Here is a 72089-nt window from a genome sequence, read left to right on the forward strand (position 1 = left end):
GTGGTGATAAATCAGTTAAGAAAGGTAGAAATAAAGAAAAATTAATTTGGAAACTGTCGCAAAAAAAGCACTGGGTCTTTATGGGTTAAATGGATTTTTCTCTCTATCTAACTGTTCTTAAGTGATTTATCACCATTTCTTAACACATTATCTTCTGTATTTTGCATTTTTTTCTGTGAAAATCACGTATTTTCCTATATTTAATTCAGTAGATGTTCATGAAAGCTCAGATTAAAGTTAAGGGTTGTTATATCAGAAATGGAGAACACTGAAGTAAAAGTGACTTTTTCAGCAAAGATGTCAAAACAAGCCTCTCCATCCACTGTCATTTATTAAACTCCATGGGTTTTAGTGGTGAAACAAGGTTGTAGCAGATGATGGTGTTTCCATGTTCACTACAGAGCCTCTGAACGTCCAAATGAGTCATATCTGATGACCATGAAAAGATGACCAACTGTATTTTACACCAATTATTTATATGCATTGATAGAATTAGTGGATCAACAGGTATTAAACAATTTAGATCAATAGATGATTTTGGCCGGCAGTGAATTTTTGGGTCTTTATGGGTTAATCTAATGATATAAGGTTTTTATACAGTACTACTTAAAACATTTGAGTAAAGTAAAATATACATTCCTTTGCACCAATATGTTCATGTATAAAGAGATGTTAATTAAAAGAATGTAGTGGTGGTACATGGAGCATTTCACAGTTAGGGAAAAAATAATGAGTTGCTCATCAAAACAGCATCATTTTATTAGTTGAGAAACTGAAACGAGGGTCTAGAAAGTCAGCGATAATAACACAGGAAAACATGCAGATTTGCTTTCACAATAAAAGTATGAAGTTGGACGTCTGAAGATCTTACATAACAGTAGAGCTGCAGAAACCCCTTTTTTTTTATAATCGATTAGTCTATCATTTTTTTTTTTTTTTTTCAGTTCTAAAATAGGATTTTTTAAATGGGCAAAAAATAGTAAAATCGTGAAAAAGACATGTCTGAAATTGACAAACAACTTGTCCTTTATTCCAGAACCAGCTGAAACAACCACAAAAAGTATAAAAGTTAAAGGATGCATAAAAAAAAAAAATCTATTTAGAAATAACAACAATAACAACAGTATAAAAGTATATATAAAGATATGTAATATAAAAAAAACCCACTTTGGACATGTTCTGCCTTTTTGTGCACATCTCTTCTGAGCTACACTCTACATTGTTTTGCGATCATATTATTATTATTATTATTATTATTATTATTATTATTATTATTATTATTATTATTATTATTATTATTATTATTCGTGGTAGAAAGCATTATCAGTGTTTAGTAACAATATAGTTCACAGTCAGGCTTTTATTTCCCAGCCTCCATCCGGATGCTCCTCATAAAACCGTGCGTAACTGGACCGTGTTGGTGCGCTCCCGTCCGCCTCGTCTCAGAGGGGGGGTAGACCACAGCACTGAGACCACCGAGCGGCTCCGGTTGTCCGTCCTGAAGTCTCAAGAATGCATGGGGGCAAGAGAGGACTGGTGGCCCCGCAGAACACCTTCCTGGAGAACATAGTCCGGCGCTCCAGCGGTGAGTTGATCTTCAACCACAGGTTTAATGGATGTAGCATCTTAAAAGAATGAGGCTCTGAAGTGGACTTAGAAGTAAACCCACAGGCGGAGGGGATTTATTTAATTCATTATCATTGATCGGGAGGCAACAGTAACACTTTTTTACGTTTCCTGGGTTTCATTTTCTATAGATGTAACTGTTTGGGAAAAGATTTTATGCGCAGTTACGCAGCAAAATACCACAAATACCGAATATTGATTTACTAAAATCAAACGTTCTTTAAGGTTTTCTTATGGGAAGGATATGATGAAAAATATTGTGCTGAAAATCTAGGTTTATATCTGAAATAATTGCTGAATATTTTTAGAAACCGAGTTGTTTTTCTGTCTTATGTAGAGCACCATTGCTTCATCTTCCTACAGCAGAAGCCTTGTTTATCTTCTTTAAGTCGATGTATAAGACTTGATATTTGTTCTTTCTACTGCAAAGAGTAATTTACTCTGAGAATTTAAGCTGCTCCTGCAAAAAGTCATTTTAAATTGATGTATAAGTGCAGTAAATGTAAAGTAAATGAGTTCCCTCTGTGTATAAGGTTGGATGTTCAGTCTTTAAGTTTGTTTGTGTTTTATAAATGTTCTCAGACCATGCACACACTGCAACAGCCTGTAGAGCAAATATAATTATTTAAGACAATTCACATTTAAGATGAAGACAAATATGCAAATGAGTTAGGTTTGATAACTTGAGCAGTTGGTCTGTACAGTGTAATTTGGATAAAATGTTCTCAGCCTCCTCCCCTGAGACTGTGACCCCTTCAAACTGCTATAAGGCTATAGAACTTTGCAGCTCCTCATTTATATTTCATTAACAATAAGGGCGAAACATAAACATTTCATCAACAACTATTTCTACCCAGTGCTCGTCTGATTACTTTAAATATTAATAGTTTTTGTGTCCAGTTTCCATTAAATAGAGATATTAGAAGAGTTCTGCTCTAAAAGGCTGCAATGAATGTTTTAGGTAAAGAGTTACTTATACTGTTTGTGCTAAAAAAAAAATGTAATGGCACCAGTCCGAGGCCGCAGAACCAAACGTCCCTTTGTTCAATGAGTAACACCAATGCAGTAAAAATAACCACAGTTCAATGATGCTGCAGTTGCGTAACTCAACCGTGATGTTTATATCTTGGCAAAGCCCTGAGCAGCTGATCCACAGGTACAGTGATGCTACGGGTTACTGTTATTTCCAATGTCTTTTTCATTGTATCTTCATGGTGTTTCATGCTCTGTGTTATGTATCAGAAACCAGCTTCCTATTGGGAAATGCTCAGATTGTCCAGTGGCCAGTTGTTTATAGCAACGATGGCTTCTGCAAACTGTCCGGATACCACAGAGCCGAAGTCATGCACAGGAGCAGCACATGCAAGTAAGTGGAGCCAGGACTGGGATTTATGTTGAAGTGAACCAGTTCAGCTCTGAGTATGTGGCCAGTAATTTGTGGCAATTGCACCAGTCATTCATTACCATTAGCACTAGAGGCCAACAGGCTTAATGCAACTCCAGAAAGGAAAAGGGTTGGTTCATTGAAACAGAGAAAATGTGGTTTGATTTTTGTTTTACTTTAGTGTTTATGAGGATGTGAGGAATATGATTTTGTAGGATGCCTTAAATTTAGGTTGATTTCTTTCAGCTGGGTGTTTGTGCTTAAGAAAAGGAATGTTTTTTGTTACAAAATTTGATTTGCCAAGGCTGGGAGAGAAAATAGAATACTGCTGGTATCCAGACCAAGAAGACTGAGCTGTAAAAGAAATAGTGACTTTGTGATGAAATGTGACCTCTGCAGCAAATCCATGAAGGGTGGGCACTCGATGTGCATTAGAATGTTAACTGTCTCAGAAAACATCACAGTTTCATGGTTTAACAGTTACATTCGTCCTTATAGTACTGAAAATACTGTTTCTGATCAATTTTTTTTTTTTTTTATAGATAATACTGAATACTGCTTGTGGCCTTTTTTTAATGTAACTATTTATAAAATCAATCAATCAGTCAAAGTTTATTTATATAGCACTTAACAACAACATAAAGAAGACCAAAGCGCTTTACATCTAAAAGCATGATTAAATTATAGGATAGCAACAGTTTAATCTAATACTATAAAAATGCATAAAACAATAAGACACAACATACAGTGATAAAAGGTCTGGCTACTATTTTGATAGAATTAAGTAGAGGGAAAACATTTATCCCTCTATAAAAATAATAAATACATGTGTTTAGAATGCTGCTAAGAACTGAACTGGAGGAGAAAAGTGCATGCACAGGCAGATTCTCTATCCAGATGCTTCATACATATACATGGTACAATCAGCAATCCTCATACATATCATTTCTTGAATACAGTTTATAAAAGAATCGACTTATTAACTTGATTTTGTATTCAGTCTGCTTCAGTAATAAATCAACATCTACAGAGGACTCTGAAATTACTATGTTTTCCCATGTTATCCCACCATGATCATGTAAGATCCTGTATTTGTATTAGTTCCTGTGATTTTCATATGATTATTGAAGTCTTTTAGAGGAGGTCTTTGTATGAGAAATGTTTGGCTTCTAACCGAAGTACTAACTTAAGAAGAAAAAAAAATCATGTGGTTGTATGTCATGAGCAAATAAATGAAACATTCTCTCTCATTTGTCAGTTTCATGTATGGTGACCTGACTGATAAGAACACCATAGACAAAATCAAAGAAACCTTTGACACCTATGAGTCCAATTTCTTTGAGGTGCTGCTGTACGCAAAAAACAGTGAGTATTACTATTAATGTAAAGTCATGGAAAAAATTATTAGACCACCCTGGTTTTCTTCAATTTCTTGTTCATTTTAATGCCTGGTACAACTAAAGGTACATTTGTTTGGACAAATATAATAGCAATAACAAAAATAGATCATAAGAGTTTAATTTCAGAGCTGATATCTAGCCATTTTCCATGTTTTCTTGATAATAACCAAAATCACTTCAGTTCTTACATCAGTAGCTATGGTATTGTACTGACAAAAACAGTGCTTTTAGGCAGTCCATGTTTTCTTTTCTGTCTGTTTTAGTCACTTGATATATACAGGAGTTAGTACATGACTGCATAACCATTGTTTTTGATTAATTTTAATGGTCTAATAATTTTTTCCGCAACTGTATATAATTAAAAAATGATGTAAAAACGATCCAATATAATGATCTTGACATCAACATTCTCTTTGATATATCTCATTATTGGTATTTCCTACAGGAACACCGATATGGCTTTACATGCAGGTCGCCCCGATTAGAAACGAAAACAACAAGGTGGTTCTTTTCCTCTGCACCTTCAGAGACATCACCCTTTTCAAGCAACCGATCGACGATGAATCAACCAGAGGTGATACGATTCATTTTTCTGTATCTTACAACTCCACTGTGGCCCATATACTGAATGCATACTATGAATAGTTGTATCATCAAACCGACAGTGGAACAGCCGGTCGATTATTTGACATATTGAATATTTATATCAAACTGACGGATCACATTTAATGCTCAATTTTACACATTAAGGCCACCAATGTGTCACACAATGAAAGTCCCGTGTATGGCGTTGGTTTCCTGGTATGTAACATACAACTGTCCAGGTGTTGCATGTACGGGTCAGTGAACACTTGTCTCTGTGGGTCGACACTGTGCCATGTCCCAGGGGATGAAGTGTGCCATGAAGACATTTACATGCATCAGGAAGAAGTAAAGGACACTGAGGCCACTTGGGGATAAAAATACTGCTTATGAAATGAAATAGATGGATTTAATAGTGAACATTTAAGCTACGAATACATTTTATTTATTTATTTCATTTATTTATTTATTTCGAATATGCAACAAAACCAAGTAATCCCATTTAGTCTTTACAAACGAACCAGATTATAAGAAAACAAAACAAACAAACAAACAAAAACAAAAACCTGTACATATACATGAACACAAAATATGACTTCATTTGCTTATTCAAAAAGGAGTGGGAGGAAGTATAATTTATTTAATCCCACCCCTTCTCCACAAAACTGTCTATCGTTTAGCTTTCTATCAACATAATATATGAAAAATCATCATTGTACTGTATTTGTGCTGCAGAATCATATTGGCTTTTTAATTATCAGGAGCTGCTGTGTTTATATTGGATTTATTTGAATGCTCCTCCCCAAATAGAATCACACAGAATACAATTATTTTAGAGAAACACTTTAACCACCAGTGTTTTTGTCTCTGGGCAGGATGGACAAAGTTTGCCAGACTGACACGAGCATTGACCACCAACCGTAACCTGGTGCAGCAGTTAGCGCCGCTGAGCAAGGCTGAGGTCAACCACAAACCATCCAGACTGGCTGAGGTGAGCAGCTAATTCAGGCTGAACAAAGAAAAAGTCTGATCTAGGGTATTATAACCAAGAGGTTTCAATGTTTAGAGGGTAAAATAATTTCCTTCTGAAATCTAATCTTAAATGTGAAAGAGCTGATGACAAAATCCAGTGTCTCTGAGTGGAAACAAAAATCCCATCTCTTTCTCTGGACTCTGTTTTCAGAGAGGTTGGTGGTTGAAGGGACTACATGTACCCTTTCTACTATTATTATTATTATTATCATTATTATTATTTTTTTTAAATTATAATTACCAGATTTAGTATTTGGAATACAGTTGTCTGACACCACATCCCTGTGTATATGTGACCACTAGAGGCAGCGGTGAGTTACTGCATCCTTGAATCTGTCAGTCATTACAAAAGTGTAAGAAAGTAACAAGTTGAGGATGAGAACAGTAAGAAACTAGAAAAGCACTCAGAGAGTGCAGACCTCCACCAAGGCAGATCAGTGTTCCACCCCTGATCACCACCAAAATCTGATTATTTGTTCCTTGTGCCAGTATCGACATTTCTTGAAATTTTCATCCAAATCTGTCCAGAACTTTTTGAGTTATCTTGCACACAGACAGACAGACAGACAGACAGACAGACAGACAGACAAACCAACGCTGGCAAAAACATAACCTCCTTGGTGGAGGTAATAAATTTTAGAGTCAAAGAAAGTAACAAAGTGATAAAGTTTGTTTGATGCTGAATCACAGTGTTTCTTCTACATGGGTGAGTTTTATTATGAGGCTTATGAAGGTATAAGGTTATTATGTGATGTTATTATCTTTGTTAAATTGAATATTTGTTGGTCCACGGCTCCACAATTCCAAACAGATGTTTAGTGCAGTTATTGACAACAAAAACCAAACAGAAAACAGAGTTGATAAGTGGTTTTGCCTTGGGTATTGTCTGTAAAAACAGAGCTAAGCTAATAGAGCTATTGTAAACTATCAGCTGATGCAGCATGTGAACATTATTAGATACAGTGTTATTTTGACCGGCTGTGTAGTGTTTGTATGAGATATCTTGATGATACCATTACACAGCTATGTGTAAACAATGAGGTTTATACTATATTCAGTGAATGATACAGTGAACACACAGCTATGGGTGTGTTCCAGGGGGCAATGTCCACCTCATGATTGACAGCTGTAAAATCCAATTATTGATTAGTTTCAGTCTGATGGGACTCTACTGCTTTGCTATGCAGTTTGATGTGGAAGCATGGAAAAGTGTGTTGTCTTGTCCATTGAGGTTTACACATAGTCACAATTGTTTATTTTGTCAAGAGGAGAGAGCTACAATTTCTGTCATATTTGGGAATCTTGTCAGTATATGTTGCATGTGAAGATGCTACACATAATGAGTCTGACCCACTGCTAGCTAAACATTCACACTACATACATCACTGCTGTGTCAGGTCCCTGGGGGAGGGTTAAGTGCCTCGGTCAAGGTTAGGCCCCAGTGAGGATTGAACTCACAACCCCTGATTTATAAGACCAGTGCTCTAAACCACTGAGCTACGGAGCCTTCCACAGTTCCCCTGTCCTTATGATACTGGTGATGAAAACGCTTCCCTCTTCCCTCTTATTCACAGGTTCTCCAACTGGGATCAGATATTCTCCCTCAGTACAAACAGGAAGCCCCAAAGACCCCTCCCCACATCATCCTCCATTACTGCACCTTCAAGACCACCTGGGACTGGGTCATCCTCATCCTCACCTTCTACACCGCCATCATGGTGCCCTACAACGTCTCCTTTAAGACCAAGCAAAATAATTTAGCTTGGCTGGTGGTGGACAGTGTTGTCGATGTCATCTTCCTGATCGACATTGTGCTCAACTTTCACACAACCTTTGTGGGCCCAGCTGGAGAGGTTATTTCAGACGCCAAGCTGATACGAATGAATTACATGAAGACGTGGTTTGTTATCGACCTGCTGTCCTGTCTGCCCTACGATATTATCAATGCCTTTGAGCACGTCGACGATGTAAGTGCATTTAAAGACAGTTTCTGAAATCAATGAAGATTTTCTGATAATTATATTCATTTGAAACTGATTTACTGCTGAAATGCCTCAAGTATGAATGCATTATACCAGTGGTTTTCAACCTTGGGGTCGGGACCCCACATGGGGTCGCCTGGAATTCAAATGGGGTCGCCTGAGATTTCAAGTAATTGATAAAAATAAAAATAGAAACTTACTAGTGAAAAAAATATGTGGTGAGATCACAGAGACAATCCCAATACATACAAGACATGACAAACTGAAGCTGAAACTGAAGCACTGTGGTACTGTTTATCTTTCAAATGTTCATTGTGGTCAGTTCCAGATGCTGCAGCTCTTTCATAATTCATAGTTTGAGTTCTTGTTTGTTCAGTATTAATTGTCAGCCTTGTAAATCCAAGCTGGACTGACTGTACATATCCTGACCAAGGAAAATAAAATTCTCACTTTGTGCAGTAATCTACACCTGGCTTTTCTGCCTCCGTCCATAATAATATACACTATATAGACTAAATTTCATCTAAAATTAACGTTTATTTGCAACATAGTATAGCAAACTACGACATGATCAAATACAAAACTAGAAGCACTCGGAGAGCGCAGACCTCCGCCAAGGCTGATCAGTGGCCCCCCCTGTGGGCCCCCCCACCCCCGATCACCACCAAAATTTAATCATTTCTTCCTTATCCCATTTCCAACAAACCCTGAAAATTTCATCAAAATCTGTCCATAACTTTTTGAGTTATGTTGCACACTAACGGACAGACAAACAAACAGACAGACAGACAAACAAACCCTGGCAAAAACATAACCTCCTTGGCGGAGGTAATAATTTTAGCCCCCCCCCAAAAAAAGTCTCTGTTTTAAATGTCTGGGGTCGCCAGAAATTTGTGCTGTTAAAATAGGGTCACGAGCCAAAAAAGGTTGGGAACCACTGCATTATACAGTAAAGAAACATGAAAAATTTCTGTGTGATTGTTTCTGTTAAGGATTTCATCTCATCCGCTTCTTCGGGCGGTCATCTCCGAGACGCCAGCTTTCACAGGAACACAACAAGAACAGAAGACTCCGTCCTCCCAGTAAGGAAATCCATGTGAACAGTAAACACAAAGCATCACAAAAACTGACATTACATGGTGTAATTTTAAAAAATCGTATTTTCTTCCTATGTCAGGTCAGAAAAAGAAAAAAAACAGATCAGTATCTCATTATAATATGAAAAGCTGATTGTTATAAAATGTTTTCATGTTATACTAACACATTTCATAATATAATAACATTTTTATATTTTAACAAGATGTTCTTATGTTATAAGAAAATATTTGATTATAACTATAGAAAGCTTATGTCATAATAAAATGACAGCATATTCTCACGTTCTAATAAAAAATTTTCACACTGTAATAATATATTTTCATGTTAGATGATAGTTTCACATTTAGTGATATTAAAGTTTAAAATTATTGAAGTTATAACAAATTATTTTCACATCATGACAAAATATCACATTTTAACCGCAAATTTAATCTTTTAATGTTATATGAGAATATATATTGTTATAAACACAGACTATAATATGAAATGCTTCTAAACATCTTGGCATAACAGTAAACTTTTGTTGGAACATTCAGTTATTGATGTTTAAGTCCAATGCTTTTCTCCTACTTTTTTCCATAACAAATGTTTCTATGAATGATGATGAATCCATTAACAGATCAGCTGATAAACCCTCCTCTGTCTCTGTTTCACCGTAGGGTCTCAGCAGCCTCTTCAGCTCCCTGAAGGTGATCCGCCTGCTGCGTTTAGGCCGAGTTGCCAGGAAGCTGGACCACTACCTGGAGTACGGAGCGGCCGTCCTGGTCCTGCTGGTGTGCGTCTTCGGCCTCGTGGCCCACTGGCTGGCCTGCATCTGGTACAGCATCGGCGACTACGAGGTCATCGATGAGACCACCAACACCATAAAGACCGACAGCTGGCTCTATCAGCTCGCCATCAACATCGGGACGCCTTATCGGTACAACACCAGTGGGACGGGGCAGTGGGAGGGGGGTCCCAATAAGGACACACTGTACATCTCGTCTCTCTACTTCACCATGACGAGCCTCACCACCATCGGGTTTGGAAACATCGCTCCAACCACAGACGGGGAGAAGATTTTCTCTGTGGCAATGATGATGGTGGGATGTGAGTATAAAGTCTTTTTCTACATTAAACCCACAGTGAACAGAACAGTGGGGTTTGGATGGGACACTGGAATATGTTACCGATGAGAAGTGATGTTATATTATCTGTTTGATAATATGATGTCTAACATGAAAAAATACACTTAATGGTGGCTACAGGTAAAAAATTTAGCCCACTGGCCAAAACTGGCCTGCCAAAAATTAAAATACTGTATGATAATTTTTAAAGACAGTATTTTCAAGTTGTTTTTGACTCCCAATCTTTCTTGCACCCTTACTTTTTAAGGTTTCTTATTGTTTTTAGCTCACTAGCTGATAGGCCATCAGCTATTGTGAAGGCATGTGTCCAGCGGCATCTTCATCTTCATCTTCATATTCATTAGCAATTTCTTCATACACCTTCTCTGTTGAAACTACTGGTCGGATTCATTTCAAATTTTATATACAGCTTCCTCAGAACAATGTCTACAAAGTTTGACAAAAAAATTGCCTTTATTTTATGATGGAGCATATTTTTATGGCTTATAAAAAGGAAATGGTTAGAGATATCAGTATATTTACTACTGAGCACTGACAGGAAGTCATATATGGACTTTCATTTAATCAGCTGAGTTATCCTCTAGTGAAAGTACCACCCACTTCTGTTGGGGGATTGATCTCCTGCTTCAAGACCACAGGACTCTAACATAGCGGCAGAACCCGACAACCACGCAAATTCAACCTGTTATTGATTCTTGACAGAAAAATGCCTTTGAGCTAAATATTGGTCCTATTTTTTTAATATGCACCGTGTCTGCAAATACATCTAAACTACGCGGGTATCTTCTCCATAACTCTGACTGAAAAGGTTCAGATGTCTAAATATATACATATAGTTCCTTTCTAAATTTTATCTCCACAATATTCAGTGTTTCTTATTTTCAAGTTCACTTTGAATGACTGTGAACTGGTGATTTCAGGTCTCCAGATCAGACTTTTAATGAATTTTGTGATATCCCATATCCAGCCCTTAAATTCTGATTTTGGATGAGCACAGCGATCATTTTCATCAATGAATGTCAGAAAAAGTGTCAAACTCCTGCACAGTGGAAATCATTGATTACAATTAACACACGCTGGAAAATCCAGAGGGACTTTAAAGCTTCATTATCATTTTTAATTAGCTGCAGTAAATTCCTTTTGGAGAATATTTTAGAAAAAAGAAAATAACGACACACCATCCAACATATATAACACAAACTCTGTGCATCACATTTACACAAATACACAGACATTTTCCAGTAAACACAAAGCCCAAACCCTTTCCTTCCTTTTCCCCGAGTCTCTGACAAATTGGTAAAATCCTCAATGTATCAGTTTCTAGTGGACAGTTTGTCAAGAGCAATTACATTCAGGCTTCTCCAAACAGCTTAAATCAAAGTGACCACTGTTTTTCTTCTTCAATGGACAAGCGGAACAACCTTGACAGTTCACATAAATCAGATTAGAGGGCAAAAGAACCACAGTGGAGCTGATGTTTTCAGGCAACATGTACGGAAACAGTTCACCGATTCATTAAATTAAAAACAAAGACTGCACCATCTTCTCCCTCACACATAAAAACTCAGCATGAGACTTATTACACAGAGATAACAGTCGGCTCAGGTTTATATCATAAATGAAACAATTGAAACAAAAAAGAAGTTATCTGCTGGTTTTTTTGGATAATTTAACAGCAGGTTTCAATTCTGTTGAGTTAGAGGAAGCACTGAAATAATATCAAGATATCACTGTACAACTCATCTTTATTAATTAAGAGATCACCTTTTAGACAAATTGCAACCTATAGATGAGACAATAAAAATGGTAGATGAGATGCAATGAAATAATTTTTATTGTTCCCAAATATAGTTGCTCAGAATGAAATAAAACAACTATTTAAAAAATGTGTCCTTTTGATTTAATGTAAAATAGCCACAGCAATGAGTAGAATTTTACAATAGTAAGTTATTTTTAATCAAGTTAAATAGTAACGACAGAACAGAAGCTGATCACTAACAGTCACTATTCAATGCCAGTGTCAACGCATACATCCTTTCATGCTGCTTTTTCCATTTCATTCATGCATTCATCCATTCTTAATATGCCAGCAGAACCTTGCAAGAGCCGAAACAATCTGGATGCCTTTAGTTGCATGCCAGACATGATAATGCGCTGCAAAGGCCTGCTGGCCATCTAACAGCTGCCAGTAACGCAACATATGGGATGGATGCATGTAGTGCAGGTGCAGAAGGAGCCTCAGAGATTTTTACTGAAGTCTGAGTTTATTATGACTTCTCTCACTGTTACTTTACAATAACTGAGATTTATAGCTCTTGTCAACTAGCACAATCAACGCGCAAAAGATGAAAGTGTGGGTAAAACACTGAGACGAAGCTGAAGTGACAGTGAAACGTCACTGGAAGAATCACAAACTACACGAGCTGCGGATTTGTAATTAGATTCCCGATAAACCCGATGTAAATGAGCTATAAATTATTAATAAATCTCAAGGGGAGTTTAATCATCTCTCCTCGTTTTTGATGTGGTTAAGTAATCCGCAGCTCTGTCCTCTGTTGGTGTAATTCACATTTTGCTGCAGCTTCACTGAAGAGAGTTCAGGACTGAGCTGTGTCGATAATAAAAAGTGACATCTCTAGCGCTCGTCACAGGCTGCTGTATGAGCCTCTGTCTGATGGATGGTCATCAGTATCTGCTGATAATAAAGCTTTATCTGCGTGCTAAATCACAAAAATGAAAATAATTACCACATGATTTTTGCGCTTGGTAATTTATTGTTCTAAATACTGAGCTTTTTCATTCAGGTCATTTTATAGTTTTAGTTTTAGATGAATGGGTGTGATGCTATATTATAGACCTCAGCATGACTGATGGAAGAAAATATCAATACAAGGCTACATACACTATATGGACAAAAGTATTCGGACATGTTGAATTACTGACTTACTTTCTTTTAACAGGGGTTAAGGAAATATGGATGTTTCTAAACTATATGGACAAAAACATTGGAACACATCATGGCTACAGCTCATAAGGTTTCCTGTTTATGCTGATTTGAGATATAAACATCCATATTTCCATTTAAGTTTAATGGGAGATTTTTCTTCCTAAGTGAGTTGTGAAGAAAGTAAATGGTTAGCTGTGGTAGAAAATTATTATTTGCAGTCAGAGCATGAAAAATATTTTAGAAATTTAGAGGTGGAACATTTAAAATCATAGCCATGGATTTAAAAAAAAAAGAAAAGAAAAATCAAAACAATGTTGAGAGGAATTAAGTAAGAACCATCTCTGAGGCATTTTGGAAGCAAAGATAACAATTTAAACAAAACTAACCTATGTCATGTAATGATATTTATCACAATATACAAGTATGTCATGACATTTATTATTATTGTTTTGTAGCTCAGACACGTGTTAGAAAAGAAACACCTGAATTCAACGTGTTCAAATAGTTTTATCCATATAGTGTATGATAGATTATACTGACACATGGTACATCTGAACATGGAGGCTGCGTTAAGTGTGTGTTGATATTAAGCTAAGACTCTGTAACGCTGACTCTAAATCCTGTTCGTTGCTTTTTCAGGGGTATATTTCTCCTTCAGTTACACAGACATTGTGTGCAATGGCAGTTGACTGTCTCAATACAAAGTACTGCAAAGTTACTGTCCTTATCATGGTCAAAATACCGTGAATTAATCATATTGGATTGTTTTGTGAGACTTTCAGTTGCAGCACTAATACTTTTCAATGACACATTTGAACAGGAGAATAAAACAGCTACAACTGTAACAATTCAAAATGGAAGATTCACTTGTGTTCATCTTGGCATCACCTGTTGTCATTTTGAGGCCAGTAGTTTGGTATTTTGGTATTACTATGTCAGATTTTTGGAGCCTTAAATGACCATATATGGACAAAAAGGGGTGGAGCTGTTGCTGGAGCAGGATGGGTGGCACAGTGATGTAGTGGTTAGCACTTCCACCTCATAGCAAGATGTTTCTGGGTTCAAATCTTTCTGTGCTGGATTAACCTGTTTTCTCTGCGTTGCATGGGTTTCCTCCAGGTGCTCCGGTTTCCCCACCATTAATAACGGGTATTGGCAGCTAACTGCTCCTAAATGCTAATTGCTAATGCTAAAGCAAGGTACTGTGTGCATTAGGAAAAGTGTAGAGACCGAATTTCCCTATGGGGATAATAAAGCGAGTTAACTATTAACCTTTAACATTTACATTTACATTTATGTATTTGGCAGACGCTTTTTTCCAAAGTGACTTACTGGGGAAAAACCAAAAAATGAAAGAAAAATACAAGAATAGATTAAAAACATAAAAGAGCTGTACAATTAAAACACTGTCGTACAGAAGAATAAAAGGCAAAATAATAAATAATAATAAAATACAAGAATAAATTAAAGAGAGACATAAAAGCAGCTGTACAGTTAAAAACAGTGAAATAAAAATACCAAGTAAAAACAACAGAATAGACATGATAATACATTTAAAATGGAATGTTTGAAAGTGCTAGGACAGGAGGTGCTCTCGGAAGAGTTGGGTCTTCAAGAGCTTCTTGATGACCATGAAATGAGCCTAGATTGTCTTGTGCAAGGTTTCGGGACTGCCAGACAACATTCCATAGACGAGCAGAGTGGTCGTGGGGCAACATAAGCTTTTATCAGTGCAGCTAAGTAGGTAGGAGCAGACCCATGGAGAACTTTGTAGGCTACTATTATTGATTTGAATTTGATGCAGGCAGCTATGGGTAGCCAGTGTAACTCAATGAGTTAGAGGGTGACAAGTGCCCTTTTAGGCTGATTGAAGACCAGACGCGCTGCCGCATTCTGGACCAACTGTAGTGGTTTGATAACACAGGCTGGGAGGCCTGTTAGAAGGGCATTGCAGTAGTCAGGGCAGGAGATAACCATGGTCTGGACCAGGAGCTGGGTGGCCTGTTGAGTTAGGTATGGCCTGATCTTTCTTATACTGAATAGTGTAAAGTGACATGATCGAATGACAGAGACAACGTGATCTGTGAAGGTTAATTGATTATCAATCATGACTCCCAAGTTTCTTGCTACTTTGGTAGGAGCCAGAGATAAGGAGTCAGTTTTGATGGATATGTCCTGTTGTACGGTTGGCTTAACTGGGAAGACCAGCAGTTCTGTTTTGGACAGGTTTAGCTGAAGATGATGGGATTTCATCCAAGCAGATATGTCAGAGAGACAGTCTGAGATTTTTGCTGAGACTGTGGAGTCATCAGGTGGAAAGGTGGAATCAATTTGGTGAAATGGTAAACTTCACAAAGTACTGTGTAACAAATTTAAATTACAGTTTTACAGGTGGAAGCTATTAATGACAATTACAGACAAGCTGTCGGTCAGGATAACAGACATTTTATTAAAAAAAATAAATAAATAAACTTTGACAGCCTGGCTGAGCAGGTGAGCAAACTGTTTTACAGATCAACATGGCAGACATTAAAGGAGTGATATTTTGCTTTTTTAAATGGAATTATGCATTTTAAAACATTTCCCTGTGGTCTACATAAACTGTAAATGCTATGCTTGGGTCTGAATTCTTCATTAATTCAACTCCACAGGTCCATCTTCAGCCCTATTTCTGAGTAATGACACCAGAAAGGTCGTTTTGAGCGCTGGCCCTTTAAATGTAAATGAGCCACTTTATGCCCCACCCCTCCAGGTTACTGGCCATGCTGCTCTGTCCCGCTCAGCCACTTGTGTTCATAAATACAACCAACAACTGAATATTTTAAGTAATCTGCTCGAAGTTTGGACATATTTTCAGTATGGACTACAACCGCTGCTGCTGACAAGCAATTATGTTGTACTTGGAGAAATGTTCGTCGGACGTTTTGACCTTATATGTGCAAATGTCATGATGTAACTAGTTATAGATGTAACAAATTAAGAAGGAATTAAAACGGGTTGTAGAAATCCACTCAGTTTTTGCCAAAATGAATATAAAGATAGCTCTGCAGCACTTGGAGGGTTCAAATTCAAACTTTTTGAACTAGTAGGGTCCAAATACACAAATAAATGTACCAAAGACTAATAAAAGTGGGTTTAGCTAAGTATGACCCCTTTAAGCCTTCTGTTTGATATAAGATCTGATGATTGAAGCAGTAACTTAAAGAGGGACCAAATCAGTTATTAGAAGTTAAATAAAATAGCCTTTGAGTGTGAATGTAATATTTAATGCAAGTTTATGGGAGCTGGGGATTTTTGGAGCCAACTCTAGAGTCTAGAGTCTGTTTTTTGTTAATTAACTCAATTTCTAAACTAATAACAGCCACAGTGCAATGGTTTCTATGTCAAATTCTTCAGTGCTTCTGATTTCTGACTTTACAGCTGTAACAATCTGCTAGAACAGATATCATTAGCTGAGAAAAATACAGTCTAATGACAAAAACTCATCTGCTTCCAGCACAACATAAATTTCACATTAGGACATGAACCTTTAAAGAGCTGACTGATGTAATATTTGTTACCATTTGAACATTCCCTCCAAAAAACTGCAATTTCAACATGTCAGGCTATCTAAAGCAACAACTCGCATTAGTCCTTCGACCAAAATAGAACTTTCTATTTTTACCCTGGTGTCTGTGTTATTTTCATCACCAAATGCCGTTACAGTAACAGCTTCACCTTTTCCTTCCCTGCTTCCACTGCCAGCCTTCTCTTACAGTCACGGCTGGTCTTCATGAACTAATCTTGGGCTCACTCCTCTGAAGCAGCATGTAAAGTGATGCAACAGCACCAGAGAGGAAAACATAAACTGACAACCGCGCTTTAACGTCAGTACTTCCAAAAGTAAACACCCATTATCCTGGTGGTGTTTCAATCACGAAGATCACTCAGTCAAACTACAGCGTCACATTCAATTACGGCCAATAAATCTCCTGCCACAGATACACTAATTATGTGAGAGACGTGAGCAATAGAAGAAAGGGAGAGCTCGCCTGCAGGCTTGAATGGAGTAAATGGACAATGAGCCATCACTTTAGATATGTATCCTAACCTCTGTGATCTTACTGTGGCAAATGGAGACTCGTTCCCCTTGAGTGGGTAAAACCGCTTAACATTAGATACTGCCTGACTCTTTCAGGTCACTCCACAGCAGTGATCTGGGAACATGAGCCATTTCACTGCTCATTGTGCTTTATTTAATCAGGTATTGTTAAGTACACAATTATCTAGTTAAGATACAGCACAGTGTGAATACCAAGGATGGCTTTCATTCCATTTTAGTTACTTTAGTTTAACTGTGTCCTTGTAGAATTGTTAAATCATGCATATAAGTAAATGTCTTTCAAACCTTTATGCATGTTTTAGTAAATAATGATGCCAATCCCTAAATCAGGGGTGTCAAACATACGGCCAAAGGGTCAGGTCCAACTCCTGAGATGAATTTGTGAATTACAAAAAATTACACCGAAGATGTTAAACAATCAAGGATGTCAAAATCAATTTAATTTAGGGGCCACAGACAGAACCATTTGATCTCAAGTGGGTCAGACCAGTAAAATAATAGCATAACCTATAAATAATGAGAACTCAATTTTTTTCTATTGGTTTTAGTGTTAAAAAAAGTTAAATTACACGTAAATGTTTAAATTTATAATCTATCCTTTCACAAAAAATTGAATAACATGAACAACCATGTATATCCTGAAATGTCTTGAGAAAAATAAGTGCAATTTTAACAATTTTATGCCTGTTACTAAATGTTTTGTGCATTTGTTGATCCACTGTAATTTGTAAGTTGTAATGCATATGTGTAAATGATAAACTGAGGCATAGCATTGTTCAAATTTCACTTAGGCGTATTGTTGATATTCTCTTGTGAGGGTCTTTGCCATCTTCGTCTTCCTTTTTCTCCCCCCTTCTCTCCTCTCCCTTTCTTCTCCTTCCCCCTGTTCTTTCATGTCAGGTCCAGCATCGAAATGTGGTTCAACAAAACTAAAAAAAAAAGACAGTAGAATATCAAGGGGAGCCTCATATACTTTATGAAGCTTCCCTTATCAAAGCAAATTTTTTCAGCACAAAAAGGCAGCCAGACTACCATTCTGCTGTTATGATGCTAGACACGACAAGTTAAAAAACAAACAAACAAAAAAAACTTATATCTTAAGAAATTTCAGGTTGTCCATGACTGTTCTTTTTTTTTTTTTTCAATAACAGTTTGTAGATGTAAACATTTTTATAATGTAATTTTACTTTTTTCACTCTAAAAGAAAGAGAAAAGTTTGGAATTGTCATTATTTATAGGTTATGTTATTAGGTCCAGTTGGGATCATACTGGTTTGTATGTGGCCCCTGAACTAAAATGAGTTTGACACCCTTAGATAAAACATCCTAAAACTGTTCTATAGCTGATATTCTTTTTTTTTTATATCTTTTCTTTTAGCGCTGCTTTACGCCACCATCTTTGGAAATGTCACCACTATCTTCCAACAGATGTACACCAACACAAACCGCTACCACGAGATGCTCAACAACGTGCGCGACTTCCTCAAGCTTTATCAGGTTCCTAAAGGTCTGAGTGAGAGGGTCATGGACTTCATCGTCTCCACCTGGGCCATGTCCAAAGGCATCGACACAGATAGGGTAGTCATGCTTCAGTAGTATATATAGAGATATATTGTTTTATTTGAATGCATCTAAATACAAATGTGCTCAGTAAAGGCTAAAGTTGAACTGACTGATTAAGTAATAACTCCGACTCGGGTGATAACATATAAAATGATTGGACAGGGTCAACTGTTGAACCCTGACCAGCCTCTAAGGTCTGACTGAGTGCACTGTTTACCATGTACATTTCACTGAAACTCGCCTGGCTGTGCAGCACAGTGGTCTTCAATTATTCATCACCACAGACTTATTGAACGATACCTTGATGTGACAAAAATTAAAGTGAATGAGGTGTGAAGAACTTTGCAGTTAAAGAAATAATAGCACACATGACCTTTGTCAGACTAAATGTTCAATTTGAGGCAGGGATTCACCCTAATGACAATGTGACATAAATAGTGACCTTCACCGCTCATTTCACTGAATAACAATTAACCTAGTTGGATTTTTTTCGATATATGATATTTACATTTTCAACAATAATTTTAATGAAATTGCTTAGAAGTGTCTGTTTTACTGCAAAATATTGAGGGACATGAAAAATGCAAAACAAAGCTTGAAAACAAAAGTCATGAAGTGAAAGACGTTCATTTAAAAACATAAATAATTGCATAAAGTAATTACAGAAATAAGATAAGACAAGAGAAGATAAGATAAGTCATGAGTAAAAATCACACAATTAAAATATGACAAAAACATTGTAAAAAAAAAACAAAAAAAAAAAAACAATGGAAAAGTAAGTAAGTGACAAAAAAATGATCATTTTCAGTAAAAGATGTAATTTACAATCATTTATGGATTAAATCATAGTGAGCCTGACTGCCCTTTAAATGATCTAAAATTGCTGCTGTTTAATGCAGTATGTTGAGAAAAAGGATGGTGTAATGATTGTTGCTCTGAAATACAGTAATTAAAGTTTTATTGCCATGAATTGATCATTCAATGCAGACACAGAATTCCTCTCATATTTATATTTATTTGCATGTTTTATTTTTGGTATTTTATACATCCAGTGCTACATGAAGAGTGAAACAAATGCATTAACATAAAAACACAAATAAATAATGTTATGAATACATGTATAAACGCAGGATATTTGCATCTACGTACAAACGTATATATAGACATGAGCTCAGTCAAAACAAGGGGACTATGAGTGATGTTAATTATGTAATGGATATTTGTACAGATGAGAACGAAATGTAACGCTGTAAAGTATAAAGTGCATAAAGTATATTAAGTACTCAGTTTTTCCTCTCCATCTCAGGTCCTTTCCATTTGTCCCAAAGACATGCGTGCGGACATCTGCGTCCACCTGAACAGGCAGGTGTTCAACGACCACCCAGCGTTTCGATTGGCCAGCGACGGCTGCCTGCGCTCTTTAGCCGTGGAGTTTCAGACCACACACTGTGCTCCAGGAGACCTCATCTTCCACATCGGAGAGAGCGTAGATACACTTTGCTTTGTGGTCTCGGGTTCACTTGAAGTCATCCAGGACGACGAGGTCATTGCGATACTTGGTAATGGAGTTTGAGATTAAGAAATGGTTTTGTATATGAGACACGTACAGTATGAAAAGAGGAAAAGCAAGGAAGGATGTAAATGTAGATGCTTTTGCACATACTGTTACTGCACTGGACTGTACATACTGGGTTTTACATTTTCTTTCCCTATACATAGTCTCAATATACATATTCTTTAGTGTTTTACATTGATGTCCATATTCTTTTTTTTAATCTTTTTATGAAGATTTTGAAAAGTGTAAATACAATTACATTTGCTATACAAGCATTTTTCCTTTTTAACCCCCCCCAAACATTACAAATTCCAGAGGAAAAATGAACAAAAAAAAAAACAAAACAGCCAGAAAGTTAGAAACATACACACTGCAAAAATCTAAATCTTACCAAGTGTATTCTTCTCATTTCTAGTCAAAATATCTCATCACACTTAAAATAAGGCATAATCACCTGAAGAATAACTTTTCAGTGGGATATAAGAACTTATTTTTAGACAATAACTCATAAAAATCTTATTTCAAGAAATCTTACCAAGATCATTTTCACTTGTTCCATTGGCAGATTTTTTTTTTGTTGCTAAATTCAAGATTTTTTTTTTTTTTTTTTTGCTTAATTCAAGCAAAAAAAAATCTGCCAATGGAACAAGTGAAAATTATTTTGGTAAGATTTCTTGAAATAAGATTTTCAAGATCTGTTGTCTGAAAATAAGTTCTTATATCTCACTGAAAAGTTACTCTGTCTATTTTAAGTGTGATGAGATATTGTGACCAGAACTGAGAAAAATACACTTGGTAAGATTTAGATTTTTGCAGTGCATACACAAACACAAATACATAATATTACATATCCACATATACTTGCACACTACACTTTACAAATTAATCTCATCTGCATCTACAGTTTCAAAATGAGCTAAGAAAGGTTGCCAGGCATCAGAGAACTTCTGAACTGACCCTTTAACAGTATAATGAATCTTTTCCAGTTGGACATAGTACATGACCTCTTTCACCCAGTGCCAACACACAGGTGGTTTTGGTTTCTTCCATTTTAGCAATCTCATCCTTCTAGCTATGAGAGTACAGAAAACTATCATGTTGGCTGACGTCTCTTGGGGTCACTCCAAACAGGGTCATAAAGGGACATGACTTTAATAAGGTGTTACAGGATTTAGGCAAATAATCCAAACAAGCTTCCCAAAAGCTGTTCAGTTTTGGACGCATCCAGAATGTGTGTACCAGGGTAGCAGGTCCTTGTCGACATTTGTCACATGTTTGGTCAAGATCCATCTTAATTTTGCACAGTCTTGTTTTAATCCAATGAAGACGATGTACAATTCTGAAGTGAGTTACAACATGTCTAAGACTTATAGAAGATGAGTATGTTCAGTTGATTATTTTTTGCCACTGTTCTTCTGAGACCTGTTGGCCCAAATCCTCCTCCAATTGATGTACATATTCTTGAGTGTTTTTACAATTTTTTTTTTTATCTAGCCGAGAACTACCTCTAAGAAAATTTCATTATGTGCACATAATAACTATAAACATTCTTGAATTTTGAATCTTACTCTTTATGTTTTTTTTTTTATCTTCACCAGGTAAGGGTGATGTATTCGGAGACGTGTTCTGGAAAGAGACCACATTAGCCCGTGCTTGTGCAAACGTCCGAGCTCTGACTTACTGTGACCTACATGTCATCAGGAGAGAAGCCTTGTTAAGGGTTCTGGAGTTTTACACAGCATTCGCCAACTCCTTCTCCCGTAACCTCATTCTCACCTGTAACCTACGAAAACGGGTAAAAATGACTCACAAAATGACAACAGTCCACCTTCCTCTCCTCTGAGCACAGTTATTGTCACAGTTTGTAACTGTTCAGACTTGAGATCATTTCATAGACTTAAGGGAAAATATAAGGCATAAAAACAGTCCTCCACGCTAAGAATCCACATCCAGTAGAACGTCTCAGGACGTTACATCTGAATCCCATTAAGACACTGTGTTGTATCATTGCTACAAAGCTGTTGGAGATGTATCAGTGTAATATCATCCTATGGGTCGACGTTGCATGAATTTTTAATGGATATTATCTTTAAAGGCAGTTCAGCCCATGTGGTTTGTTGACCTCTTTGTTTAAGAGCCGCTTATATATAAAATATTTCTAAAGTGAATGTAAAGAAAGAAGTTCTAGTTAACAGAAATAGAATAGAATAGAATAGAATAGAATAGAATAGAATAGAATAGAATAGATTTTCATTATCAGTGTTACAGGAACTATGGAAATCAGTTTAGCAGCTCTATTCTGTTTAGCAGCAGATTCTTAAAGCGCAAAAACAAAGACTATATAAAAACTATAGCACAAAATAAACTGAAAATATGCAACATATTAAGGATACATACGAGAACATATATTACATTGTGCATATATTGCATCTTTTACTCAATACAGTTATGGTCAAAAGTTTTGGCAGGGACACACATTTTGTCTTTGTAAGCCTTAGATTTTTCCCCACAGGTTTCTTAAGTACACTGAAACATTTTAGAAGTTTCAAGAGCTTTTATTGGCAAATAAATCACATTTATTACTACCAGAGGTTTTGGCCATAGCTCTACAATCTCTGCACTGGCAGTAGCCCTTTTCAGGAATACTATACAACTTTAACCAATTAAGCTACTAAATTTGCCAACATGCACAATACGAGGGCGTTCAATAAGTTCATGGCCTCACCCAGAAATACTGGTTGTTATAATACAGGATGTTACATTCTTTCGTGATGGGATAGTGATGCTTGAACATCAATGGACCAAGTGCATTGCTGTAAATGGAGATTATGTTGAAAAATAAAATATAAATTATCAGTCTGTGTTGTTCTGTTCTGGGTGAGGCCATGAACTTATTGAACGGCCCTCGTATGTAAAAAAAAAAAAAAAAAAAAAAAATAATAATAATAATAATAATAATAATAATAATGCATGTATTGGCTTCCGACTGTTTGTTACAGCTGCAGCAGAAGAGGACTTATGTATTCATATAACCTGAAATGATACAACCTCAGGGAGCATCTTTGGATTTCAAGGCAAAATGTGATTGCATGTGCAAATTGTACGGTTTTACTTATGTATTCAGTGAAAATAAAGCCATTTATTATTTATGTAAACAGCTGTAGAAACTGTTCAAGCTTGCATATGTTTATAAATGTACTTTCTAACCCCTTTAGTCTTGTGTGTTCAGCTAATGTTGGAAGAATGTGCATGTAAACTCTACACACGTTGTAGATACAGATATAGCATCTTTTTGATCAGAATTTATTAAGTGCTTCACAGCAATGTTAAAAAAGAGAAATCACAGAGGATATGGAAATTAATTCAAAATAATGTATACATAAACACAAAACATGCAGCTATGAGACATAACCCGTGAAATCACATATGATCTAACCTTCTTAATAGTTTTCTAAATCAGCCAACAGTGCCAGCTGCTTGATTACAATATTTCTTAAGATTCAGATGTATTTATTTATTTATTTTTACATATTTTACCTGTGTATTCTGTGGTGCATTTCAGTTGACTTGATGTTATTAGATTTCTATAAGTTTCTATAAAAAGTCAGTTTAGACTAAAATGTGAAATATTTCAGGTCTTATGTGTTTAATTATTAACACAGCTTACAACAGAAGTAAAAAACTGTATATTTTATATATTCAATATGACTGCTATTGGTTTCTGTATGCTCTATGGTGGGTTAGTGATTGTAAAATTTGTGAACATGTGAGGCAGAGGTTAGTGTTGGATATTGTAAGTTAGATATGAAAAGTTGTGTCAGCTTTTCTTTCTTTGTCTTCAGGGGCAAATCACTAAGTCTCAGGGCTGAGATGCATTATTGCTCCATTAACGATTTCCCTTGTGCATCACTGCTCTCAAGTCTTTAATATTTCAAGCTATAACAGCGGCTCTGTGCTTATCCTGGCTTTAAAGCTACATTATATATGTGCATTCAGGTTCAGACTTTGTGGAACAAGTACAGGAGCTCTAATGTAAAAGTTGCCCATGTGATTTCCAGTTTAATGGACTTATGTTCCCTTTTGTAGGTGATCTTTAGAAAAATCGCTGATGTGAAGCGGGAGCAGGAGCGGCAGAGGAACGAGGTGACGCTGTCCATTCCTGAAGACCACCCGGTGAGGAAGCTGTTCCAGAGGTTCAGGCAGCAGAGAGACGCTCAGACGCCGGCAGAGTCTCACGGTTACTTTGAGCATAACTGTGTGCAGGTGGAGCCGCAACACCATTATAACACTGACACACACTCTCACACACAACGTGAGCCTCCTCAGCTGCAGGAGTACAGCTCCAATAATGTGCCCTGTGCAGGAGGAGGAGGAGGAGGGGGAGGAGGAGGTGCAGGCGGCGGGTGTAGCATGCCTGCCGCTCCACAGGGCTCACAAGTGTTTATCCACACTGAAACGTCAACGCAAAGTCATGCACAAGAGGAGGCCAGAGCAAGGCCTTGTGGGGAGACACCGGTGTACCCGAGCCCTCCTGCAGCCAGAGATGGAGCAGCAGGAGGTGCTGTCATCAGAGGAGGCGCTCGAGGGTGGGCGAAGTTTAGGAACGCCACCTCAGCTGCACCAGCACCTCCTGCAGCCGAGCCAGAGAAGCTGCTGCAAAAACCAAACCGAAGCTGGACTGAAGGGTCAAAGGTCGCCGATCAGTTACCAGCAGCCAATAAGAACCAGGACTCAGAGGAGAATGGAGAGACGGGGAGCACAGAAGGAGGCGCCAACACTGGGGAGGCAGGGGAAGAAACCAGCGCGCTTCACAAAACTGACTCCTGCGACAGCGGCATCACCAAGAGTGACCTGCGCATCGACAGAGCAGGAGATTCAAGAAGTTCCTTTGAGAGAAGCCCGATGGAAAAGAGTCCGATGGAGAAGAACCCATTCGAGCCCAGCGAGGTCTCTCTCAAACACTCCTTCGCTCCTTCGCCGGCGTCTGAGCAAACCCTGCTCCAGACGACATTGCAGGAGGCCAAACTGGAGCTGAAAGGGGACATCCAGATACTGAGCGGCCGACTGTCGCTGCTCGAGTCTCATGTGAGCGAGATCCTCAGGTTGCTGTCCGTAAAAAGACGACTGTCCCTGCCCCCGACGTCCTCTCCAAAACCAAGAGTCAAACCCCAGGACTCAGTCACCTCATCCTCTGAACCTGTCGCCCCAAAAGCAGACGATGACGGGCCATTTTAAGCCCAGTGACAAAACAGACAATATGTAATTAAACCTCCTGGATTATGCACCAGTTTGCATGTCACACTGGAATCTGCTCTGCCAAAGAAAGCTCTTGCATTGTAAACTTGACTGCATGCAGAAATCCCTCTCATGTTACCTTTAATGGAACTGATAAAACCAGGGATTTTTCTATTACAGCACAGTAAGGTCTTAACTCTGAGTCCTTTTTATGTTTTATTTTTTTCTACTATTTAACTTTTGTTACGGCATGCTTTATCCTAAAGAGAAAAAAAAGATGAGTTTGGATGTATTTTATTTAAAAAGACAGCAGCAAAGTCACATCATCATCATCATTATCATTTTCAGAATTTTAATACGTACAGGAGCAACACTGACAAATAAACATCAGGTAACTAAACATGTGCCTTATATTATTAAAGCAGTTTCTTGTTGCTGTTTATTTTAATGACACATCTTTGGTTTTATGCTTGTGAAGCAGACGTTTTCTATCCAAATCTCAGAAAAATACTGTAAATTTGTGTTTTATATTTCATCATTTCTTTGTATTTCACTAACTATGCATTCCCTTTATGAACTCTAAACTCTAAACTGAACTTGAGCTTCATTTCCATCTGCATGTATAATATGAATAGTTGAACAAAATAATCACATCCATCTATCTTCATCTTTTGTGAACTGTTTATGTCCCTTAAAACAACATGTGACTATTTCAGCGGGTGACAGACTTCTTCTAACTTTGCCTCTGGCTCAGGAATAACTGTTCAGTTTGTTTATTTGTAAAAATGTATATAAAAAAACCTAAAAGAATAATTAAGAGGTAAAAAAAAAAAAAAAAAAAAAAAGGACACTGTGCAGGAGAGAACGGAAGAGTCCTCCTTGATTTAAATTGTCATCAAAAATCATACTTAAAAAGAAAAGTTTATGTTTACAAGTTGCAATGAAATCCATAATCTATAACTGTTTGCTTATTTTTCCAAATGTTTTTTTTTTTTGTGTGTGTGAATAAGAATAATATTGTAATAACTGTAATGACGGCCTGAGAAGAATTTTAATTTGATAATGCACAATATGAAAGTCCTTCATGTATCCTGTAGAATAAGAGTGAATATCTTTGTAACATTTTTTTCAGTTCATTGATTCGTACTGTATAATTTAAGAATAATGCATATCAGTTTGTTTTTTTTTGTTTTTTTTTTACAACAGGGGTTATTTATTTCACTCCACTATGCAAATTTCAACAAACCATTTCTGCTCTTAAGGATGCAAACGCTTGTGTTGGTTTAAATAAGAATGATTCAGTACAAAGATAGTATAGTGACGGTTTCACTCAAAAATGTTTTCTAATTTTCTGTGCAGTTATTTCATGGTTGAACTGAAGGACTCGAGCATGCGACTGTTAGTTGATTCTATATGTTTGTTTGTTTATTCATTTATTTATTTTAGATGCATAAATGACCTTGCATGCATCCAGAAAATCTGTCAACGGCCAATTGAATAATGAAACCTGATGCCTGCTCTCCATCTGTTGTGCAGTCTCCTCTGTTATGCAACACAAAAGTCAAAAGTCATAACCCGTCTTTTTTGGGATCTTTAATGCGCATGCTTTCTATGAAGTAATTTTCGTCATGTGAGCAGTTGTTGGAGTGAATATTGTAAAGCTGGAAGCCTTTGTTGCGTGTGGTAGACCTGACCTTCCTTCATGTCGATTAATTTGATTTGATGGTTGACTGTGGAGACAAACGGGAAGTAGAAGGACTGGCATGCAACACCAGCGTCAAACCAGGGACATCCCACTTACATAATACGCTGCAGCACGACACAGAGTGAATACTCCACTACAACTTAACATTCTACATATAAAAGCTACTTAAGTCTGAGTGTATATCAGGAAAATGTACTAAAATGTACCATTAAGTTACTCATTGTGCTGTAAAATGGTCCCTGTCAGTGTTTTACTATTATATATGATGGATTCAGAGTCATTTTACCGCTGTAATTCTTTAAGGTTGAGCTCATTATGTACCATTCATCATTTAATCTACACCAATTCATCATATTCTATATAATCATGTGTGATGATCAACAAAATCAACTTTTCATGAGCTCAGAAAAAAGCTCGCTTATAGCTTCATGACAGTGCTTTTTACAGCAAATATAAGAAAAGAGCTTATCTTTAAACAGAATTTCCTCTATTTATTAAGGAATACACAGTCCTTCAGTTTATCACGTACAATAGAAGTCTGCACATAAGGTAATGGTTTTCACTGGACCAGAAAAGGATGGAAAACTCTAAAAGGGGATCAAAGCTGTCAGAGAAATGTAAGAGTACAGAGTATAATATCAGCCTCTGAGATGTTGAAGAAGGATAAAGTAGTATAAAATATACCGTTGAATTAAATATCACAAGTTACAGTAATTGTAAATAATATACATATATACAGTGCTTACATAATAAATTCTAAATATATAGACAAATTGGACTTCCATCTTCTTCAGTGTTGGAATTTCCCAAAAATAAAATGCAAACGTGTTCCATATGTCTTAGAATTTGTGAAGCTTAGTCCTTTAGGTGTCAGTTATACTGGTCTACAATTTTCATTGCTCAACTTAAATACAGTCACAGAAAAAAATATTAGACCATCAAAAACAATGGTTATGAAATCAAGCACTAACTCCTGTGTGTATCATGTGACTAAAACAGACAGAAAAGAAAACATAGAATGCCTAAAAGCACTGTTTTTGTCAGTACAATGCCATAGCTATTGATGTAAGAACTGAAGTGATTTTGATTATTATCAAAAAAACTATGTATGTGGTTCTCATTGGACAAATGTAGAATATAATCTGCAGCGCTGGGGCAAAAAGTAGAATAACTGCTTCTGAGATGTAGAGTAGGAGTATGAAGTTGCAAATACTAAAGTGAAGTGTCAGTACCTCCAAGTTGTATATAGTTACATGCCACAACTCAAACAGACTGTCTTGCATGTGAGCACTGTAGCTGTAAGCATTTTGTTTGAGACATCAGATATCCTGTTAAACACAGTCACGGAAAAAATTATTAGACCATCAAAAACAATGGTTATGCAATCAAGCACTAACTCCTATTGTATCATGTGACTGAAACAGACAGAAAAGAAAACATGGAATGCCTAAAAGCACTGTTTTTGTCAGTACAATGCCATAGATATTGATATAAGAACTGAAGTGATTTTGGTTATTATCAAGAAAACATGGAAAATGGACAGATATCAGCTCTGAAATTAAACACTTACGAGCTATTTTTATTGTTATCATCATATTTGTCCATTCAAATGCACCTTTAGTTGTACCAGGCATTAAAATGAACAAGAAACTGAAGAAAACAAGGGTGGTCTAATATTTTTTCCGCGGGTGTATTATTAAATAGGTGTAGTATCCCTCCTTTCCAGCAGGTGGCGCTAGTGTTCTGTGGTTTCTCTGCAAACTGTGAGTGAAAACCCTGCAGTGCGAGTTTAAAATCCAGACCCAAACAAAACCAGGTAAAGGAAGTTAAAGTACATCATTCATGCACGAATATCAAGAAAATGCACTGTTATTTTGACACACAATTTAAGAGGATATTGTAAAGTATCTGAGGCTTATTTTCATTACATTTTAGCGTCCTTAGTTATGGTTTAAGAGCGGAAAAATATGGAGAATTAAATCAATCAGTGAAGTTTAACATGAACAGATACTGATGCTAATGTTTTCATGCTGATATATTCTGTTGAAAAAAAAAACAAAACATGCTGCTAATTTGGAGCAAAAATATTTAAAGATTAAAAAAAAAACCCTGTAAATTAACCCTTTCATGCATACTGGTCACTACAGTGGATAGTTATTCTCCAGCTGTTTTCTTGTATATTCGTGGGTTTTGTTGTTTTATTTCCATATCAGCCAACACAGTGAATACTTATGCATTATAACTGCAACTCATACCTTTACTGTACCTTTACTGTTTTTGATAAACCTGATTTGCGCTAACATGATTTAGTGTAAATCAATTGCTAATTGTTATTAGACTGTAATTAACAGGGGTTTTCTTTGCTCGAAAAGGTATTGTTTTTTGCCTATTATCTCCATGAATTGAGTAATAACTAATATTAGAGTATGTTAAAATGTGAGAAAACGGCATTAGCAGCATTTTAAAATGTTTTCATTTCATACACTGAACAAAAATATAAACACACCACTTTTGTTTTTGCTCCCATTTTTCATGAGCTGAACTCAAAGATCTAAAACTTTTTCTGTGTACACACAAGGTTTATTTCTCTCAAATATTGTTCACAAATCTGTCTAAATTTGTGTTATTGAACACTTCTTCTTTGCTGAGATAGTCCATCCACCTCACAGGTGTGGCATATCAAGATGCTGATTAGACAGCATGATTTTTTCACAGGTGTGCCTTAGGCTGGCCACAATAAAAGGCCACTCCAAAATGTGCAGTTTTATCACACAGCACAATACCACAGATGTCACAAGTTTTGACTGTGCGAGGAAAATGGTAGTCACACCAAATACTGACTGGTTTTCTGACCCCCCTGGACCACCCAATACAGTAAAAGTGCACATTTTAGAGTGGCCTTTTATTGTGGCCAGCCTAAGTCACACCTGTGCAATAATCCTGCTGTCTAATCAGCATCTTGATATGCCACACCTGTGAGGTGGATGGATTATCTCAGCAAAGGACAAAGGAGAAGTGCTCACTAACACAGATTTAGACAAATTTATGAACAATATTTGAGAGAAATAGGCCTTTTGTGTACATAGAAAAAGTTTTAGATCTTTGAGTTCAGCTCATGAAAAATGGGAGCAAAAACAAAAGTGGTGCGTTTATATTTTTGTTCAGTGTAGTTTTCACACAGTATATCACTTTCTGATGATGGGTTTTAAATACTTGTTTCTTTGCTTCAAAAATTAAACGCATGGTGTCCAGCTGAGTGGACATTTTTGTAACTCCATGAAAAATAGGTTCATGAAAAATTTTCAATTGCATTGTTTTTTTTATGCCAGAAGAGGAATAAAATCACTTAAGAAAAAATATTGACTAAAGTTCTCATAATTCGTGCATGAAAGGGTTAATGATGTAGTATTATTTTACTTACATTATTTGTTTATGCCTGTAAACAATGGGTAACCAGTGATAGTACTTTTACCCAACTGTTGTACTTGAACACAAATGTAAGGTACTTGAGTATTTCTGTGCAGTGTTCCTCCGGTCCAGCAGGTGGCGCTAATGTCCTGATAGTTTCTCTGCAAACAGAGTGGAAACCTTGCAGACGTGTGAGTCCACAGTCCAGAACCAAACAAAACCAGGTAAAGTAAACCAAAGTACATCATTTATGCAGGAATGTAAGAAAAAAAGTGCCGTTCTTCTTACACATGACATTTGGGGACGTTGTAAAGTACCACAGGCTTGTTTCCCTTACATTTGATCGTCCTTAGTTATGGATTAAAAGGCGAAAAAATGTGCAGAATTAAATGAATTAGAGCAATTTAACAATGACGGATACTGATAGATACTAATGTTTTCCAGTTTCATTCATTCTGTTTAATTAAACCATGTCTGACTGAGTGAGTGAGGCTCTATTTTCATTTAATGGTACTTTATACTTCATTTCTACTTTTTATTCTAGTGCATGTGTCTGACAGTTTAGGTTCCTTTCCCATTAGGGCTTGGCAATATGTCAAATATGTTAATTCAAATAATCGAGGTTTTGCTCCCTGGAAATGTCTGAATTGTAAAATTGAGATTATTCTGGAGAAAAACTTAACCCATAAAGACCCAATGGTACTTTTGTGGTAGTTCCTAAATGATTTTTTCTTCTATATCAGGGATGTGAAACTCATTTTAGTTCAGGGGCCACATTTAGCCCAGTTTGATCTCCAGTGGGCCGGACCAGTAAAATAATAACAGTGAAAAAAGTAAAAGTATATTATGATCAGGTTTACATCTACAAAGTTTCCTTAAAAATCTGAATAACATGAACAACTTGAATTGTCTTAAGAAAAACAAGTGCAATTTTAACAATATTCTGCCTCTGTTTATCAGTTTATCATTTACACATGTGCATTACAATCACACAAAACCTTTAGTAACAGGCAGAATGTTGGTAAAATTGCATTTACGTTGCTTAAGACATTTCTGTTTGTTCATATTTGTTCAGGTTATTCACATTTTTTGTAAAGTCGTATAGTTTGGTAATATAAACATTTTCATGTAATGTTACTTTTTTTTTATAACAAAACACTAAGAGAAAATTTGGGGTTGTCATTATAGGTTATTATGATAATATTTTACTGGTTCTGACCCATTTCATATCTAATTGGACTGTATGTGTCTGTATGTGGAACCTCAATTAAATGATTTTGACACCATTGATTGTTAATATCTTCAGTGTAATTTTTGCATTTCACAAATTCATCCCGTGGGCCAGATTGGACCCTTTGGCGGGCCAGATTTGGCCCCTGGGCCACATGTTTGACACCTGTGCTCTATATCTTTAAACTTTATTAAATGAGTTATCATCACTTACTCTAATATTCTCCTCTGTATTTTGCTGTTTTAGATATACAATAGGTATTTTCCTATATTTAATTTACTGATCATGTACATGTTCATTAAAGCTCAGATTAAAGTTGAGAATCATATCAAAAAAGTATCTTTTTCTGCAAAATATACCATTAATTGAACACAAAATAAGTATGTCCATCCACTGTCATTGATCCAATTCCACGGGTTTTACTGGTGAATCTGTGTTGTAGAAGATGATGGTGTTTCCAAGGGAACTACGGAGCCTCTGAACGTCCAAATGGGTCATATCTGATGATCATGAAAAGATGACTAACTTTATTTTACACCAATTATTTACATGCCTTGATAGGATTAGCAGATCAACAGGTGTAATACACTTTAGATCAGTAAATCATTTCAGTCGCCAGTGGATGTTTGGATCTTTATGGGTTAAAATGCATCCCCTTTGTTCCTTCAGTCGGCTGTAGTATTCTGACCTCTGACAGGAGAAGTGGTAATAATACTAATTATTTCATTACAGTGGAACCTTTCACTAGTTTGGATATATTAGGCCACAAGTGAACATTTAGTCCTCAAAGCTGATGTGTTGGAAACAACAAAATGAACAACATAAGGAACTGAGTGACTTTGATAAGGTTGACAGCTGCAGGTCTTGTTGGGTGTTCCTGGTCTGCAGTGGTTAGTACAGAACAAGTATGGACTAAGAAAGGACATCCCAATCTCAGACCATCTGTGGGAGGTATCAGACAAATAAATCCAACTTCAGGGATCTGCTGCGAACGTCTTGGTCCAGATACCACAGCACACTTTCAGAGGTCTGTTGGAGTCTGGGCCTCCTGTCAGAGCTGTTTTTGTGGAAAAAGGGAAACATACACAATATTAGACAGGTGGTGATAATGTTCTGCTCCCATAGATGCTTGATTGGTTGCGATCTGGCTGTTGTTTTTTAGATACTTTTGGTAGGTTCTAACCACTTTACACTGAGAAAATAAGATCTGGAGATGCTCTGACCCAGTGATTTGACCATTCCTTTGTCAAAGTAGCTCAGATCGGAACTCTTGTCCATTTTGCTGTTTCTATCACATCAAGTTGAACTGCTTCTAAATACATCCTACCCACTGACTGGTCCCATTCTACTGAGATAATCAAAATTACTAGTGGTCATAATGTTATTGTTAATCGGTGTATTCAGGGTGAAAATCTTCTTTGCATATACACACAAAACAATTGCTTCCAACTGTAAATCGCCCATAACATTGTAAAAGATTAAGATTACATTTTTTTTTGTTCGTATCTCCCAGCTCTATTTCACATTAGAAATATTCGTCCCCTTCTTGTCTTGTGAAAAGCACATAACCCCAAATTAACACGTTAACTGTGTTCAAAATTATCTTCCCTCTTAAACTAAAACTTTTTAATAAACAAAAAAAAAAAACTAGCATTTCTTCGGGTCTGTGATGTAGCCACACCTTTTGAAACACCAAAAAAGATTTTTCTGCAAATATTTCATTATAATAAACATTTTGTAAAAAGTTTTAGGGTGTACAGAAAAATATTTTGACTACTGTAAGTTTACACCTGAAATAGTAGTAGAACAGCGATTTTACTTCACCTTACTTTTCACACGTAATACGTTTTTCTGACAATATTTTTACATTAAGGTTCAACTGTGATATTACAGGGTGCTTGCGCAGGTCTTGAAAGTCTTAAAAAGTATGGAATTTTGAAATGCTCTTTTCCAGACCATGAAAAATCTGGTATTTTGTGTGAAAGTCTTAATAAAGTATGGAAAAAAGTTTCTCATAGTTGAATTTTAGAGTATGCTCAAAGGCACATAGTTTTGTAAGATAAGAAATATATGACGAAAGCATATAAAACTTGATATGATTTCACTAACCAGTCATTACTGGAATGATTCTAGTGAAACTTGTTTGTATGATATCTATGTGCTTTGGTGATTTTCATATGTTTTGAAAATGTTTCTGTCAGTAAAACACAATTTACTGCAAATTATGCATTCATTCATTCATACATTTATTAAAATGAACTTTTCTACAACACACAACAGGTACAGTCTCAACCAAAAAGTTGGTATGCAAGTATAAAAGTACATAAAATCAAGGAGTTGGGTAAAAAATAGCAGTTTTGAAAAAGTCTGGAATTTTTATTTGGATAAAGAGCAAACACCCTGTATTAGTACTTCTCTCTTCTTTTTCACTTGTACTGTATAAAATTGTCACTCCATAACTGTCTCTGCTGGATGTGTTGTAGGGCCCTGCTGAACCTGTTCTCAGGCTCAAATTATTTTACAAATCAGCACAAAAATGGAGATGCAGCTTCCCCCTCATGAAGGAGCTGAGCTGTCTGTGGTCGACATGCATACGGGTGGAGAGCCTTTACGCATCATCATCAGCGGTTACCCAGAGGTCAAAGGTGACAGCGTGCTCTCTAAGCGGCGCTATGTGCGGGAGAACCTGGACCACCTGAGGAGGGTGCTGATGTTTGAGCCTCGTGGACACTACAACATGTACGGAGCTTTGGTGGTGGACAGTGAGCTCCCGGAGGCGGATCTGGGCGTGCTCTTCATGCACAACGAGGGCTACAGCACCATGTGTGGACACGCCGTCATCGCGCTGGGACGCTTCGCCGTGGACTACAAACTGGTGAAACAACCGCAGTCACCGGAGACACAAGTGAACATCCACTGTCCCTGTGGGCTGGTGAAGGCGTTCGTGGAGTATTCCAATGGTCGGACAGGAGCCGTGAGGTTTCACAGTGTGCCAGCGTTCGCTTTTGCTACAGGTAAGAAGGAGACAAGGAGCAGCAGGAAGGGTTTAGTCCGATCACATGATGACATTCACACTTTTTCTTAGATGTGACGGTGACGGTGGAGGGATTTGGTGAAGTCGCAGTGGACATCAGCTACGGAGGAGCCTTCTACGCCTTTGTGGACTCACAGAGGTTTGGTCTGGATGTGTCCAAGTCCAGGACCCGAGACCTGGTCGACGCAGCCACAGCAGTGACCAAAGCTGTCAAATCTCAGGTAAAGATGTTCATATTGTACAGGTTTAAAGGGACAAACCTGAACTGCAATGGTTCATTTTATTGTGTTGTCTACAAATGTCAACAAATAAGAAAGAAATGGATTTATAATTAGAGTCAAAGCAGTTCTACAGGAGTCCAGCATCACGGGAAACAACGCTAATAGTTTAATTCTTTTCTGCAGTAATTCCTTTTATCATTAGAGTAGGTGTTGGACACCTTTATATTTAGAATAATCTCAGTATTGTCGTGAAATATTTGTGGAAAAATCTTTTGTGTTTTAAAAGGTGCGGCTCAGACAGACAGACACAAACAAAAGGAATTTTTTTTGTTAGTTTGTTTATTACAAAAAGTTTGTTTATTAACAAAAAAAAAAGCAAATCTAGATTCTTGACAGTTTCAACATGTCATGTCCTGGATGCGTTTCATTATCTTGCTGAATCGTCCAGTTTTGACCTTGATGGAACGGAGCATGTGCAGAAGGGAGGATGTAGGTTTGGAGAATGGAACAATACTTAAAGAGGGATTCTTAATGTAATATATCACAAATGCATGGGGTGAACAAAAGGTTTTTTCCACCACTATCACTGCTGCTTTAATGCAATCTAAAACAAAAGCATTTACAGAATAGTTGGAGGTACTGAAATTGTGATATTTTTGGACTTCAAACTGAATTATTTATCTCAACATCAAATAAATATTATTATGTTCCTGGTTTTCTTCGAGGATAAATATTGGAAAACAGACTAATGGTTTTTCAGTGAACAGTGTCTGATGGCTGATGTATTATGTTGGTTCAGGTTGTAACATAGAAGTCTCAATAACATGAACAAAAATAAAATGTTGGGCGCCAGACAGGAGAAGGGATAAATTACCTTCCACAAGTAAAATTTATTACAGATTTAACTTAAATGTGAAAGAAACAACAACAAAAAAAAAACCTAGCTGCTCACTTCCTTGTTACAAAAAAACATCAGATAACATAAAATTAAGGTTTCTTAATTTTCTCTATTTTAAATCATCAGTTCAAAATCATCTACATCCTCATCAAAACATTTCTAATTATTCATCAACTCAAAAAAAAAAAACTTAAATCAGGAATTAAACAGTAAATTAAATAGACATTAAATTAAACTTAGGTAGTCCGTCTCAGAACACAATAACTTTTTCATGTAGGTATGGAGTTCAGTTCAGTTCATGGGGGGTGTGTGTGTGAAAAGGGGTAAAGATGAAGGGGGTCCAGTTCAGGGCAGGTTGGAGGTTAGGGGCATATATGTGTTGAGTAGGGGGGGAGAGAGAGAACACAGGGGTATCTTCAGGCCAAACAGGAGAAGCCAGGAGAGTTTGGGGAAAAAAGGGGAACTTATCTGTTTGTGGGTGTCCTCCGAGAGAGAGTAACTGCTGAGTCCGAGCAGAACAGGTCCGCCTGCTCCAGGGATTCAGATTCTCTTCTAAAGTCTCCTGGGTCCACACCGGTCCATTTCCAGATTCTTCAGTTAAAGTCACATTAGGGTTTTCTTTTTTGTTTTTTTCCTCCTTTCCTTGTCAATCTCACTTCTCCTTTTGCTCTGACCTCCTTCCAGTCTCTCCTTTGTTTGAGTTTCCCTCCACACACAGCTCTCAGGTGTGTCTCATTTATAAGTTTCCCTTCCCCCTCCTTACCAGTGATGTCATTGTTACTTTCTACTTCCTGCTACAAGGTTATTTCAATTGATAAAATTTAATTAAGAAAATTTAATTGAACTCAAATTTAACACTATTTGTTTGATTAAGTACATTCTTTAGTTTTGTAAAAGTTATTAATGTAAAATAAAGTTTTAATTGGTCTTAAAGACATTTATCAGCATTCATCAGGCGTTAACATCTTGTGTCTGAAATGTTTGCAGATGTGTCAGTTCAGGTGTTTTTTTTATATAATTGTCAGTTCATTCAGATTATTGGATCAGAAATCAGAACAGAAATGAATGTAAAACCTACGTAACAGGAGATGTTTTGTTTCCAGGTGAAGCTGCATCACCCAGTCAGTGATGACCTGGCCTTCCTCTACGGCACCATCCTCACTGACGGCAAAGATCAGTATTCACCTGAACCCACCGCCAACATGTGTGTGTTCGCAGATGCCCAGGTATTTCTTATATGTTAGATAATTACATCCAAAATACTAACGAAAACAAGGAATACATTACAGATTCTGCATTGTGTCCTCTGATAATATCAAAAATATTAACGGGGTGTCTGCAGGTTTGAGGAAAGTGAAGTTCTGACATTGTAAGACATTTTTCAAAGCGTCTGGTTAAATTTAAGACCTTACATTCATAAAAATAGCAGTACAATGGGCCTCACAGTTATTGCCTTGAACCAGTCTTAACCATGTTTCAGTCCAGCTGATGTTATATTTCCATTTGTCTAGTGTTTCTGCTGCTAAAGCTCATACCTGAACCCCTCCACCCATCAATAATGGATGGTGTTTCCACTCATTCTGGTCTCCATTAGGTTAAAATGATAAAAAATGATTAGAAATTTGAACATTTTTTTTATAAAGATTTCCAAAGCAAATATAGCAGTATCATTAATTGCATCTGTGAATTTTTGAGACCCAGGTTTAAGGATTAATTATCAGTTTTAAGGATAATTAAGGCTTTAATTTAGAACAATCACATTTCAGACTTTAAAGGATCTGTATATGTGCTGGGTTTCCAGGTGGACAGAAGTCCAACAGGTTCTGGGGTAACAGCCCGAGTCGCTCTTCAGTATCACAAAGGCTTGATCCAGCTGAACCAGACCAGGACGTTTGAGAGCGGAGCCACTGGATCCCAGTTCACTGGAAAAGCTGTCGAGGTAAGAGTTGGACTCATGTGAAGATAAAGACAGGGAGAACGTTTGGAGGTTGACCTCTGATTCATGCTACATTAATCAACCAGGATCAGGCTGAGTTTTCCTCACTGCGATAAATGAATAAGATCCTCTAAACCATGGATGTCAAACATACGGCCCCTGGGCTAAAACAAAGTTGCCAAATGACCCAATGGGCAAATGGGATGAATCTGTGAAATGCAAAAAATACACAGAAGATATAAACTACCAACTGTGTCACAATCATTTTAGTTCAGGTTCCACATACAGACCAGTTAGATCTGTAATGGGTCAGACCAGTCGACCAGTAAAATACTGTCATAATAACCTATAAATAACTCCAAGTGTTTGTCTTTGTTTTAGTACAAAAAAGTAAAATTACATGAAAATGTTTACATTTACAAACTATCATTTGCATAAAATGTGACTAACCTGAGCGAATATGAACATGAAGGAGAAGTAAATGAAATTTTAACAATATTCTGCCTGTTGCTACATGTTTTGTGTATTTGTAGATCCACTGTGATCTATAAGTTCTAATGTACATGTGTAAATGATGAGTTGAGGCATAATATTGTTACAATTGCTATTAATTCTCTAAAGAAATTTCAGGTTCTTTTTTTCCTGAAAGTATAGATTGTAAACATTTTCATGTAATTTTACTTTCTTTTTTTTTGTATACAGTAAAACAAATAAAAAATTTGGAGTCGTCATTACTTATTGGTGGTCTGACCCATTTGAGATCAAAACAAACTGAATGTGGCCCCTGAACTAAAATGATTCGAATGCCCTCGATTGTGAATATCTTCAGTGTAATTTCTGATTTCACAAATTCATCCCAAGGGCTGGACTGGACCCTTTGAGGAGAGAATTTTCAAGTTGTTTGTGGTTGTTCATGTATTTCACATTTCACAGATACTTTGTCGATGTAAACATTTTCATAATGTAATTGTACTTGTTCCACTGGTCTGACCCACTTCATCATACTGGGCTGGATGTGACCCCTGAACTAAAAGGCTCATTTTGACTCAAATCACACAACTTTAAACCTTCAGATCTGCAAAAAAAAAAAAAAAAAATACTATTCATTTTAAAGTTAATACTCTGGTCATTGTCACATATGTGAATGTGTTTGTTTCTGCCCACACCTCCTCTTTTGTTTATTGTGTTGTTTTTCTTAGGAGACAAAGTGTGGCGACTTTAAGGCGGTGGTGGTGGAAGTCGGCGGCCGAGCCTTTTACACCGGAGTTTCTCGCTTTGTGCAGGAGGCAGACGATATGCTGACACACGGGTTTCTTCTGAAGTAAGCCTGAACACAGAACCTGATAAGGCAGCATCACAACTATTAAAGGACTGGAGTTGTAAAGTGATTGGTGAAGAAAAGATGCAACTAATTTCAGGTTTAGAGCAGATGGAATATATGTGTTTTATACATCAGTAACAGTTAATATCAATCTATCTATGTGAGGACAGTCACACTGATCATTTCATCCGAAGCTGTTGTAAAGGATTCACCACTAGATGTCGCTATGAGCTTGAGCTAACAGAAGTCCTCTTGTTTTTATACTTCAGCCTGTGTTTTCTTTGCACTCTTAATAATGTTCATTGTGAATAAATGACACTTTAATCCTCAGAAAATTTTCTGCCTACAGGTAAGATGTTTTGTTGTTGGGTCTCCAGGTTTTACCAACCACTAATCCTGTGGCTGTAACCTGACAGACAGTATTAGGTAACAGACGCTGACTGGAAACCCAACAAAACACTGACACAACATGTGACTGTTAGCTCAATGGAAAAAAAAGGTAGAGATATTTTCACCCATTTATTTTCCTCAGGTCATCATACAATGGAAGGCAATATTTAAATTATAAAAGTTCAATGGAGAAGTGTGACAGTGGATGGATTTACACATCAGGAAACATTTAAATCATACATATTACATCCACATGTCATGTTTTCTACCACAATGAAAACATGACATGTGATCAGAGTTTGCAAATAAGGAAGCTGTTAGTTTTGGGTTTTTTTTAGTTTTCTTGTTTTTTTTTGTGTGTAAATCCAGCCATTGTGCATGAAACATTTGATTTATTACAAAAACAAACTTCAAGGAGGACACTCCCAACACACAAATGTATTGCGTCATTTAGGTTTGGATTTAATGGCATTTAGTGTAATAATTATGACTTCATATGCGCATGTGTAACAAGAGCGCACACAACCTTATATATAGATAAATGTAATCTATGACATGAGTGTCCACACTTGTTGAGAAATTGCAGATTAGGCCCAGGCCTTGAGAGTACCCACTCAACAATTAAAGTCAACAGAGTTAAGGCCAGCTCTTAACAGGAAAAAGTTCAAATAAACATAAAGTGATCAGATATATAAATGCTGCACATCAATAATGTTGAACAGAAAAAAAAACAACTTCTCGGCTGCGTCACTTGGAGTTAAAACCTTTTCTGTCAAACGACCCAGCGTCTCAGTCCTGGGATGGTTCTGACAACAAGAGAACGGCAGTTTCCAGACAAAAAGTTCAGATTCAGTCTTTCTCCCAAAATTATCACTCAGACAATTCAGGCGTGTGAAAGTAGCCCCCGTTAATCTACGAAATCCATCCATACAAAATGGCCCCTTGTGTTTCTATTGGAATCATCTTCCCATTTGGTTTGACGATCAAGCCCTGAAGAAGGTTACTAGCTGCACATTTCACTCTGTGCATAGATCCTGACGTACAAAAACAGCACAGAAGGAATCCTATCGTACAACCGCGAGCATCTCTCCCACCTGGAGGGAAGCTGTTTTTACTGGAGTTCATTCTGCGAGAGGAGTGATGCAGAACATTGTGTGCATCCTAAACATTTCATTGGACATTTCAGAGCCGATTCCCACAGGCGTCCAGCAGGAATGATCTCATTTGGTCTAACATAGGTTCAACTTTTGGCTTCTGCTCCATTTTACTTTTGAAAAAAAAAAAAAAAAAAAGATGAGCGGTGTAGACTCCTTCTCTGTGGGTCTACTGAAGCTGAGCTGGGTGGGAATGGTGCTGAGGAATGTTTGTGTCACTTTGACCCAGAGGGAAACCAGCGATGAGGTTTGAGCGGTGGAGTGGTGGGTGGGTGGGATTTGAGACCTCAGTTCTGCTCAGAAGTTGAGCTTCGTGACCGGTCGCTCTCTGCTCGAGTCCGTGTTCTGGCTGTTGATGCGCTTGCGGTTACGTTTCATCTTTGACAAGTCTTTGTCGAAGACTTCACCTGAACGCAGCGCCGACACCAGGTCGTCAAACTCGCCGCCGTCATCCTCCCCGTTTGCCTTTGCTTTCCGGGCCTTTCGCTCCTTCTCCCTCTGTTCTTTGAGCTGGACACAAAAATAAAGAGAGTTGTAGGCTTGATATAAAAAAGTGCAGCTTACAATCTTAAATTAAATGTTGAGTTTATTTTACTGATACAAACCTAGCTATACAGGATCAGTTTAATATGTAATCATGATGTAAAGTCCTTTTTTCTACTGTTTTTCTATTTTTTGACAAAATACTAATCAACATTATTTTTTAATATTCTATTTTGTTTGTTGTTGATTGTTGGTCATTTTATTATACTTTATCATGAGTTTAATAGTGGGAATCAGGTTAAATGATACATTGCCCCTGATCACAATACTCCTGTAATAATCATTTCCAATAAATTGTGATGTCTATGTAACTGAAGAAAAATCCCCCTTAAAGGCTTTCACTGCCTTGTAGAGTCAATTTGAGATGAAATAATCTAATAAAAAAAGATATGCATAAAATCTTAGTTTAATGCCTTTAACTGCTACATGTGTCACTCCAGGAAGTCACAGGGGAAGGGAATACGTCCACAGCGTCTGTGTTGTAATCTGTTTGTGTCATTGTATCCATAATGTGTCACAAAAGACATGATGTAGTCAAATGTTAATATTTTCCTTCACTGCTAATGTGACACTGACTCTGCTTTAGTTTTATTTACTTTACTATTACCACTTTACTGTTTCTAAATGTCTAAAATGCTGCACATTAAGCTTCTGAAAGTGAAACTTTAAATGCTTGTGTTACAAAAAAAGGGGTTTTCAGGCATGTTTTGTACCAGCTGTTGGACTTTTTTGTTGAGGATCAGATGGAAAAGGGAACAGTAACGAACCTGAGCTTCCATTTTGGCCCTGCGCTCCTCCTCCTCTTTGCGTTTTCGCATGTTCTCGTTCTCCTGCTGAGCCTCGCTGAACGACTGCAGGAACTGGTCAAAGATGCCAAAGAACTCATCTGGCTGCATCTTACCGTTATCCTCGCCGAAGTGCTTTACTGCCCTCAGGAACTGTGGGACCAAAGGGACACATGGGATTAGATTTACAGCAGACACAGTAGAACCGTGTTTTATTCTGACTTTGACTGTTTTACAGGAGTCTCATTAGGTCTGAGCTCTTTGAAATCAGAGCAGGGCACCAGCAGTCAGGCTTTGAAGCCCATGTGAACCCAGATTTGACCGGCTACTGATTACAGCTGAGGCCGGAGACTGGAGCCAGAGCCCAAATTAAGGCAACGTGTTTGTTGGGCATATCCGCAGCATGTTAAAGGGAAGATGTGAGATCATGCTGAGAACATGCACTTTTAAAGATCTGTACTTTCACAACAGCTCTGTGGCGACACCTGGCTTTATTTCACAGAGTTCAGTCTGTCTCTGACTATGCAGACCATACAAATATTCTGCAGTTTTTTTTTTTTTTTATCGTTGCAACAGGATGACATGCATGACAAAGTATCTCTCGTGAAAATCTGCTTTTATTTTAGTGTCACTCTGGTGTTCTGCAGAAGAACTGTTTTATTACATATCCATATAAACACACAGAAGCCTGACACATGCAGTTGTTTAAAGGGTCAACAGGTTTGCTGTTTCCCAGTCCTGACAGAGGACCACTGCAAATATTTAACTGTGGGACACCGTAAATGATTCACAGAAACTAATGGTTGCCATGTGACCGCTTGGGTCAATGTAGCAGACGTACTTTGGGGGAAAAACATGCTCAAGATGAAAACTCCCTCTGCCTAGCACCAGTAGATGTGGACAGACACACATAAATCCAAGATGAAGGCGTGAAGCTTCCCGGAAAAGGTGAAAATACTCAGGTTTCAGATAGGAACATTTAATGGAGCCCATTTTGTGTTAAGTGGCAGAAAACAGGAAAAAAGTGATGAGAAAAAAGAACTGTCTTGCAGATACACCTTTAACCTGTCATTTTCATAGGAGCTGCCCATATTAAAAAAGGATGTATGATCCCCAACTGAGAAGCACCTTATAAAATAACATGGCACAGAGCAGCTGCCAGATGATCAAACACTCAAAACTGTGACCCAGTGTTCATACAATTCTAACGTGAAACTGTAAAATAATATCCAACTCCCTGCCTCTGTTCTTGGTTTTACTTTTCACCTGCACACATGGCAACAGGCAGACTGACCAATAAAAACCCTGTGGTGCTGCAGCAGGAAGCTGAAACACTTCTCTCCTGCTGTTAGCTTTCCTAGAAAGATGACCACCGAGGTCAATAAGGCATGTAGAAACAGCTGCACACAGAGGAAATGGGATGCGAGCTCTCAGTGACAGTGCGCTGTCCGGTCTGTTCAAACAGACACAGGCTCAGTTCTGCAGAAAACAAACCCACCGGTCCACAACAACTCACCAGCTCTTTGGCCTCAGTGAGAGAATCCTCTACATCAGAGAAGCTGAAGCTGGCCACAGTGATGAACTGACTCACCACCGACACAAACTTATCGCCCAGTTCCTGCGGCCGCTTCTTCTGGTACTCCAACTCCTAAAAACAGCGAAATGAGGAGGGATAAGGCCCTGCACAAAGGCTCGTATTATAACCATGAGCAACACAAAACACATCATCTCATAAATGTTTGTGACTCACGCTCTCAACACTTTTCAAACCACTGCGCAGGTTGCCAATATCTTTTTCCAGCTCTGTCATGCTGCAGAAAAGAGAAAGAGCCAAGTTAAATGTAGAATCTAGGATTATTGCCTCACTGTTGTTCGCCTCTGCCAAGTAGTCATGTTGCACTTTACATCTGACCAGGCTTATATAACACATTGACTGAAGATTGTGAAGGAATTTAATAAAGGGCATTAAGTGCATCTTTTAGTGAAATGGAAAATCCCATTATACTAACTTATGATTCCAATGATATATTTATAATGAGCAACATGCCTCTGTTATAGACTTTTTTTTTTTTTTACAGAGTATGACATTGAAGAAAAGCAGAGAAGGTGACCCTGACCAAGTGGTCTCATCGCTTTATCCCACTACACATGTGTGTGAAAAGTCATGTTTATGGTTATGACGGCTTGATTTGTGGTCAAAACATGTTTTCTTAAGTGGCATTGCCCTTAGCATTTGACTATTACAATGTAATCAGTTTATCTTTGAGTCCAAATGAATGTTTGTGCCAATTTTACAGAAATTTGGTCAAGCTGTTCTTGAGAGATCATGTTCAGCAGAGTCAGAGAAATGAAAAGACTATGTGAAAAGATAACGCCTCCGGCCACAGCCAGTGTGAAGGTAGAATGAAAGCTTTAAACAAACAAGAAGATCATTTGAAGGCTATGCAGATGTTTTGTGCACATACTTGACTTTTGCAGCCTCAGAGAGGTTTTGAAGGTCCTCCTGGAACATCAGGACTTTGGGATATTTCTTCTCCAGGATGGTTATCAGGTAGTGAAGGAGAGTGATGTTTCTGCAAACACAGGCGTACAGCACATTTCACATCAAATGTCAAATATATCGCTTTTATTATGGAGGCTCAGATATGAATATCCATTTCCAGATGTGACTCAAAACATTTCAACACTTTCTGTTGCTGGCTGCACAGTTTTCATGTTTTATATTACGATTGGCAGAGTTCTTACTTGTCGATGCTGGATTTGGTATCTGCGATCTTGTTGAGGGAGGACACCTTGAAACCGTAAGCATTTCCCCTCTGACCTTTGTTCATGTAGTTTCCAAAGGCCAGCACCACCTCCAGCAGCTGCTTCAGGTTTTTACTGTGTAAAACCTCTTTAGATGCCTTTGTCAGAGCTGGAAGAGTGGGATGCTCACATTTAGTAGATGTCATACTACAGCTATGGCAGACTGCGGAATACCACTACAGCTGCACAGATGCATTCAAGGACAACCCTTCCCTTACTTAAAATAGCTGAGTTTCATTGACTGACATAAATATACTTAATAATTATTTACTGTACTTATATGAATAAAATCCACTTGTACCCACCTTCAACTTTGGGTTTAATCTCTGCTATTCTCTCTGCAAACTTCTTTTTGAAGTATAACGACTGCAGCCTCTGCTGGTAGTGGTTTATTCTGGATATGGGATGGAAAATGCGTGTCAGAGAAGAACAAAAATAGAAAGAAATAATAAATTATAACAGGGAAATCCACAAATTTAGACAAGAGCCACAAACAAGGACATTATGCTTTCAACAAAATAAAGTAAGCCGCCTCTGTGCTTACTTAATGGTCTATATAAATTTGAGCTGTGGTGATGGAGCTTATTTTGGGCAGAGTTTATGTTTTCAGTCTTTCAATCGCAGACTCTGCAGCTAATGAATAGCTCAGTGACTTTTGGCCTCTAGTACATCCTCTATTCTAGGGAAGGTGAGAGAAGGAACATTTAACCAAATAAAAAGGACCAAAATGACAATAAATAAGATGAAAAGTACTTGTATAATCCTGTGGTTCTTTAAACAGTCTTCTCTAATGTACCCTGATTTTTTTTTCCTTTCATCTGCCAGGACTTTGTTTACAAAACTGCATTATATCACATTACTTACTATTTGTTCAGAAACATGATTTAGAAAAAGTGATTCACACAGACAGCCATTGTTCCAGCTTAAGTCAAAATCCATGTGTCTGCTCATGTATCTGCCATGACCACAAGGAAACAATAGCCACTGTAGTTTGAGCAGAGTTCTGCTCTGACCTGAAGTGTCATGTCTGAAGTCGGTACCTGTTTAATAAAGTACATGTTACCTGCTCATCTCATAGAGGAAGCGGTCGGGTTTTGCCATTCGGTCCAGTTCGTGTTTGTGCTCTTCTAGAAGATCCACGTCGCTCTTCTCTGGGACAAACTTCAGCAGCTGATAAAGCAGGAAGAGTCTCTTTACTTTACACTCACACACTTGTGTCATTGTTTTGATTAAAGACAGTGGAAGCATTTATCATCCTGCCTCTGTCTGCTGGAGCTACTCTAAATGAACTGGGGGATGAATAGGACTGAACTGTTGCTGATATGCATTTCAGTGTCTCATTTCAGCATAAAATCAAGAAGTAGTACTTTAAGTGTTTTATGGCTTTGGAGCAAACTTTTGTGAGAAGTCAGTGTATACATGAAAAGTAAGAATATACGTCAATGTCAAAATTTAATAGAATACACTCCTGATCAAAATTTCAAGACCAGTTAAAAAATTGCAAGAATTTACATTTTGCATTGTTGGATCTTAAGAGGGTTCTAAATAGAGTTTCAAAATGCAAAAAGAAGAAATGGGAGTGCGACAAAAAAATTTCTTGACAGGAGTATATGACATTGTCAAATTGGGAAGACAAAACATGACATCAATCAACATGTCTGCCCAAACCTTAAAGTAGTTAAACCAGTGTAGATTTTTCCCTGTTGACCTGAACACATCAAAAAAAAACCTATAATACAGGTATATGTGAAACACATTTCCATTCCTTTTTCCAAACTTTCTTGCTTTATTTATACTTCTAAAATGACTTTTAGGTTTTTCATGACTGTACAAACCCTGATTAATGACATTTTTTCTCGTGCCAGTACATTTTACATGGCGCAAGTGTAATAAAAGGCTTCAACTGCAGTTTCTGCACCAAGTGGAAAGGAAACTTAATCACATACCTGCTCTAACATATCTTTGGGAAGATCTTCCTGTTCATCCATGGTCAGGATGGCTCTCTTGATCTCCTCATTTGACAGCTTCAGCCTGCAGTGAACATGAAGTAGGAAATACCATAAAAAGTACATTATAGGATGTGTTCTGTCAGTGGTGTTGTCTTAAAAAGGGTTATGTAATGTTCAGCGGTAAACCTACCTTGAGAGGAGGATGTTGCAGTTTTGAGCTCGACGACCATCGATCACTGAGAGCTCCTTGACTTTTTTGGAGCTCAGTGTGTCGTCCTCTGCCTCTTTCTGTGAGCAAGCAGAACAAAAGTTATCCACAAATATACTTGGAATAAAGGTAAACACCTACATATGTATACCAACACCGTAACTTCCCCAATGAGACCTTCAATTATAGTATAAATATCCAAACCACATTCAAACACAAACATCACGACACTATAAACACGGCACGCACATGAAAATAAACACACTACTTCAACTAAGGGTTATGTATTCTGTCACACACAAATGAGTTAGACACGGTACTGTAAGTGCACTCACCTGTTTGCTGTTATTGATCATAAAGAAGTCCTAAAATGCAGGCAAGAAGCAGGGAAGATGTAAAGCACTCATTAGAATAAGTAAAGCAGTTACGTGATTGCAGCCCATTAAATAAAATGGCAAATGAATCAGAGCTCAAATAGACGACGGTGGATCTATCAGTGATGAAGTGAGCGGCAGTCAGACATGAATGGTCCTTCAATTATGTGGTCATATGCGTGCGTGTTGATCATTACATGCTTGTAGGTAGCTCACATGCTAAGCACAAACGGAATCAGTGTCCAGTGTTTTCTGCTTTTCAACTAATCAGGCTGTGGATCAAACTTTAACAGAAATTACACTAAACTACTTTGTTTGTTGTAAAGTCTGTTTAATAGTCATACATTGGCCTTTTTCTCAATAGCACTAATAAGACATGCTCATTTCCTTTTGCAGAACTGAAAGCTACTTCTAATCAAGCCTTTTTGCTATAACTGGGTTGATTTCAAACTTAAGCCACAAAAAGGAAAAGTTGATTCTGAGCAGCTCGCATGCATTTTCAGTCACATATGGCAACACGATCCAAACCACAAACAAAAAAGAAAAAAATAAATGCATTCCATTCAAAAGTGAAAAGGCATTTTAGGTGATTTAAGCAAAATAAAATCTAATCCATGTGATAATTTCTCAGTTTCAGTCAAATGTCAGGGTGACTTTTGCTCTTTGTACACGATCACTACTTTTAAAATAAGGATGAAATCTAAGTCTGAATTCAGCAGATCCGTCACCCTGATCCACCTCTGTGCTCTCTGTGATGGTAGATGCAGATATGTTCTGGATGAACTGGACTGCGTTGAGGTCAGTACCTGCTGTCTCTGATAGGCTGAGAAGGTCTTCTCAATGTCCTCCAGATCCAGGACTTTGAAGACCTTGGCATCGTCCACCTCCATCCACACTGTTCCTTCTAGTTTATTCTGAGCAGAAGAGGATTACAGACAATATTTTAAAACATACATGAATATACAGTATGTACAAAACATTTCAATAGTTATTTTCATAGTCACTTAAAAAACAAGTAATTAAACTATTCTCTAGTAACTTTCATATGTGTAAGAAATGATCTACATATACATAGCTTTTAGTTAAAAACAAACTACTTCATTTTAAACATTTATCATGTTTCTTCCTTGAATTTTATAATTTTTCATCATGTCGGCTTTAAAATTTTGATTTACAATTTTAATTTTGCATTAGGATAGGCAAAACCTCATTATTAACTTTGTAATTTCATGACTTTTCCACATTTTTATGGAATTTAATTACTTTTTACATGTTTTTCATGGCTATGTGAAGCCTGTCTTTATGTTTTGTGCCTTCACCTCAGCTATCTTGGACCAGTTGAAGGACTTGAGTGGATTGGCCGGCTGGGGGATGTTCTTCTTCTTTAGAGAAGGTCCCAGAGGGGCCCCCGGTGGTGGAGGGATGCCTCCCATGGGTGGACGTCCGGGTGGAGGAGGGGGACCACCGGGAGGAGGAGGCGGGGGAGGTGGAGGAGGCATCATACCGCCAGGAGGAGGGGGTGGGGGAGGCGGGCACATGCCTCCAAATGCGGGCATGGGTGGAGGAGGCAGAGGGCCGCCAGGGGGGCCTGGGGTGAGGGGAGGTCCGCCGGGAACAACGGCAGCAGCCTGTCTCTGAAGGGAAAGGGAAGGGTACATTTATTATACATGGTTTATATAGTCAATTCTAACATGGAATCAACAGTAAGTAAATTATCTTTAAAGCATTAAGATAGGATGACAAATTTTTTTGTTCTGTTTATCAACCATTTTAAGAATTTCTATAGTTTTTTTCTGTTTTATTGTGTACATTTACACACTTTTGTGGACATATATATTTTTCTAGGCATCCTCTAACTCCCATATTTACCGATCCCCCTTCCGTGATGTTATATGCATTGTGAAAACACTAAATATTAAATAAAAATCTTAGTTATTTCCTACTCCTAAGCTTCATTGTCTGAGGACTGATAGCTTCAGGTGTCCATAACACAGTTGTAACAGTTGCATGTTAGGGCAACGTCAATTTATTTACACCTTAAACTTAAACTATGTGAGAAGAGTCAAATTCACTGTGTGACTTTACAGGGAAGTTCATTCAAGTTTTCACTGGAAGGGACCGTCTGTGCAATAGTGTCAATCTAAATAGTATAAGACAGTTCTGAACGCAGGCGGTGAATATAAAGGAGGACGTACGGTGCTGAGCTCATGCAGTCGGGTGGTGAGCTCGGCCACTTGCTGTTTGACATTCTTGTGCTCTGTGCTTTCCTTTTCCAGTTTCTCTTTCATCTTGTTGAGTGTCTGCATCATGTCCTCCTTCTCCTGCGTCTTGGCATCACATTCACGCTCCTTCTTCTCAAACTTCTGCTGCAGCTCATGATGCTCTGTGATGGGGAGACATTCACTGAGCTCATCACCATATGTTCTACGTACAGTTTGGATTAGAAGACGTTAATTTACACAATCGTACACACCTTTTCTCATTTTCTCTGCCTGCTCTTTCCACTGTTTCACCTCATTCTCATTGACCAGCCTGCAGTGAGGACAACATATAATTAACAACATAAAAATGACTCGCGTCCAAAAAGCATCGATCATTTTCTGGACTTAAAAGAGATGCTATTTTTATCTCGGCATTGTTGAGCAAACACAGCTCTGTTCTACATCCTTCAGTCTGGCAGGCAAGTAATCTGTTCCATGTCCTCATTCATGTGTCTTTGTATTCAGAGAAAGTGGATGACTCACATCCGGACAACGTTTTTCACGTTAAAATTCTCCAGTGGCGTGACATCGGGGTCATGACCTTTGTCATTCTGCAACACCATCTGCTGGACGATGCGGTCCAACAGCAGCCAGTACTGCACCGTGTTACCACTTCGTTTGTCTGGAGGAAGAAGGAGAAGACATCGGTGAAAGGTGTTTCTCATTAACCTGCTGACCTGACATGTGTTTCCTTCAGTTTTATGATGTTGATTACGACGAGCATCTTCATCAGTGTCTCAAATAAAGAGGGGAAGTTAACTAATGTCTAAACATCTAAGTCCTTTCAAGACCCCCATAAAAAGAATGATATCATTACAACATGATGATTTATTATTCCATTGGTCAGTGCGGCTCATGGGTTATTTACAGTCTCAACCCATTATGAAAGTCTCTCTAGCTCTTTGTTTTGTAAGTGGGAATGCTACGTGGCTAATCTGGATTTCTTTCAAGTTTTGCAAGAAATAAGAGTGTAAAGAGTCATAAATAATAAACATTAGCCAACAACGCAAGCTGAATTCAGATTGTCTTGGAATGCACTTATCCTATTTCTGTACAGACTAATCGGAAAAAGTCAACAAACTTATCTTTCTGGCCAGAGAAGCAGTGTGTTTTTAAAGTGTTTACTTTGCAGGACTAATTATATTGAAGTATTTTTTTTTATCACATATCACAATTAATAGGAACATGTTTATGACCTTTATCTGTTCCATGTCAGCAGCGTTCATGTGCTTGAGCACGGTTTAAACTTTTCATTCCAGCAATAAATAAGTGAGAGAAAGCCCAGGCTTTTAGGGAACACTTACGTGGCATGAGGAGGCAGTGATGCAAGACAGACATAAAGTGCGGATATGCATCAGTGTGGTTCATCTTCTTGCGGATGAGATCAAAAACCTGCGTGGCACTTTTGGTGTCTATATGTACCTGCAAAGGTCAATATAACAATATTCACTATGTGACGTGAAATATGTAGCAGTAATTAGACAAGAGTATGGACAAACTATTTTCCTTACCGACTCAAAACGTTTTGATAATGCCAGCTCATCCTCATTCCGCAGCATCTCAAAATAGTCTAAATGCCTAAGTAGAAAGAGAAATAATGGATTACAAACAGGGAAGGGAATTGATTTTATTGATGCCATTGTTCTTAACAGTTCCACTGACTGATCCAAGGCTTTGTTTCTTCTCTTATTGATTCCTGGTTTGTTTTCTGTGTAACAAAAGTACGAGTACACAGGTTTTCTGCATCACCATAACGGTTTATTTCTTAGTGTGAACACAGAGAAATGGGAAAAGGCAGAGAACAGAGACAGGAGGAAAAAGGGAAGTGACTTGTTCTGAAGTTTGCAGTTTAATTTGAAAACAGTTCACACATACGTTTGATGTCATTGTTTTTGTCAGAAAAACAAGCTGGCATTAATAAAAGGACCTGATAAGTCCAATGGATTCAACCATATAGAAGTGGTTATTAATTGTCATCCCTATTTACAAAGACCGTCTGTAAAATGATGCACACAGAAGTTTAACATTGACAAGGCCTTTGACGTCAACATTTAGTCTTACCTGTCTAACGTGGAGTTTTCATGAGAGCGTAGTTTGTCAATCACAGGCTGTATTCCCAACATGAGAAACTCATATCGGAGATGGATACGGAATTCCAAACTTGTCTGAAAAAAACAATACATTAGTATTAGAAAAGTGACCGTGTGCTTAATGAGGTGACTGACCTTGTGATGTAACAAATCTATAAATTCACCTCTCCGGCGCCTTGACTCAGCACAGCATTTATAAAAGACATGATGGCTGTTTTCAGGTTGACCTCGTCCCTGTATCGCCCCGTACTCCGATCCAGCTCATTAATAAGTGACTGAGGGGGAACAAACCATTGCAAGTGTTAAATCATACACAGGTGAGACTGCTTTTTAACGCTAATGTCCAGTATGAGGCACTTAAACACCTTTATCTCTTTGGTTTGAATGTGTTAATGTTCTGCCGCCCACCTGAAAGCGAGTCCTCTCACAGGCGAAGCGTTGATAATGCAGCATTGCCTCCAGGATTTTTTTGTGTCCGCCAGGCACCAAACATACAGCACCCATGATCTCCAGCACCGCCACCTTGGTCTTAATGTTCTCTGTGGCCAAACTCTGAGCAATGATGTTGATGCTCTCTGAGTGAGAAAGGACGTGGGCTCGGCCCTGTGAATTGTTCATCAGAGCTTTGATGCAGCCGATCAGAGACGTGTGGATCTGCGATTCAGTGGTCTCATAGTCCATGCTCTTCAGAAAATTTAGGATACACGTCAAGCCATCCAGGTCAATGAAGCGAGTCACAAATCTGAGTGACAAACATAATATATGTCATTCAAACAGTATATGAAGTTATTATCTTCTATTTTGTGAATAATTGCATTAAATACTGTGATGTCATGTACTGAATCATATCTACTCATTGTATTTCCCAGGACACTGACAGAATCATCTTCAGTTAAATGTAATAATTTACTTGAGACATTTCCTTCTTAAATCCAGTGCAAAGGTCAGCTCCCTGCAAATTTAAAGCAATGTTTTTTTCACCTGTGAATTTACAAACATTTGAATGGTCACAGTGACCTTTATGGATGTTTACTTCTTAAAGGACACATTTACATAAGGTTTTAGAAGTGAAAAGAGTGACAGCATGTGTGAGAGAAGGTTAACTGATGGGGCGATAGTGGACATCAAACATAAAGCACAAGAAAATAAGATGATGGGCAGAGTAAAGAGGGTCTTTCTGAAGGTGTCCACCTCATTGGTTGTGTCCTCAGAGCCGTCTTCAAGCTTTCAATGGTTTTGTTCCTCTCCTCTTCATCCTCCTTTTCCAGAGCGAGGAGCGTTTTTCTCTGTTCCATGAAAGATTAAACACCATGAAAATCTGTTCTGCTTTTATTTGAGGAAAACCTGTTGCTCATTTGTTTTAATGTGACACAAGATGTAGCATGTGACTGTGTGCATTTGCCATCTGTGTTAAAATCAGTCATAAACATCAGCTTGGTTTACATGTGTCAGTTTCGCAAATGTATCTCAGCTGAGTTGGTTCTGAAAGTGAAAGAAGCATCTCTCTAACAGGACCATATTTTTTCAGAGCAAGAAAGAAAGGGTTAATTCTATGACTTACAGCTGCCATTGAATTTAGCTGATCAATGTAGTATTCGGGCCAACTCGTCGCACTTTTGTTTTCTTCTTGTTCCTGAAAAAGACAATACAGAGAGAGAATAAATGATGGTGTGGAATAATTCAGAAAACCACTGTCTATTTTTTTTTTTATTTTAATAATAAAGGAACAAAAAGCCTGTGACAAAATGTCTTGGTGTTTGTTCTAAGAATATTAACTGGGAGTGACTTGGTTTGAGTTTGGTTACATAACACCAGAGGGAAATATTTCAGAGTCACATGAGGGGACAAAATGTTATTTAGTTCATGTCACATGTGTCGAATGCACCAAAGTTGAACAAACTCGACAAAAGACAGTCATATGATCCCTTTTCAGATCATTATCTCCGAAGACTCAACACCCACAAACACCAACAAACACGTGGACAGAAGGTCCGAGGCATAAATAGACAAAAATGGAGCAAGAACTCAAAAAGTAGGGCAACACAGATATACAGCCTGTTTTATCCTCTAGCACTTTCCTGAGTTTCAGAAAGAGAAGCTGAGAAGAGAAACGAGAGCACAGCTGCTTGAGAAAATCTTCAGATTAGTAAATGAATGTTAAAACTGTGGATTAGGGGCACAGCATGATTTACATTTAGATTAATCTCCTGACAGGCATGTGAAAAATAACAAAAAACAGTGCCTTGATTATTTAATTTTCTCATTTAAGAGAAAATGAACCGACCCTGAACTTGGCTTCTACTTGAAAAGGTCCCCGGCTTTCATTTTAGCTCTTGCCCCATTAAGCGCAAGTGAGCTGTGACCATCAGGAACTAATTGGGCGTCAGTTAATAAAGCAGCCTGCGGAGACTTGGCAGTTCTGACAGAAAACGCTGGCCTTGGTGGGTCTGCAGGGATCATGCAGGGACAGAAAGGACTGATCCTGCTGCTCGGATCTTGACTGGTGCCAGCTGAACCAGGCGGCGGCTGGAAGAGGTTCAGTCCATTAATGGGACAGTCGGGTGCAGGGGTGGGACCGCTTCCTTTTGCATTTTAAAGAGTTCATCTCTCAGCGCTCTTCAAACACTGAGGAGTCCAGAGTTTGCACAGGGTCAGGATGACAGAGAAGGGTGGGCAGCTTATTTTGGGGAAATTATTTGAGAAAGCACAGATCAAAGAAGCTTCAGGAAGTGGAGTTGCAGAGCTGTGAGGAATCAATCTTAGTAATTCAGGGCTAATGGGACAGTGCATTTGAAGAAGATGCCCTTTGAGAACTTTTATAAATGAAATCTGAAACCTAACTTGAAAATCTCCATTAGATAATCTGCTTGCAATGGTTTTTTCCGTCTTAAAATGAGGCACAGGAGATGCCATCCTGATCATGTGTACTGCATTACAAGTTCATTAGAAGCAGTGTGTTTTACAGTAATTAGATCGGAGAAAATGACAACTATCAGTGCAGTACAGTAACCATATTATCTATTACTTTATCAAACAAGGATAACTTCTTCCTTTTACCTCCATGGTTTAAGCAGACAGAGGCATTTGTTAAGGGATCTTAAAGAAAAATAGGATCAGTGTGGTGAACCCTTTGGCAACCAAAAGAAACTTTAAAAGCTTCCTTTCTGCATCAGTAGAGTAGACGCTGAGAGTTTTCCTTGGGATTCATGGGATTCCCGTGGGATGGAAGTCAATTTTGCTGTTCATCACATGACTGGCATGAGACAGGAAAAAAGTCAACAGGAGTGGGCAGAAGTGGGACTCGTAAGAACAATAGATCTGATTTTATGCACTAAATTATGACAGGAATATGTAATAATATGAAATGCAGTAGAAAATCCCATCAAAGGTGTTCAAAGGCATAGCAGTACAGTGAAAATTCTGGTCCGCATCACCCTACAGTAAACTCATTTCTGTTTATTGTGGTCACACCAGCGTAATGATGCAGCTGCAGTTACAAATTTACTTAGCTCAATGCTTGTATGAAAGTAGTGGGCAAACCCTGACTTTTTGGCAGATGATGCAGTCTAGAGAAGAGCTAACAAGCAGCAGGAAAAGACTGACTTTCTGCAGCATGATTTCATCAGCTCAGGTGCCAAACCAAACAGTTACAGCTTTGAGTGACTTATCTCTTCCTGGGTAAGTCTGACTTCTGAGGGATGTGTTTGCCAAAGAAATGAGCGCCCTCATCACCCGCAGGCTCGGACGCCCTGATAATGACCCCGCCTTCCTCCTCATCTTCCCTCTGCTTCACATACAAAAGCTGCACCTGTGGAAGTGAAGCCTTCCTGTTTGCCTTGGACAACCGAGTGCTTCCTCTGCCTCTTCTCCACACACACATTCTTCCTCTGTGAGTATGTATCTGTCTGGGCCAGAGCCACAGCCGGCCGCTGAATCAGCAATATCTACAGTGCTCTGTCTCTCCTCCCTTTGCTCTGCAGGTCGATGCTGCAAATGTCTGATTCAGCAAAATCTTCCTCCACCTTCAAACCAACACAGAATCAACTCTACACGATGAAGCCGCTTCTAATTGAACACATGGAGAGTGAGATTTTAGAGTTAATTTTCAAAGTTTTAGGAGGTTTGTTTAGGCCACGAGATTACTCCAAATGAGGCCACTAAGTGGGGCACATTCAGTCCAGAAACATACTGCACTGCACTGTTTCCATTTGCACTAATCTACCTCCATCACTCTCATTGTTGGTGCAGGTCAGTGGACACTGTGTCCAGCCAAAGTAACCCATTAAATAAATCAAATAGAGTACTCAGATGAAGAAAAAAAACAAAACACCATGACTTATGATACTGCTCCTTATCTCCTCAAATTTCCACATTTTTGACACAGAATCTAGCTTCTATGTGTGGATATATAATATATAAATTAAGGAGGACAGTCACTAAATAATATTGAATATTTTCCTATGAGGACCACAAAATCTAATGTCAAATGCCAATAAAAATAATATCAGAAATATCCACAACTGTTAGAAATTGCCAGACAAGAGACAAGCATCTATACTTTAAAAAAAAATTGTGAACACTAAATATTTTAAACCCCTTAGGAATACAATTGCTGGTTATGTTGAGTTCCATTCATTATGCAGGTTATTTTTTAATCTGTTTTTTATTTATAACATTCTCTTGTTTTGACCAATTAGCAGCCTGAAATCTAAATATGCTGTTGCCCATAAAATTCGAATAATTTTGTTTTCAGACACATTGTTCTTTTTATTCCTATTTATACACATCAGTAATCACCTTTGATCAGGTGCAATGATTATATACAGAGTCCCAGTTAGACTTTATCATGTATAAATCACACTGTCATGATCCTTTCTTGAGAAGAGGTAAAAATATTTTATAACCACTTTATGGGCAACAGTATATATTTCACCAACAAACAGAAAAAAATTAGCAAACCAGCAAATTTTTTAAGCCTTTTTTTTTTAATCCAAACAACGAATTCCAACAATTAATCATTTAGCAGTCTACAAAACTTTATATCCCTGATGCAGAATGTCCTACACAGTCATACATATGGCCTTGAAAAACCCTGCACTATAACATGAAGGCACATTCAATGACAGCAGCAGAGTTCAGCTGATGTAAATGAGACCAGGCGTCTGTGTTTTCCTTCATGCAGAGAATGAAGTGATAGACGGGGAAAGGAGGAACAGCTGAAGCTCTTTTTTATCAGGATGAAAAGACATAATGAAATATGACACTGTCACAGAGCTGGACATTTTATTATGGCTACAAGAGTGCTTTGATAGGACAGGTGTACTATCTAAAAGAAGAGAGGACATGATGTAAAAAAAAATGGATGCCGCAACCTCCCCTATAAACCAGTGAGGACAATAGAAGAAGAACTTCATAACCTGAGAGAAAAGACGCTCTTTGAAGACTGACTATTGCTGTAGTACCTTTTTAGACTTCTTGGACTTTTTACATTTCTTTAAAAAGCTTACCCTGTTAGAGGATTATCTGATGTAGCAGAGTAGATTTAGCCCTCATCTTACTCCGTCTGCATATGACTATTTTTATTTCCACCTTGTGTAACATCTGCTTAAGTGAGATAATAATAGCAGGCTTTGATCGAGCAGTAAAGACCTATTATGCAGTGAAGTGGAAACTGGATGCGACTGAAGAGAAACCGACTGGAGAAAACTATTTGGTTGTTTCCTGCTTTAGTGGTTGGTTTAAAATGTTTCAGCATAACTGTTCTTGAGAGTAACATGCCGGTATATATTTGCCGATTTATTTTACCTTGTTATACCATTTTATGTGCAAATGGTTTTCTGTCATTCATAATAGATGCACAAGCTGATTTGTAACCATCCACTGCGGGTAAATATGGATGACAGTTATACCAGTTGAGACAAATTCATTACATACAGGCTCAGTAATATCAGTATAATATTTAAATCTATAGCCTATGGTTATTTGATGTCATCATGATGGATACGTTGTAAGAACTGACGTAGAAGTCTACCAAAAATAATCATCTACATTCCAGAAATATGTAGACAACATTCTCATGCTGAGGCCCGTTGTAAGCGGAGGGACACGCTGACGTAAGGGTTTGTGGTTTGTGTTTTAGGAAACACACGGCTTCAGGTATCAACAAATCAATGAGAGAGGAGATTACACAAAGCTGGCAGCAGGAACATTTGCAGATATAATTCAGCACAAGCGGGCGTTTGGCAGTGAGTCTGCGGAGGCCGATACCGAGTTTGACATAAAGCACTGAACAAAATAAAGTGCAGAACAATCTTTTACCTTCTTTTTGCTGCAGTAGATTTGCCATTTCTTCTCTGCAGGGAGGGCAAACATGGCTTCCCTGTGTTTCTCTGTGAGGTCAAGCTCATCCTGCAAAAAAAGACAAAAACAAGGTAAGGAGTTATAGAGTTGGAAAGACGGTCATTTTCACAACCTTTTTTGTACATCTGGATGGACTCGACAGTAATCACTAACAAACGAAGACAAAGAAATTGCTGTATTTTTAAAAATGTAACATAAATCAGTTCAGTTTCTCCTAAAAACGTGTGCCAGAAGTAGTTGCAGAAGAGATCTGATATTGGTTCAAGAACAGCCTGTGCTAAATCTCTGTACGATGAATGGGATATCAGCAGGTTCCCTCATCGTAAATTCAATGAGTCTGAATCAAATCAGATGTCTTCCCAGGTTTAGACATGTGAGTAATGGGGAAAAGATAAGGCGTGGCCTGTCTCCTCGACATGTGGTAACAAACATCTGGAAACAACATGCGTCACAACGAAAAACAGATATTCCACAGAGGCACATGAAGGGTGCTGCTGGGAAGTGTTAGTGTCCTAATACTCTCTGGTATTTAGCCTACGTGCAATTAAAATCGTTTAATTTGAGATTTTATTGGTGAAAAAAGGCTGAGATCCAAGTTAGGTTTTGAATATCACATGCAACACTGAAACGCTGAAGATCACATTCCTACAGCCTCATCAATGAAGAATGTTCAACAGAAACTGACCTGATTTAATATGGATTTGTAATTAAACTTATCCACCTTAACTCTAATCCTGTTAAATCTCTCTTCAGTCATTCTTAAGCAAATGGCCTGAATAAGCTCCATGTGCAAAAGGTGTTGAAAGTCTCATGAAGAATTTTAAGCAATTAAGTGTAAAGACATGATAAGAATCAAGGAGGTCTCAGCGAACATTTTATCAAGCAACAAGTGAAAGAAAATTTTGTGTGGTTTTACCAACACAATGTTTCCTGCAAATAAGTATATAAAGGCTGTTTCCAGGAAAGTTTTTCTAAAGCTATAAAGCCATGAAAATCAATATGTGCAATGACTGAATGTCCTTAAAAGACTGTATAAATCTAGTTGCACGTCCACAATCAATGCAGTAGTACTCAACAAGAAAAGGAAACCAATTTATTCTCCATTAAAATATAAAGAGGAGGAATGTGTTTTATACCGCAACAAACTCTTGTTAATGTCGTGTTGAACTGCAGGTGAGAGATCTCACGGTAGTCTGGGTAAGGAAGCCTCACCTCAACTTACAGGTTTTTGGAAAACCTGTTCAAATAATTCTCAAGTTCAGAGGTCAGCTTGTAACCGAGCAGATGGCCACAACTTGTTCCATAACGTCTTTTTCCCCCAGTTGTACACACACACACACACACACTTTAAGTGAAATAAAAGCACGTGGCTGTTTTCTTTCGGTAAACAGAGCAACTGAAAGCCTCCTTGTTGTCGCACTCAACTTACTCAATTATAGCTTCATAAAGGGTGGTAGACAAAAACAAGCAATTAGCAGATGGAGGAGGCTGAGACATCAGGGGGGTCCTGAATGAGGTCTATTGATGTGCAAAAATGTCATGCTTAGATTACTGTGGCAACCACGGGACAGGAAACTGGGGCAGGGGGACCGAGGAGAGCACGACAAATCAGGAGTGACATTAAGACAGAAAAAGAATAGCAGGACTTGACCTGTGACTCACAAGATACACAGGACAAGGAAGAAGAGACAGCTCTTTTGTCAAAATCTTAATGTAACAGTCATGGTCAACAGTGGGGCTGATTATACAGTATTCAACAACATTACTGTACAGTCAACTATTAAACTTATCAAACACATGTGGTGATAATGTGAATAGTTTATTTCAGATGTGTCTTATACTTATCAGGCTGGAAAGTGAGAGAACAGAAGAGTGATGCAGTATGGGTTTCCTAGAACATAATCTAAATGTTTAGAAAACTCCTCATATAGACTCATGCTTTTCAGATCCTGTCCACCGCTGTGATACTGTGCCAGGGTTTCCACATTAACTTAGTTGAGAGCTTAGGTGCTGTGGGCCTTTTTTTGCAGCCATTTAAATGAAACCAATGGATTTATATTTTAAAATTTTAAAAAAGTATAGGTAAAGTATTGAGAAAATAATTCAAGAATTGCAAAAATGTAGTGCTCACTGATGAAATAACACACAATTCCAGTTTACAATTGACAATATACTATATAAAAGGGAAGTGGACTGTGTGTGTATGTGTGTGTGTGTGTGTGTCTCCAGCATCACATAAAATCCGAAAAGAGCTGACTGCTGCAGTTTGGCATACTTCTATATTTTTGGTGAAGGAACAGACTAGAAAAAACAGCAAGTTGATAGGACTAATATTTTAGGAGATATTAGTAATTTTGGAATACAATAGCCTTACAATCATGTTGCTACACCCAGAATCACGTGAACACTTTGGCGCAGACTGCTGGACAAATGTGGGGCAACATGCCTGAATACACAACAAATATCCATATATCCATGCTGGGGGACCGGTATGTTGCCCCCCCCCCCCCCCCCCCCCCCCCCCTTTTTTTTTTTTTCGCATCCCATCCCTCGGTATCGACACTGTTGAAGTCCAGGATCTAGACCCCGTGGTTCCCCATGGGTCAACGCACTAGTCCTAGAATATATCCTCTCCTGTGATAGAGAAATCTCATCTTCATCAGCTTGTGCAAAATCACTAGAGTAGAGTTAAACAGTGAAAACCTTGCTCTCCTTTTAAAATATATTTGTATCTAATGTGTTTTTAATGACTCCATTTCACTTTGTTCACAGTAACTTTCGATCTTTCTTGTTTAAAAACCCAGAATCTCTGAATATACCATGTGTATAAATTGTTTATTTGAAAATTTTATATGATGGATACAAGATGTCTCATCCTTTCCTGTAAGTCCATTTCACCATATGTGCAGCGATAGCTTCAAGTTTCCACATCACACTTGTAAAAGTTGCATACTAGAGTATGATTGGCTCCAAAATATTTATGATTTCACAAATACTGGTGGTAAAAATATACACTGAAGTGAGATCTAAGCTTGGCATGGAAAGCCTTCCATATGGAGCGAATGAGTGTGAAAGCAGCCTCAGTCAAACATTATTCTGCTCTGCGAAGGTCAACCATCTCACTCAATGAACAATAAAATAACTTGTTTTTGAGTGAAATGGGATTTCAATTAAAAAAAAAGAAAAAAAACAGAAAAAGTTCTTACCACCAACTCGGAGAACATGCCATCCAGCTCATCGTATCCCGGCATCGGAAGAGACGGCTCCATGACCTGCAGGGCAAAGTCCTCCCTCAGCCTATAGGTGATCTCTGGGTGGTCGCTGCTGTTAAAGCAGCAGAAGAAGAAAGACAGACCACCGCGGCCACCGCCACCACCACGCTTTCGGGGAGCCATTGCTGTCCGATGTGTTTGCCCCGGTCTGGTCAGGTAGGGAGGGTGGGAGGCTCCTTCAGGGCCTCTTTACAGCCTCCTCCACCTCAGAGTTTGGCCTCCGTCAGAGAGCACTGTGGAATAAGAAAAGAAGACACAGTTTAGTTCAACAGCATCAAAACCAAAGTCAAGCATCAAGTCGACAGAGAAGCAAACAGTAGTGTAGAACTCAAAAGCACTCCAAAGACAAGAGTAAAAGAAACCTTTTATTTAGGTGGCTTTTGTAATGACGACATTTTAAGACACAGGATACGCTTATGCAGAAAGGACAAAGATAAAAGAAAAAAACAAAAAAAAGGTACAAAGAGCAATAGCTTGCGCTCTTGAAATCTGTAGGCACTCTGACCTGATGATCGACTGCAGAAACGTTACTTATTAGCAGCTCCATGACACAAAAATCTTTGAGTTTTCCAGACTTGCAGTCTAAACCTCTGCCCAGGTAATGATTAATGGTGGGGTCATAGCGTTGGAAGAGAAAGTACAATGCACCGTATCGCTGAGGGCTCACACTGAAAGATTTAATTATGTAGTTTATACAATAGAGTCCTAAAAGAGTGTGAGGATTGAAATGGAGACCATAATTTGCCAGAATTAGTGCATTCAGAGCTTTTCATCTCCCGTTTCCTTCCTTTTCAGGCTTGTATTTCCTAATGAATACTGATTACAGTGGTGTGTTTACAATGGCTGTTGGAAGAGGTGTGGGAGGGGTTGTTTGTCTTATTTTGGCTCGTCACAATGGCCTTCATGGTCAGAAATCTGGAGACTTTTTCTATGAACAGGTGCATGAGCCAGTCAGGAAGTCAAAATTAAACATGTGTTGTCTCGATCATCAGACACTAGTGGTTTGGTGTTAAGGTTTGGTTTGGTATTTAGGAAATGTGCACAATTCATCTCAGCTCCTGTTGGTTCACTGGCCTGCCTCTGAGTGACAGATAAAAATACAGACAGATCAGCTGTTGGAAATGACCAGCATTGCTGAGGAGGGCTGAGCGCATTACAGAAAAACATGCCATGTTCTGTGAAGGGTCTGACAGGTTCACCATTTAAACAGAGTTGGTGATGTTACTACCATTTTGTCCTCTATGAATCTTATGTGGAGCATCAAGTTTTATGGTTCCAGTTATTCAAAGATTAAATATAGGTTGATGAAGATAAAATGTGTAACAAAAACCATTATAAATAAAGCATTATGTGTCTGCTGAGATGCCCTGGCCTAGAATTTAAATTCTTCACAGATAAGGACTTCTTTGGTACCAACCACAGTAATTTTCTATAATCTTTTCAGTGAAAATGAAACACAACAAGCTCAACTCCCACTAAAACTGTCACCTATTTCACAACATTAAAATTGCAAAATATATGCAATACGATTACTTCTTGCACATCATTCAGCCTTAATTAAGAACAACAATTAAAGTTGTTACTTAATCCCACAATGCTTACAAAATGATAGCGCCTAAATTCCAGCAAAAGGTACATTAGCAGCAAGTAGATAAGGCAACTCAGTGCTAATGTTTCAATCCAAACAAATATAAACACTTAGTTCTGGTGTGTGTGAAATCTGTTGGCCCAACTCCAAGCAAGAGCATCTGATTAAACCCAATGTGGTGCCTAAATGTCTGCAGGTCACAGGAACAAATGCAGCCATTTGCCCAGATGTGTCGAGCTACGTGATGCCAAGTATCAGAACCACAGACGCTACGCTGACCTGCAGGAATTTTTGGATGTCTTTTCTTGGCGACCATCAGCCCACAACATGACCATGCTCATCTGACCTTTCCCAGTGATTTCCTAAAAGTCTGTGGCTTTGACCAGTCCAAGTACATCATATGCAGTCTGATGTGATTCTACATTTAACCTGATCAGGGTACTCCACTGTAATCGAAGGTTGGGGGTTGGAAACAACAGACAAAAGGAGAAATTGAGGATATTATCTATATGTGTGATGGCGACTTGCAAATTAAAGATGAGTTAAAAGAAAGTCATTTTGAGGTTTCTGTAAATAAACCCTGATCCCATCACTGTGTCAATTTTAGTTACTTCTTTGGTTCATCTGAGGTTTCCCAGTCTAGCAGTAGTACTTTTTATAGCCTAGTTCGAACAGACTTACACTGGGAAACATGACTTTCCAACCACTAGAAAAAAAACACAAAAAAACATCAGTCATATTATTTTTATGTTGCATGTTTTTGGTATCTTTTATGCTGATGCTGACCAATACAAAAAGAAGCAAATCCACTTTCCTAAATATTAGTGGCCTTATTCTGATATGAACAAATGCAGAGGAGCAGAACTGAACCAAAACATTTTAACCCAGTGCAGAACACTACAATTCAAGGGCTTTAATATCAAAACAGGAGGATGAATAGAGGCTTTTTAACAAATGTGTTTTTGTTGGATGGTAATAAATTGCTGCAATAAACATTTAATCAGGAACACAAGACATTAATTCACAACACTTCTTATGTCAGCAAAGTAGTAACAAGTGGATTCATTGTCAAACAAAACCAAGAATGTATTATGTTACGAGACCGCTAAGTCAAACACAAAGTATATCTACATATTGTGGGCCGTGAATGAAAAACTAAACGTATGGTGCCTGAGGTCAAATAGCCACATGTGGGGCACACAGCAGCTCACTCTTCCTAACACAGCGAAAAGTGTATTTATTTTGACACATCCTTGACTTTTCCAAACAGACTACCAGAGGCCTCAGCAGCAGCTGCCTGGCCTCACACTCACTGTCTATTCTAGCATGAAGGGAAGAGGCTTTTCCAAGCTCTCTTTGACCATATTAGTCCACCAAACCGGCCCTCTTTTCCATTAGCTAAAGCGAGCTGTAAACTTTGTATAAATCAGAGTGGGAGAGAGGATTCGGCCATGTGACAGAGACGGCTAAGGTTTGGGCACTGATTTACTGTGAGGACTTTGTGTTTTGTGTCTAATTGTTAACCTGTGTGCTCTGACATTAGCCCTGCGGAGATTGTCTGTCAGACGGTCAAGGTTCCCAACATAACACAGACCTGTCAGAACAAGAGGACATTCCTCTCATAGCCAGGTGAGCCTTGTGACCCTAAACAACAACCACACAATGCCAGAATCCACTGCTTCACCTGCTCCGAGAGGGAGAAGCACTATGACGGATGGACAGAACAACCAGGGATGCAACTCACCACTATTTCCACTGTCGGTTATTTAGATAGTTTGGTCTATAAAATGTCAGAAAACCTCAATATTCAGTTTACTGTCCTGAGGTGAGAAATAAAAAAAAAAGCACAAAACTTCAGGTTTCAGGTACTTTACTCCATACATTTCAAACGCAAATACTTGTACTTTCTACTCTTCACATTTTCATAACAATCTGCCTCATTTGTTTAGTTTTAATGCAACTGAGGAGTTTTATTATTATTTACCAAACCTAAACAGAAAGGACAACAACATACAGAAAAGATGGACTCTTAGTGTGTCCGTTAGTGCATATGGTATATGACAAAATTTAAGAAATGATGCAAAAGACATAAGATTAAGGTTGTGTTTGTGAGAAAAGGCGTCATAATGTTTCAAACTGCTGGTGACTGAAAACAGATCTACACATTCCAGCCAAGTTAATGTTATGTTTATTCTTTAATAGGCTTCACATGGTATTAATATGACATGAAGATCATTTTGCTTCACTTCTACACTTCATTTCAGAGCCTCTATGTTTTCTTTTTTTTTTTTACTTGTACGGCAGTACAGAAGCTGAATCAGTACTTCTACTTTTACCAGAAAGTAAAGAAAACTTTTGCCACAGCTGTCACCATCACAGCCAGAAGAAAATATTCACATTTAGGTGGCTACAATCAGAAAATATAAGCGTTTCCTAAACAACTACTCAAACTGATTGAGTGATTATAAAAATGGCGATTAATTCAATAGTTGATTTGATTCATTGATGAGTTGTTGCAGCTCTAAACAAAACCATTCCTCACCGTCCAAACAGTGAAAGTCAGCTAAGTGAATGGATATTTCCAGGAATTATCTAATCACAGGAAGCATGTTTAAAATGTTGAGATTCAGCACAATGATGATAATGCCATGTAGCAGCTGCACTTTGCAATCAAGGAGGCTGCTGTTTTCTACAACATAAACTGACTTTTGGCCTGCGCTGGAGAAAGGTTTTACAGTACAAAACAGATTCTTTTATCCTCCTTCATTCATACGCATCCAGTAATTAAACCCGCCCACACATATTCAAACAAACACTTCGCTCTTTGTCTGTATGAGTTTTATCCTCGGACAGCCTTGTTGTTTTCTTGACCATGTGGTTCGGCTGGTGACCTGGCATGAGTCCAGGCTGTAAAAAGAATCTCAGTGTTTGTAAAAAGTGAGCGTGGACTGGTGCGTGGTGCCTGTTGAAGACCTCTCCGTTAAACCTGCCGTTCTGTCAGGTCCACTGGACAAAAGGCAGAAGTCGAGAAGAGCTAAACAGATACATGCTCACGTTACAGAACATGTGCGAAGAGGAATGAAGACAGTAAAGCAAGAACACAAAGATGATCCCAGACTTTTTATCCAGCTGCATCATTTTGCTTTCCCATACTCCCTTTCCCCTGATTTTGACCATCTTACTCCTCCTTTCAGCCTCCAGTCTTGTTCCCACATTTACATTTTACACGGTTTTCACAATAGTTACATGTGCTGCCATGAAATAACTGCTGTCATCAACAGACAGTGTACATAACTTAAGACTAACGCTAATAACCAAATACTGGCTTGATTTGGAGGAGGAATTCAACCTTGGATGGAGAACACAGTGGACAGTAGTGTATTAAAAACAGATGTATGTGAAATATCTTCATCTAGACCAGCTGGCATCTCACAGCTGCTTGTGGCTCTTTAATTTTTGATATCTGCATTTAATATGGGGGCCTAAATCATCGGCTGCTTTAATGTTGATCCAGACAATGTACAGTTGAATATCTCAACAAATGGACAAAGTAGTTTTATAGCTGAAAGACTATGATGAAAACCATGATTTTGATTATTATCAAGTCCTAAAACCTCATATTAGAAGTGCAGAAGGGCTAAAGTTCCACCTTGAGAAGCTGCAGTGCTTTTCCCTGGGTCTTGAGGCCTACAATCAATAATAAGCTGCTGAATACCTGATTGCTTCAAGGATGGTGTTTTATATGGCCGTGACCTCTGACCTCTCTGTGGGGTCAGCAAATTAAAGTGAGATTTCTCCTGCTGAAATAAATCAATAAGCTGTGATTGTACTATCCCTGCTTTATGTCAACATTTTAGCCCAAGACAATACACTGAGATAGAATACAGCATACAACTAAAATCTAAAATCAGTCACATGTTGGTTTAAGATAAACACACGCTAAAGATGCAGCTGCTATTAAATGCATAATATGTGCAGTATTCTTGCCTCTAGGTATCTAGAATCAGAAAAAAATGTAGTAAAAAAAAAAAAGAAAAAAAAGACAAAGTTTGACACATGGAATGATTAGTATTATAGTTTTTATCAACATTTGTTCACAGACAATATATTCTTGTTGTATCATTCTAATGAAATAGCAGCAAATAACATTAAAGACATGAATAAATGACAAAATTGTAGTTTTTTCTATACATCATTGCAATGTTCAAATCCATTGCAAGTGCACATAACAGCAAAATATAATCTACTTCTTGTTGTTTTTATACTTTAATACAGATATATCATATTATAGCTTTGACAAGTACATGCAATCCAAATCATTTCATGTACTGGTTTGGGAATATCTGAGCAAAAATACAAAAACATGCAACTGCAATCAACAAACTGGTGGATGCAGCTGTGTTATGGCAGACCAGAAAGGCATTTGGTGCACATAAATTTAATCTTCTTTTCTGATTTAGGATTTAGGATGGATCAGACTTGCAATTTGATGATCATCTCACCACAGTATTTCCAATGCAAAGTATGTTGTCATTGTAAGTAAAGGCGTTTCACACAGCACTACAATGTTTCTCAGATGGGAATAAAGCTGAAAAGCATAGACTACATTGCATTAACTCACACTGTTGAAATGTGTGACTAAAAAATAAAAAAAAAAAAAGGACACTGGAGACTCAGTTCTTGGCTTTAGGACAGAACTATCTGCACTGGGCTGCATTCACACTCTACACAAGAGGCTTATCGAAACCCCAAGGTCTGTTGTGCACTGCACTTGGTAATTTATTTTGGATCAGTTTGGACAGCTGCAAATAAAAGGCTCAGGAGTCCCGCAGTGCAGGCTAGTAGTAGTCCTTTCAATAAAATCGCCCAGCTGAAAATCAATCAGTGATCCAGTATTTGCCAGAGTGCTTACTTAACCTGTGAAGCTAAAATCTGCTTTGAGTTGATGGCTGAAGCATTAGGTCTAAAACACAAATGTTGTCTACAATAATATAACTATCTCAAAGCAGCTGCATGTTATAAATTGAAGGCTTTTTGCAATGAAAGAAAAGCTCAATTGTAAATCCCAAGGTACAAACTGATTGAACTGCCGGATCATTAAGCCATTTCTGAAAACAGATCTAGTCCGACATGGTTAAATTGTACAAGAAATGGTAAAAACAGCACAGTGAAACCCAATTGTGTTGCACAGCTGGAGAGCACACATAGCACTCAGTCTGCCAATTACTTAATGACACCCTGAGTATACAATGAGCAAACACACACAGACTTGGACACACATCAGAAAATAAGTGGGCCATGATAGGAATACTGACCAACAGGTTAAGAGGAGATTAAAATCAATCACTTCTTGAAACAGGACAGTTAAACAACAGAAAACCTTCAAAACTGTCTTAAAGTGAAAGCAGCGGTGGTAGAGCTGTGTCGCTCTGATGCCTGTGTGCTCATGTGCATATACGTTACAGGATTATGTGTCAAGATATGACAAAGGCATTGCCTCTGGAGCATTAATGTCACATGGACGAGGAAGTAGTGCTGAAGTGGCTCAGATTACAGGATTAACATACAGAGACTCAGAGAGAGTGGAGAGACAGGGATAACAGCACAGACAGACAAAGGAAGCATTTCTTCCACCAGCTGATACATTTTACACTCGTCTACAGGGCTGTAGTTAGATCAGGTTCAGCTCTTTGAAGTCATATCACTGAACTCTGAGCTGTGGCTGTTATGCAAACCTTTTTGTATACTGGAATGCCATGTGACTATGTGTGTTGAAGTGGGTAAATTTGGTACAAATCAACAGTATATCACTTTTTTTTGCATCTTTACACCAAACTATTAACACTTACTTTAAAGAGATATAAAAAACCCTGTTAGAGATATGTGTTACTTTCACTGAAGAGTTGTTTACAGTTTATCTACGTACATTCTGTCACTGTCAAATAAACTACAAAAATAGTAAAACATAAAAAGTGAGAGTAAAAACAAGCACAGTGAACTACTTATATTTATATCCTGTGCTGCAATCTTAAATAGCTGAGTAACAATTCTGTCAGACATCAAGAAACTATGATTATAACAATCATTTGTGTTGTGCATCAAGCAAAACATCACGTGCGTGTCATGCTGCTAAAATGTTTACTTTAGTCTATTTTACATAATTTTACAATAAACACATCTGGGTTTTTGTGCATTTGTAAAAAAAAAAAAAAAAAGGAACAAAAACAGTATAATGAAATAAAAAGTACTTCACGCTTTACAGCAAACCATCAGTTTCTACATGAACACTCGACTTGAACTGCAGCTAAAAATATATAAAATTCTGTGTCTGTACCATACCATGTTATTACTAGACCCAAGGCTTTAGCATAAAATTTACTGGCACGCAATAAAGCTCAACACTATTATGTACACAGACCAACAGACAGACACTCCAGTATCTGCTGTTACTGAAAACAGGGAGCCATGTTGCACAAAAGTAATCTAATTGTTTCCACATCCTTCCTCATTACACAGACTCGTGGTCTTCACACGTTTCATCTGGAGACTTTATCAGAGTCATACTCTGTGATGACTCAGATTAGATCAAACCGGTCTCTGAGCTGTCACCACAACTGTTTTCAACACACAAATTTAGCAATCTGATCGAAATGATCACCAAACAACAACAGAATGAGAAAACATAGGCTACAGGAGGCAACAATCAGTGGAAGCTGAGAGACCTACTGTTCAACTATGGGTGGTTTCAACTCCACGTTCACTCACAGCAACAGCTTATATGATAATCAGAAATGTCGACATGTTTTTATCTCAGTGGTCACAGCATTATTTCATGAACAAAGCCTTGTGCAAACCAATGGCTGATAAACACATGGTTAAGTTGTTGCTCAGAAATGATTTAATCACTGCTGAATCCAATTTGTGGTACCTTCTTTTTAATGGTTTGCACTATGAAGGGACTTTTAGAACTACGAAACAACTCTTCAAACACATACTTCTTGGTTTTGGAAAAAAAAAAAAAAAAAAAAACCTGCATAGTATCCGCAGGCCATTGAAGTTGCTCATGACTACGACTTATTTCTTGTAAGAGATGATGCTGATCTCAAACAGCTGAACTGCTCCACACCTAAGAAACATAATTCAGTGACACTCCCCTTTAATTTTTTTCCATGAATGAGTAATAGCGCAAAGCAAAAAATGTACATTTAGGACCAGGGAGTGTGTGGCTGAAATGCAGGGAGGACAGAGATTAAAAAGCAGGTTAAAAGGCTGCTGCTCTTTCCATAGAGGAGCCTGTCAAACCCGTTCTGCAGACAGACTCTCCAACCCCCCACTCTTTAACATGTTAGCATTCTTCCTCGGGTCAACCCTTCAAGTGGAGGTTAGACTCAGGGCAAAGAAGGAAACCACTAAACATGCGACAGTATCCTTGCCAGGGTTTTAGCTCAATCATCTGGGACTAGTTTATTGGCTACAATCCAAAAGAAAAGAAAAAGAGCCTCTTAGTTTAAAAATAGCACAAATAGTGTCTAGTTATCATACTGCTCCCTCACTGTACAGTGTTCAGTTACACTGCGTTGTGGTACTGTAACTAAACAGGAAATGTTTAGCACAGCAAAAAGACCTGGATTCATCCTGCAATGTTACATGTAAGTAATGTGTTACTGGTAGTTTTCTGTTAACACGTTAATTTGCCATTCTGATTTTGTAACGCTTTTCATGTCTTTTTTATTATCTTCTCCACGCAGCTCCCAACATGTCTGCTACAGAGAGATGAAGTGAACACAAACTTCCTCAAGTTTGAAAACCCTATTCAAAAGAACAATCTGGTTATTTGTTAAGCAAATGTTTCCAACTGCAGCATTGGCGGATTACATTTCTCGACAACATGTTGCAAAGCAGTGGGTCTCAACTGGCCTGGCATCCACTTTTAAATAAATCAATCCAAATAAAGGTGTTTTTCAAACAGAAACTTGTAAACACATTAAATATACATATGACTCCATTAATAAATTAAGAGAACTGCAAAGTTGCACAACTGGTTTTAAAACACACAATAAGTGAAAACACTTTCAGTTCTGAATGACATTTGACACTGACCTGACATATGGGTTTCATTCTGTTTTCATTGTCAGTGTTTGTAAATTCATATTTAACACAATGAGGGTGATATTTGTGCTAATCAAATACTTCACGTGTCATGGCTGCCAGCTACTGCAGACTTTGACACATCTGTGAAAATAAAACTCTGATATCAGATTGCATTTAAAGCAATAAAAAAGCCATTTAAAAAATTCTTATTAATCGTTTCTTGTTAATTCAATGGTTGTGTTTTTGGAGGCTGAAACATAACAAAGGCCATCTGACACATTTAGTCTATGGAATAATTATTGAAGTTATGGTTTTAAGACTGTTGAGATGCAATATTCAGAGACTAAATGAGAACCTGAATAAAAGGCTGTAAACAGAAAATTTTGGTACAAAGTATAGCTTCTTAAGTTCTCTAACAATCCTGAGGGTTGATAAACATAAAATCTGTTGTCAGTTTCTCTTAGTAAGTTTCAGTTTTTTCCAAATAAGCATCAATGAGAGATACTAAGTTGCAGAAGCTTGTGAGACAGACCAGACCTGATGTGACTCAGTTTACTGTAAGATCTTAAATCTGCGGAAGAATTCTTCGTAAGCCGATGGTGGGAAAGAGGGTCTATTAAGAAGTGTGAAGATTTATTATGAGAGAAGAATCTTTATTTGATTCAGTCAGACTGTCACAATTAGATCCATCTCTTTATAACCATGGAAATAAACTTTGGCAAACAAGAGCCTACTGAGAGTGTCAGATAATGCAAACTCAGCAAGAGGATCAATAAGCCTTTAAATGTCAGCAGAGAGAGAGTCACTGTCACTGAATGGATTATGGCTGTGCT

The 72089-nt window shown here is 37.9% G+C and overlaps 3 protein-coding genes and 1 non-coding gene across 4 annotated transcripts in view; 2 read left to right on the forward strand and 2 right to left on the reverse strand.

Moving 5' to 3' along the window:
* Window positions 1-1462: 1462 nt before the first annotated feature.
* Window positions 1463-27154, forward strand: LOC115415606 (potassium voltage-gated channel subfamily H member 5-like). Its single transcript, XM_030129235.1, has 12 exons — window positions 1463-1585; window positions 2869-2992; window positions 4269-4375; window positions 4856-4984; window positions 5868-5983; window positions 7599-7991; window positions 8999-9088; window positions 9764-10193; window positions 18658-18857; window positions 20149-20401; window positions 21996-22192; window positions 24484-27154. The coding sequence occupies exons 1-12, from the start codon at window positions 1513-1515 to the stop codon at window positions 25630-25632; spliced, it is 3261 nt and encodes a 1086-aa protein (XP_029985095.1). The 5' UTR covers window positions 1463-1512; the 3' UTR covers window positions 25633-27154.
* On the reverse strand, window positions 7458-7531 carry trnai-uau (transfer RNA isoleucine (anticodon UAU)). The gene has a single exon. It is a non-coding gene; the product is annotated as a tRNA-Ile (tRNA).
* A 3721-nt stretch (window positions 27155-30875) lies between the features above and the next one.
* l3hypdh (trans-L-3-hydroxyproline dehydratase) lies at window positions 30876-40532 on the forward strand. Its single transcript, XM_030128122.1, has 6 exons — window positions 30876-30969; window positions 34460-34990; window positions 35062-35231; window positions 37233-37355; window positions 37931-38068; window positions 39265-40532. The coding sequence occupies exons 2-6, from the start codon at window positions 34513-34515 to the stop codon at window positions 39388-39390; spliced, it is 1035 nt and encodes a 344-aa protein (XP_029983982.1). The 5' UTR covers window positions 30876-30969; window positions 34460-34512; the 3' UTR covers window positions 39391-40532.
* LOC115414798 (disheveled-associated activator of morphogenesis 1) overlaps window positions 40110-72089 on the reverse strand; it is a 33764-nt gene continuing 1784 nt past the window's right edge. Inside the window, exons 2-26 of the mRNA XM_030128120.1 lie at window positions 61512-61810; window positions 58264-58353; window positions 53507-53578; window positions 53137-53231; window positions 52354-52687; window positions 52110-52220; window positions 51917-52020; window positions 51367-51433; window positions 51160-51277; window positions 50339-50477; window positions 50068-50126; window positions 49790-49977; window positions 48914-49228; window positions 48401-48508; window positions 47556-47585; window positions 47203-47300; window positions 47010-47094; window positions 46127-46233; window positions 45369-45457; window positions 45004-45172; window positions 44724-44831; window positions 44009-44069; window positions 43775-43906; window positions 42241-42411; window positions 40110-41440 (exon numbers count right to left, since the gene is read on the reverse strand). Of these exons, the coding sequence (XP_029983980.1) occupies window positions 41228-41440; window positions 42241-42411; window positions 43775-43906; window positions 44009-44069; window positions 44724-44831; window positions 45004-45172; window positions 45369-45457; window positions 46127-46233; window positions 47010-47094; window positions 47203-47300; window positions 47556-47585; window positions 48401-48508; window positions 48914-49228; window positions 49790-49977; window positions 50068-50126; window positions 50339-50477; window positions 51160-51277; window positions 51367-51433; window positions 51917-52020; window positions 52110-52220; window positions 52354-52687; window positions 53137-53231; window positions 53507-53578; window positions 58264-58353; window positions 61512-61700 (3252 nt within the window). The 5' untranslated portion in view covers window positions 61701-61810 and the 3' untranslated portion in view covers window positions 40110-41227. The remainder of the gene's footprint in view (window positions 41441-42240; window positions 42412-43774; window positions 43907-44008; window positions 44070-44723; window positions 44832-45003; window positions 45173-45368; window positions 45458-46126; window positions 46234-47009; window positions 47095-47202; window positions 47301-47555; window positions 47586-48400; window positions 48509-48913; window positions 49229-49789; window positions 49978-50067; window positions 50127-50338; window positions 50478-51159; window positions 51278-51366; window positions 51434-51916; window positions 52021-52109; window positions 52221-52353; window positions 52688-53136; window positions 53232-53506; window positions 53579-58263; window positions 58354-61511; window positions 61811-72089) is intronic.

The sequence above is a fragment of the Sphaeramia orbicularis genome, chromosome 24 (assembly GCF_902148855.1).
Source record: "Sphaeramia orbicularis chromosome 24, fSphaOr1.1, whole genome shotgun sequence".
Taxonomy (NCBI): Eukaryota; Metazoa; Chordata; class Actinopteri; order Kurtiformes; family Apogonidae; genus Sphaeramia; species Sphaeramia orbicularis.

Bases quoted from the DNA above. Each gene is read 5' to 3' on its own strand.
- LOC115415606 (XM_030129235.1), top strand. From the start codon at position 1,513: ATGCATGGGGGCAAGAGAGGACTGGTGGCCCCGCAGAACACCTTCCTG. The intron at 4,376-4,855 runs GTGAGTATTACT...TATTTCCTACAG, and splicing joins GCTGCTGTACGCAAAAAACA to GAACACCGATATGGCTTTAC. The intron at 5,984-7,598 runs GTGAGCAGCTAA...TCTTATTCACAG, and splicing joins AACCATCCAGACTGGCTGAG to GTTCTCCAACTGGGATCAGA.
- l3hypdh (XM_030128122.1), top strand. From the start codon at position 34,513: ATGGAGATGCAGCTTCCCCCTCATGAAGGAGCTGAGCTGTCTGTGGTC. The intron at 34,991-35,061 runs GTAAGAAGGAGA...ACTTTTTCTTAG, and splicing joins AGCGTTCGCTTTTGCTACAG to ATGTGACGGTGACGGTGGAG. The intron at 38,069-39,264 runs GTAAGAGTTGGA...TGTTTTTCTTAG, and splicing joins TCACTGGAAAAGCTGTCGAG to GAGACAAAGTGTGGCGACTT.